Source organism: Meriones unguiculatus, chromosome 10, assembly GCF_030254825.1.
Source record: "Meriones unguiculatus strain TT.TT164.6M chromosome 10, Bangor_MerUng_6.1, whole genome shotgun sequence".
NCBI classification, from domain to species: Eukaryota; Metazoa; Chordata; class Mammalia; order Rodentia; family Muridae; genus Meriones; species Meriones unguiculatus.
Window position 1 is genome coordinate 46764844 of NC_083358.1, and position 72089 is coordinate 46836932.

Consider the following 72089-nt stretch of genomic DNA (forward strand, 5'->3'; position numbering starts at 1 on the left):
CCCTTTCCTTCCCCTTATCATGTCTCACTCTCTCCTTCTCTTTCTCTTCCTTTCCATCTAATAACTCTTTCATATAAAATCTGTGCATATCATCATTTCATTGGTCCTAACAACCCCTCCCCCAAGGGTGAAAGAAAGACAATGAAAGCACACAAAAAATGTGGAGTCCATTTTATGTTGGACTGCTACTCCTGAATCTGCCTGGAAACATGAAGCCTGCCTGGAAATAGATGATAAACCCAGTGTCAGTTCATTGGAAGACACTGATTTTCCCTCTCCCAGCAGCTGTAAATTACAGTTTAATTGTTAATTTTTTTTTAGTGGCTAAGTTGTCATTTGTTCATTCATTTATTTTTTAAAATATAACAAAATAATATATAAGATAAAATGAAACCTATCATATATAAGCTGAAGAAGACAAAAAGAAGAGCCCAAGAGAAGGAACAAGAATCAGAGACCCATTCATTTGCACATGTAAGAATACTGTAAAAAACACTTAACTGAAAGCCATAATATAGATGAAAGGGACCTGATGGATCTCTGTGCAGGCCCTGGGCATACTGATTCAGTCTCTATGAGTTCATATGAGCTATGCTCATGTTGATTTAGAAGGCCTTGTTTTCTTGGCTTTCACACTTTTCCCACTTCCTCTTCTGTGAGGTTTCCTGGGATCTGAGGAAAGGAATGGAGACATTCCATTTAGAGCTCAGTGTTCCAAAAGTCTTTCACTCTCTGCATAACAGATGTCTGTGGGTCTCTACATTTATTCTCATGTGCTACAAGTGGAAGCTTCTCTGATGATGGCTAAACAGATGTTGCTATGTATCAACCTGAACTAATAATTTAGAACTAAGAGTATGATGACGAATCAAACACTATCCCAACTCTCAGATTCAACTGTGATCAAAGGAACCTATCATTGAGAAGCAAACTAAGTCTGTACAGGAAGCATTTTGGCAAGCTGGGCGCAGTGCTGATGAATATTTTGTCTACATCTGATGTGGAGAACCCATGTTGGAAATGGTTCAAGGTAATAGTTCTCAAATTCACTATGCAGTACAATAATCAGAATTCAAGGCTACACCTTGACTTAATAAGGGTTTCTGACTTAATAATCATGGGTATATAGAGAGGAATTTTAATCTAGCAACATGGTTATTCTGATCATATCCAAAGACTTTCTAGGTCTGTATGATCAGGCTGGAATGCAGACATACCCTTACTATATACTTTTAACTCAAAAAATGAAGGTAAAGTTTGTTTAAAGAAGAAAGCAGTCATATTTGAAAGTGACACCTAATTTAGAAGTAGACTAAGTGATGAATGAAAGAAAGAGTTTACAGTATAGGATATTCTAAATTCTCACAAGAACAGTGAGTAAAAAGAGGTGACTTAAGAGAGAGCAGTGCAGAAAGAGGAGGAGGTAATTTTACTGGGACAGTTTTACAGAGACGGGTTGTACGGAGAACAAGATAGACACAGATGAAGACTGAATAAGCCAGAGAATAAGAAAGAACCAGAAGATTAAAACATAGTTCCAAAGTTAGTATGAGGTCAAGCTGAGAAATTCAGTCAGAAGTAGAGAGAAGCCAGTTTGAATCGGTCAGCTTGGAGAGGAATTTTGATTCAGACACCTGAGGTAAACCAGCCAGCCAGAGTTCAGAAAGAACTAGAGAGAGTGCGCTTATTAAGCAGTAAGTCTCAGAGGCTGACAACACTATAGACCTAGATTAGATTGTATGGAGGCTAGAATCTTCCAGGAGTAGGCCTAGGTTAGCAGACAGACGTAGTAAGTCTCCTAGATGACAATTAAATCTGGAGAATAAAAGTTACTCTTACAGGAATAGCCTGCTAATTCACCTCTAAACACAAAATATTGAGGTAGCTGGTCTGAAAAACATGATTTTAGAGCCTTTGATTCAGCAGCTAGTTAAATAAGAGACTTGGAAGTTAGTCCAAAGTCAGATTCATTATTAAAGGAAAAAGAGTTAATGAAGACTAGAGATAGCTATCAAATTGTCTCAAGAACAGTGATATTGAAAATTGTGCTGTGAATGGTTTCATAGGTCCCATTACTACCTTTCTAAGAATTTGCTACCAAGACTTGAGAACATGAGGAGGGAACACATGAGAATGTCCAACCAGAAGTGCAGGGTGATCTTAGTCAATGTGATTAGATGCACATCATTTCAGTAAGGAGGAAATGAAAAGGCTGCTGATGAGCCCACTTCAGCTGTTTATATACTGAAGCATGATGGGAGGTATTTTGAGAAGAAGAGGAAGGCTTTGGACCCCTCCACTTACTTCATTCATTGTTTCTTTTCTTTTGATTTATCTTCTATCTATTGAGCTCTTTGTATTACTTAAGGATATTCTAGATTCTGGCTATTCCAAATAGAATCTAGAAACAACCCAGATGTCCCTCAATTGAGGAATGGATATAACAAATGTGGTACATTTATATAATGGAATTCAGCAACAAAATCATGAAATTTGTAGACAAATGGTAAGAACTAGAAAAGATCATCCTGAGTGAAGTATCCCAGAAGCAGAAAGACACACACAGTAAATACTTACTTATAAGTGGATATAGACATAAAATAGAGAATAATCATACTAAAATCTGTATACCTAAAGAAGTTAAGCTAGAAGTAGGATCCTGGGTAAGATGCTCAATCTCCATTCAGAAAGGCAAATGGGATAGACACTGGAAGAGAGTGAAAACAACGAACAAGACAGGAGCCTATCCATAGAAGGCCTCTGAAAGACTCTACCCAGCAGGGTATTAAAGCAGATGCTAAGACTCATAGCCAAACTTTGGGCAGACTGCAGGGAACCTCATGAAAGAAGGGAGAGATAGAAAGAGCTGGAGGGGACAGACGCTCCACAAGCAGAGCAACAGAATGAAAAACTCTGACACAGGAGTCTTTTCTGTGGCTGATACTTCAACCAAGGACCATGCATGGCAACAACCTAGAACCTCTGCATATATGTAGCCCATGGCAGCTCAGTCTCCAAGTGGATTTCCTAGTAATTAGAACAGGGACTGTTTCTGACAAGAGCTTAGTGGCTGGCTCTTTGATCACCTCAACCTGAGGGTGGGGTCAGCCTTAACAGGCCACAGAGGAAGACAATGAAGCTAGTCCTAATGAGACCTAATAGGCTATGGCCAGATGGAAGGGAAAGAGGACCTCCTCTATCAGTGGACTGCAGTAGTGGCATAGGAAGAGAAGAAGGAGGAAGGCAGTATTGGGGGGGAGGGAAGGGGGGTTATGGCTGGGATAAAAAGTGAATAAATTGTAATAAATAAAAAAAAAATTTAAAAAGAATATTCTAGAGACAAATGGACTTTTGCCACATTGAGATAAGCATAAAAAGAGAAGTCAAGGATGTGGCCTGCTTAGTGGATTTAGCTGATATGGGGGTTCTTTGTACTTGCAGTCACAACTTATTTGCCTTCTGTTTACCAGAGTGAAATTTTCCTTGTGAAGCAGCATTTGTCAGATGAGTTCTTCATGGAGAAAACTCAAATAAGAGATAAATATAGCTGTCTCCTAGTAAATAGTTTACACATAATGATTCCTAAGGGCTTGGTGGAGGTAGGAAAAAAGTAGCCCTTCTAGCTGAATACTCTATCCAGAGATACCTTACTTTGTTTGTAAACAGCATTAAGCAATTAGTATATTTTAAAGTTACACGTTTTTTGTCTTATTTATCTCCTGGTATTTTGTAAATACTTTCATTCATGTAATGATATTTCTCTCCCTATCCTGGTATGCTTCTAGAGAATGTGTTGGGGAAATCATGAAACAACTGTACACAGAGATATTTATATAACAGTACACTTACCAGAGTAAAACTGGTAGAATCAAAAGAAAATCTGTGTCCTAAATCAGGTCATATATTCAAAATATATTTGGTTAATAAGTCACATACAAAACTGTTAATATATCTGTTAAAATACATTTTTTTTTTTATTTAGAGGTCCTAAATTAACATTTCCAGAGGATCACTTAAAATTTGTCTTTCTAAGAAGTGCCCAAGAGATTCTTTGCAGTCACTTCAAGGCTAAGCATTTACAACATGTTAAGCCATCACTTACAACATATGCAGCCTTACTTGACACACTTGGTTAGGGATCCTCTTCAACACCCAAAGCTATGCACAACAAAAGGATGCATAAGCTTAGTACTCATCTTCCAATTGTTACTGACAGCTGTATTGTTTTATACTCCTCCATGTCCATATGCTCCCTTTCTCTCATAAGTATGTGTGTGTGCATAGAAAAATTATATATATATATATATATATATATATATATATATATATATATATATATATAGGTTAACATAAAACTCTACCCAAGGAACACATATACCAATCTAGCCTTTCTTGCACCTTGCATATTTAAAAAGGGTTTTAATGTTAAACCCTAATTGCTAATGTTATGATGTAAAGAGGTAGGCCTTCTGGTAAAAGATTAGGTTAAAGAAGCAGAGCCCTCATTGGAGGAGGGACTTATACCACTGTCACATAGTTCTGAGAAAGTCAATTTGCTTCACCCTCCCTATAGAGACACAGTGAGAGGCTGACAATACACTATGAGCAAAAGGGTCTTTTCTAACCTGACCATGTTGGATGGTTCAGGCTCTAATATGTGAAAAATAATTTCTGCTTTTTGTAAGCCATGAATTTTTGGTGTTGTGATAACTGCTCAACACACAAAGACAGATGGCATCTGGCATTTCAGTTTTGCAGACATAATGCATTTGCTATGGCACATACAGAGAATGTTAGAAGAGGAAATGATTCAATTACATTATCTTTTCAGACTTTCAAAATCACATGCATTGTAGTATCATTACCCCTGCATGTAGACACAAGACTCAATGCTTGATGCAAATATCAGTACCTGTTTGTTATGTTGTGACAGCATCAAAGCTCAAACCTAGAGTTTTCTGATCTTAAATCTTAGCATGTAATACTTACTCAATTTTGTTTTTGCTACCATAAACACTAATGGCTGTGTGTGAACTCTAAGGAAAATGCGTCTGTGTAGAGAAAAGGCTGAAGTGATGCTGGAGAGATGGTAAGCTGTATGCACACGGCTTACAAAAATGAGCACCACTGATCTCAAGGACAGGTGTTGTAACCACTACAAAGTAATTTTAGGTTCACTAATCCAATAATCCATATTCTTATCAGTAAAATGGATATAATTATAATACTTAATCAAAAGTTATTAAAAGAAAGGCCTGCACTAATATATGTAAGTATTTCTATGTGGGGCACAGAGAGTGAAATGTCATTTCCAGGTCCAATACACTGTGAAAAACCAGTCTGAGCTTTTTTATTAAGGTTATTTTTTTATATAAAACAAGATCATCTTGTTTTTTATTTTTTATTTATTACAACAAATATCATTAATGATATTTATTATTTTTCATGTAACTTAATGAATCTTGATAAATATGACTTTTAACTACATGAGTAAAAGTGCCTTGCCTTTTTCTACCCTAGAAGACATTTGCAGTAGAAAGACTTAAGATTTTTTAATTCATAGAGGATTTGGTTCAGGTATTGCCACTATAATTCTCTAGCTGTGTGAATTTACGTAATTTATGAGATGAAGTTCCTTTCTATAAAAACAAGTTAATAATATCTATGCTAGTAGTTATGAAGATCAAGGGGAGTGTGGAAATATGATTTTAAAATGTTTTTAGTGGGAAGCAACAGAGACACAAGGAATTCATTTAAGTGAATAATGCCTTTGTCTCCCTGAGTTGCTATAAGCAAATACTTGAGACATGATAGAAAGAAGTGAAGGGCTTTACTGCCATTCATAAAAGAGCTACCTCACTTGTGACCTAATTACCTTTCCAAAGACCCCTCCTTCTCATCTTGGAGAAGATTTCAAAATAGGCATTTGGGGGAAACCAAACATCCATACCACAAAAAATGAGATTCTAGTTCTTTGAAACAAGCACTCCTAAGGCAGTAGTGGTTGGCTTTGAATCAACTGTTGAGTAGTTAGGACAAAATTATATCTGTATTTATTCTACTAGTCTTTTATATTATCTTCCATTCTAGCTTGTTCACTTGCAGTCACAAAATGACTTCAACATTTGAAGAAGAAAACAACACTTAAAATTTTCTCCAATATTTGGCTATAAATTCATAAACAACATCACTTATTAGCAGAGTGCCCTTTTAAATACCACTGGCAAATGCTGAGTCACAATTTTTCCTCTGTAGAACAATCAATTGCCATGGAGAATAAAGTTTACTATGATTTTCTGTCTGAAGTGGAAAAAATAAAGATGTACCTCCTTATAGGAGGTACAGAGAGCTCCACCAAAAAAATAAAAAATAAAAAACAAATAACAGTAACAAAAACATAAAAACAATTAGGGTTCTATTAGTTAAGGCCAAAGAGTGAGCAAGAAGGTTAAGAAGGTGTCAGACCACAGACAGTTGAACCATTTCCAACACAGGCTGCTTTTCCTTTCTCCATACGTAATAGAAATGGTTAAATTTATAAATAAGAAGTATTCATCCATGAGATTTCACCTTTCACACATCAGAATGGGTAAGATCAACAACTCAAGTGACAACACATGCTGGAGAAGATATAGATAAAGAGGAACCCTCCTCCATTGCTGGTGGGAATGTCAACTTGTACAACCACTTCGGAAACCAATCTGGTGTTTTCTCAGACAATTAGGAATAATGCCACCTCAAGATCTAGCTATATCACTCCTAGGCATATATCCAAAAGATGTTCAAGTATACAACAAGGACATTTGCTTAAACATGTTTGTAATAGCCAGAATCTGGAAGCAACCCTGATATCCCTCAATTGAGGAATGGATACAGAAAATGCGGTACATTATACAATGGAATACTAGGTGGGAATTAGAAAAGGTCATCCTGAGTGAGGTATCCTAGGAGCAAAAAGACACACGTGGTATATAATCACTTATAAGTGGATATTAGACATATAATATAGGATAAACATACTAAAATATGTATACCTAAAGAAGCTAAGCAAGAAGGAAGACCCTGGGAAAGATGATCAATCCTCACTCAGATAGGCAAACAGACAGACATTGAAAGAGGGAGAAAACAGGAAACAGGACAGGAGCCTACCACAAAGGCCTCTGAAAGACTCTTCCCAGCAGAGTATCAAAGCAGACGTTGAAACTCATAGCCAAACTATGGGCAGAGTACAGGGAATCTTTTGAAAGAAGGGGAAGATAGAAAGGTATGGAGGGAACAGAAGCTCCACAAGGAGAGCAACACAACCAAAAATTCTGGGAACAGGGTTCTTATCTGAGACTGATACTTCCACCAAGTTCCATGCATGGAGATAACCCCCATGGTAGTTCAGTGTCCAAGTGGGCTCCTTAGTAATGGAAACAGGGACTGTCTCTGGCAAGCAGGAGTAGTCATTCTAATATGTAATAAAATAGACTGTCTCTGACATAGGAGGGGCTGCAGAAGAGGGTTATAGCTGTGATACAAGGTGAATTAACTGTAATTAATAAAAATAAATTAGTTAAAAATAAAGTTTTCATCTGAGTTTGAGTTCTGATAATGTGGTTATGAAACTCAAAACATTCTATATGACCTTAGAAGTTGTCTTAAGGAGAGGATCCAAGATGGTGGCACCAGGAGACACTGTTTCTGAACAGCATCACAGCAAGGATGGCATAGAGACGACTAAGAGATGTAACTCTGGATCCTAAAACACCAGTGATTGTGTGTGAGAGGGAATCCCACAGTGTGGTAACCAATCAGGTTCAGGTCACCAAAGTAAACACTGAAAGGGTTTCTGGGTCCTGGCCTGGACTCGGTCACCAGCCCAGAGCCATAGGCCTGTGTGCTCTGATCACTGTCCCAGACTGAACTGTGGGCCCCAAAACACCAGAGACTGGGATTTCCAGTGAGAAAACCCCAGGGAGAAGGAAACAATCGGAACCGACCTCAGGTCACACAGATAATCCCCAGAATAAGTACTGGGGTCCTGTGGGCACTCAACCACCAGCCCAGAGACCACCCTGCATGCCCGACTCACCATTTCATACAGAACTGTGTACCCCAGGGCACAAGAGATGGGGTTTCTCTGCCAGAAGAAACTCCACAGTGAGGGAAACAACAGGTCTAACCTCAGGGCACTCAGCCACCACCCTCCCCCACCCAAATAGTTCTTGGGATAAGTTCTCAGGTTCCTGCAGGAGCCCATGTGCCCAGTCACCAGCGAGGTATAGCCACTCTGCCTGCATGCTCTTCTCGCCATTCCAGAAGGAACTGCGGACCCCCAAACACCACAAAATGGGTCTTCCTGCTGGGAGGAAACCCAATGGAAGGGGAAACATAAGGTCTGACCTCAGGCCACCCAGCTTCAGAAAAGTTTCTGGGTTCCCACAGGCTCCAGGCTCTAGCTTCTAGCTGCATGCTTGAGCCCTGTGCTCACTTGCCACTGATTACTGCTAGGGTACTGGGCACACAGCTCCAACCTCAGACCTACAGAAACCTGAGAGCCACTGGATTGGCTCCCAGATACTGTCCAAGGTGAAACCAGTTATCCCTAGCTAAATTGAGGAAACCACAGGTCTCCCTGTTTCTTCAAGAGGGCTGCACCCAGCAAACACAGCATAAGAGCAGCAGCAACATCTCACTAAATTCAGAGCAAGAAACCCAGAGGCAGGGCAGCTGTCTCCAGGACTTCTCTCAATATAAAACCAGACACACTAAATCTGTTAGAAGAAAAAGTGGGGAAGAGCCTTGAACTCATTGGCACAGGAGACAATTTCCTGAATTGAACACCAATAGCACAGGCTCTAAGATCAACAATCAATAAATGGGACCTCATAAAATTGAAAAGCTTCTGTAAAGCAAAGGGCACTTTTTTCCAGAACAAAAGACTACCTAGAAATTAGGAAAGGATCTTCACCAACCCTATTTCTGTTAGAGGGCTAATATCCAGAATATATAAAGAACTCAAGAAGTTAAAGAGCAACAAATCAAGTAATCCAATTTAAAAATGGGGTACAGAGCTAAACAGAGAATTCTCAATAGAGGAATACCAAATGGCAGAAAAACACTTGAAGAAATGCTCAATGTGCCAAAGGCACATTGATTGCTTCTGCTGTGTCGGGAGGCTTGGCTTAAAAATTTGAACACTGTTTCATGATAGATCTATCCCTAGCAAAGATGTGAGGCTCACTGACATTTCCAGCATCCAGTTCCATCACTTTTCTGTTATTGCTTAACTACCTCTTTCTCCAAATAGAACTCTTTATTCTATCTTAACCCTCTTATCAAGACTAGGTCTTCCTGTTACTAACTCTTTGAAAAGCAGATACTTTCTTGTATATAACATATACCCTGGTAACTAATTGTCTATTTTGTGATTATAACTTACTATCTTTTGCTCCAATATAATGTAAATCCCAGCAAGTGTTGTATGTACAACACCAACAAATGCTTGATTCATTTCTATATTTCTATAAACATTTAATTTTGAACATGTATATTTAGAAAACAGCAATTAAGAAATCTATTTGATGATAGACTGTAACTGAGATATGAAGAAGCCAAAGCAGAAACTGAAGTAGAAAGAAAGAAGGAAAGAAAGAAATGAGGAAGGAAATTAAGAAAAAGAAAGAAAGAAAGAAAGAAAGAAAGAAAGAAAGAAAGGAAGGAAGGAAGGGAAGGAGGAAAGGAAGGAAGAAAGAAGGAAAGTAAGCAAATAATATATATTAAAAACATAAAAGAAAATATGAAGTTAGGGGATAGAGAAATTTAAGTAGATTTGAAAGCAGTTAAGGGGAAAAGTTTGTATATGAATATGATAAAAATATTTTGTATGAAATTATCAAGAAAGTTAATAAAAATTTTTTAAGTAAATAAAATAAATGTATTCGAAAATCCAAATCCTGGCAAGTGGAAAATGGAATGGATTTTCATGTTATAAAATAACTCCCAGAGAAAACCTTTTAATTCCATTTTAAAAGGTTTCTTCTGGGAGGTATTTCTGACATGAACTCAGTGGCTGGCTCTTTGACCTTCCCGCTCCCCCCCCCCCCGGGGGGTGGGAGCAGCCCTGCTAGGCCTTACAGGAGGACTTTGCAGCCAGTCCTGAAGATACCTGATAAACCAGGGTCAGATAAAAGGGGAGGAGGTCCTCCCTTATCAGTGGACTTGGAAAGGGGCAAGGAGGAGACAAGGAAGGGAGGGTGGGATTGGGAGGGAATGAGGGAGGAATAATAAACTGTAACTAATATTAAAAAAATAAAAAAGAATAAAAATATTAACCATAAAAAATAAATAAATAAAATGGAATTTCCCCATTTCAAAACAAAAACCACAAAAACAGTCTGGGGAATGTGGCACCCTTTTTGGAGTTAATGGCGAATTTGGAGTTAATGGCATCTGAGCAGTGGAATTCAGCCTCTTAGCTTTGGCTATTTTCCAAAGTCCAGTTTCTCATAAACTGACCTTGGTGGTCCTACAGTGAGTGGACTGCTCTGACCCTGAGAAACTCTGTGCAACCATAGTAACCAGACAGCAGGCTCTGTGTAACCTTGAGTGAGCTCTCCTATGTTTTGACCAAGTAAAGCTCCTACGTGAGAAACTGCTTGTACTTTCTTGCCTACTTAAGTGTTAACCTGATGTCCATTAACTAGACACCTGGATCAGCATGTAGACTTGGTGTCCTTCTCTGTGTTTCCCTGTCTCTCTCTCTCCCAGCCCTCTCTCAGGTGGTATTCAGGTGTCACTGCTGGCCAGTGACAGATGGAGCTGAAACCCTGGGAACCTGAGACAGAGGACCAGCTGAGGCAAGTTATACAGACCACAGGAACACACGCAAAGCAACTAAGGTAAAGTCGGGTGGCCGTCAGGGGCAGGGAACTAGTAAGATGGGATCTATCAGATCCCTTAAATAGGTTTTTAAGACACAGAGAATTAGAATAAAACTCCCTAATCCCTTTACTTTGTAAAACTAGAGTTGCTTGGAAAAAGTAAAGCAGCCAAACAGGCAAAAAAAAGTACTTCTCAGCTTATTTCAAATGTCCATAGTGAAGATGAAACGGAGTCAAAGAAAAAAGCTGCCAAGTCTCATAATTCAGACTGGCCTCCTGCGCCTTCCCCTCCACCCCCATGGTTGCGGGTGGCACTGGATCACTGCAGGAAGATATAACTGTTCTCTGAGAGAAAATTCAGTTAAAAAGAGAATAGGTTCAATTATTGAATATTTATAATAATAATAATAATAATAGTAATGAATAATAATAATCAATTAATCCTTTTTAAAAATGAGGTACAGAGCTAAACAGAGAATTCTTAATAGAGGAATATCGAATGGCAGAGAAACACTTAAAGAAATGCTCAATGTCCTTAATCATCAGGGAAATGCAAATCAAAAAGGACCCTGAGATTTCACCTTTTATCCATCAGAATGGCTAAGATCAAAAACTCAAGTGACAACACATGCTAGAGAGAAAGTGGAGAAAGGGGAACCCTACTCTACTGCTGGTGGAAATGTAAACTTAAGTGTTCACTTTTAGCATTTCTTTTGTAAACTATATTGTTCTTAATAGGTGAGCCTGCTCCCTTATTTAGAGTCTACACTGGATTGTCTGAGTGGACTGTGTTGTTTGAGAATATTGGTGAGGAGTCAGATGTACAATGACCAGAAGTCTTTTTCTGATTCATGGGGCACTGGATCTGTGAAAACCAAGCTTTTCAAATCCACATTTGCCGGTGACACTGCAAATAGCCAGGAAAGGTTGGCCAGCCCTGATGTGAACAAGCCATCCAGGATGGAGACTAAGCTATCTACAGAGTTGTTAAATTCTCAAGGTCAGTGGGACTTTGTTTGGCTTGGTTCCTAACTCTTTCCTACCAGGCTCTTCTGTGTCTATAAACTGTAATTCTTTCAGAGATTTCTGCCTAGTGGCTTGGTGTTATTTTTCATTTTTTTTTTCCTGTTCATCATTAAACACACAGAGAGAGAACTTCCAGAGACTATGTTAATTCTACAGCCAGCTATTTACCAATCCTCTAGAAATTTGTTCCTCAATATCTTCCCATTTGTTGACTGTGTATTTACTATTGTCAGTCTTGTTATCTCCTCCTGGCTGAATACATTTATGAGATCCCACTAACGTCCCTGCCTCTGGCCTTACCTTACATAAGTCTCTTCTTCATACCTCTGCTAACTCCAAATAAATTTCCTTACATATAAATTTCCAACAGCTTCATCTGTCTATGCTATGAGTGAACCAACTCTGAAGGCAATTCAAGACTGTGTGCCCAATGTGGCTTCTCTAACTTTTTGCTCTTAAATTATTTTTCAGACAGATAAATACCACTACTCTTCTTAAAAATTCCACATTGTCACACCTTTAACTCATTCAGCAGTATTTTGAACAACTGCTGTGATTTCTGAAGGTTCTCACCTGCAAAACCCATAGTCCCAGAACTGTGTCACATGGAAGTGTGTATTATCTTTGCAAATGTCAGTTCTTATTAAATTCCTCATAATTTTGTTTCTGTTTTACTTATAACACATTTAAATTTTTTTCTTTGTCTTAAGCCTGTTAACAAAGACCTAGTATATGCCAAACACTAGAAGACACGGTATATAGACTATATTTAATACTCTGATATTATTACTGGATCCATTATTTTATTCTTAATGTAAATAGTTTGTAAGTGAAACTCAAAGAAATTAGGTAACCAATCAAAGGCAAACTACTGTTAATTCTAGATTCAGGAATTGAAATGGACCTTAATACTAAACAAACATCTTTGAATTTTTGATGCCTAATAGCCCACCAAAAAAATCTGCCTATGTGTGTGTGCATGCATATGTGTATATTACTATATAATAATACACATAGATATATGTGTATATATACATATATATATATATTACTGATTAGCGTAATTGAGTTGATTGAGTTTAATTCAGATATGATGTCAAAAGAACTTGTGGTTTTCATATATCTCTCCAGGGACCAACCCAACTAGAATAATTCTTTTCCCCTAAATGGTGTCACATGGCCTGCTGTAACTCAGACAACTATAGTATATGTAGGTTTCAATTTTGTAACTTTCTAGAAGTTACTGTTGCCTAATCTTGGCTGTTGTATAATCTGCTGCAGCTTTAAATACTCTCTATGATAAGGCTGATTAGTGAATAACGTAGCAATTAACTTTTCATGCATAATTTCTATGTTTCACTGAAATCGTGCTGCTAATAGTACATTTTATCTGTCCCTTTATAGAACCCTCTGTTCCATGTACATCAGGCAGCAGTCCAGTGCTACAAGCTGTACAACATCGTCCTACTGATGCAGGTGACTGGGTCACAAGAACCACAGAATTTAGGGCATTAAACCTTCATACAACTCTGCCTTCTAGGATTGAGTTTGTTATGGATTAAAATGGAGAATTCCTCTGTGGCCTTTGGCTCTATACTTCCTGGTACTAATTTCAAAAGCCAATGGCACTATGTTTTGTAGGGTGGATTTCTTTACAAATGAGTCAAGCCCCAAGTGTCCATAATCCTTATACCATAGAAATTTGTCATGTCCTGTTTATCTTGTGACATTACAGTCTCAGCCTTCAGCTTCTCATAATTCCTTAACTTTAAAGCCATCTCCCCATCTCTTTTCTACCCCTTTGGGTCAGAGCCTTTCTTCAGACAGACACCTCTTCAGACAGACACCTCTTTCCTGTAATTTGGGAGTCTGACTTTTATTTTTGCCTTGGCTTTGGGGACCAGCCCCTGTTACTAGACCTCAGTCTAATTCAGGGTTGTCAATGAACATTTTTAACAAGCTGTAGCTAAGAGCTATTGGAGAAGATTAGCAGAAGATCAATACAAAATTAAAGGGGATATAGAGGATTGAGTTGGCAAACTGGCCAAGAAACAAGAGTGATCAATGGAGTAGAGAACTCCAAGCCAGTTTTCTGTGGGTTATTGGGGAAAGAAACTTGGCTCAAGACCATGATGGTTCCTTATGGTAGACAGTGCCAATGTACATGGTCATATGGGCAGCAGATCTGACTGTGTGAGTTGGCACACTGTGAATTGCAGGTGAACTAAAAGTAAATTCAGCCCAAAGAAAAAGAGTTTGGATATTGAAGTTTTAATTCCTACTTCTATGATTTAGAGTAATTGACCGCTGTGACCCTTCATTTTCTCCTATAGAGATAGAAAAGACTGCACTGACCTAATTTGGCCATGATGAAACTTCAATATGATGATACACCTCACATATCTCATACAAGAACTGCCCAAGAAAGACAGAAATTCATATTATGTGGTAGGGGTAAGTCAGGCAAGATTGCAAAGTATAAGTGGATAGTGGGTAATAGGTAGTGTTCCTGTTTTAGGGATGGAAATAAAGTCTAGGTCAGAGAGCAGGGTTAAACATGCAGGAGTTGTTTTTAGAGCTAATATAAGACAATGTCAGGATTGCTGAGACATTTGACTCAACAGACAGATTTTACACCTCTTGAGCTAGCAGGTCAGTACTCCCAACAGCCTTCCTATTTCCATCAAGTGTGATCCAGAATTGGGAATGGATCCCAGAGAGTTTATGAATGAGCAGACAAGGAAACCAAAGGGAAGGGCAGTCTTCCAGGGTAGAAGTGTGCAATGAGAATAGATGGCTGTTGCCAGAAGCTTGCTTGCTTCCACCTATGCCAGGAACTGCCAACCACCATGACACCATTCTGGCAGCAGTAATACAGGAGGCAGTAGCATGGTACTTTGGAGATGTGTTGGAGAGCTAAATGAGGCACAAACTACTGATGCTTGGTAAACAATGTGGACAGAGAGGTAGTTCCTCAGAGGAGACAGACATAAATTGGGTACCAAGATATACCCACTGATGAGGGATATGTCAACTATTCTATTTGATTTTTATTTTATTTATTTATTTGCATTGTTTCTCTATTTCTGTCCTTACTTTTTCTGTGTTTGCCACGGTGATGCATGTATGCATGTATACACATAAGCATTTACTGGCTTATCCAAAAATAGCACAAGAATGTACGAGACAAAGTTAAAAGTTCAGTGACTGAGTGCCCTAAATAGTCTAAATATGCCATGTTTTTCACTGTCTTCTTGTGTTAAATTTTCCCAAGCATTCATACTTCAAACCTTAAACCCCACTTGGAAAGAAAGTACCAGTGTCATTATAGGATAGAATAAATGTTTGGAATGGATTGTTAGTATTTCAGGCTTCATGTGATCTGTTTTGCTGTATTATTTATAGTTTTTGCCATAACAATATGAAATATTATTATTCTACTTTTATAAATGCTAGAAATGACATTCAAAGAATACTTATACCAGATTCCTAAATGGTAGAATTTAAAATATTCTGGATTCTAGTTCACATATCATGTAATATGTCAAGATATGTTTTGGAAATGTGAGACTATTCACTCTGAAGTAGAAAGGAAGCACTCAGAGTCAGGTGTCACGTAGACATAATAAAGGATCTAGGTGGACAAAGGTGAGAACCTTTTATTCAGACAGACAGTGTTAGCTCAGCATTCTTGCTTAGTCTCCTAGTTTTTATGCTAATATAGTAGAGTACCCCAAACGGGTCATTTGTAAAGGACATAAATACATTTTCCCACAGTTCTGGATATTGGGGAATATAACACTGACATCTGGTGACAGGCTTAGTGTAACATGTTTCCATGTTGTTGGGCAGAAGTCATCAAATGAGCAAGATGGCAAGTGTGGGCCGAAATTGTTCTTACTATAGAAACTGTTTCCCCTGATCAGAATGTGGATCCACCCATGAAGGCAGAACCTTCTGTGATCCTAAATACCTCTGAAAGACCCCTACTTTTAAGAGTGTTCACTAAAGATTCAGGTTCTAACATATGAGTTTTGAGGATACTTTCAAACCAAACCATATGACTTATCCAGTATTGGGAGGATTTTTACAAATAAAATAAAAGCCATAGGGCAAAACATAATTTCAGATGAACTTTTGAGTATAGCTCAAAAGTTGGGTGTTTTATATTTTTTCTGGTTCATCTTTGGGAGAATAATACCTTGAAATATTGGCTAACACTGATAGTAACACACTTCTCATTGAAGCTGTCTGAAGAACAAACTTGTGTGACTTGATCTTTTCAGACTTTCAAAAACCATCCTCTATGTGTGTGTGTGTGTGTGTGTGTGTGTGTGTGTGTGTGTGTGTGTGTGTGGTGGGCTATTATTCTATCCAAAGTCCTGTGAAGCAGAGCAAAAAAAATTTTAGTGTCAGTTAATTTCTCTTGTCTTAGGGTCCAGTGGAAGAACAGAGAAGTGCAGTAGAAACCTGGCCTGGATGCTAGGAAGATTTCTAAGGAGTTAGGCACTCTAGCTGTGTCATCCAGCTTCATTTCTTTATTCCCATGCCACACTTTAAGCTCTGTACTTCTGCCAAAACAATTTCACAATTATGCACCCATTTAGAATCCTTTAATAATCTCCATAATCCCTTAAATTAAATGCCAACCCTTTCTGCATGGAATAAAGGCTTTCATCTTATCAAGACTCTGTGGCTGTCCATTCTTACTCTGCCTGGCTATGTAAACTTTGCAACCTTCAATCATGTTCTTCTTGAGTATATGCTTTTCGTAAACTGATTGTCTCCCTGATAAGGCATTATTGTCTATTTCTTACTGTATTTTCTAAATAATTTTTAGATATGAAATGTCATCTACAAGCTAAAAAAAAAAAAAGAGGACCCTAGGGAGGATGCTTAAATCTCATTCAGAATGACAAAAAGGATAGATACCAAAAGCGGTGGAAGAGAGGGAACAGGATGGGAGCCTAAGATAGAGAGTCCTCTGAAAGGCTTCACCCAATAGGGGATCAAAGCAGATGTTGAGATTCATAGCCAAACTTTGAGCAGAATGCAGATTTTATAGAAGAAGGGGGTGAGAAGTAGAAGGACACATAAGGGATATGAGCTCTGGAAGGAGACCAACAAAATTAAAAAGTCTGAGCACAGGAAGTCCTTTGGAGACTGATGCACCAACCAAGGACCATGCATGGAGATGACCAAGACTTCCTAATCAGATGTAACCAATAGACAGCTCAGTCTACATGTGGGTACCCAAGTAAAGGGAGCAGGAGTTGCCTCTGTTATAAACTTAGTGGCCTGCTCTTTGATCACTTCCCTATAGTGAAATGGTCTTGCCAGGCCACAGAGGAAAAGGATCCAGGCAATCCTAATGAGACTTAGTAAGCTAGGGGCAGATGGCAGTGGAGGAGAACTCATTTCAGTGGACTAGGGGAAGGGGATAGGGGAAATAGGAAGGGAGAGTGGGACTGGGAGAAGTTGAGGGAGGGGGCTACAATCAGGATGAAAATGAATAAATTATAAAAAAAATTAAAAATCCAAGAAAATTAAAGGACAAAAAAAAGAAGAAAAGGAAAGAAAGAAAGAAAAAGAAAGAAAGGAAAGAAAGAAAGAAAGAAAGAAAGAAAGACTTCCTACCATCTACATCCTATATCTACATTTCCTGACCATCACTCTATACCGAAATTAAACCTTTAGGTACTCAGTTGCAGAGCCACATCTTCTGGAAGCAGTCCTCTCCATGTGCAACCCTGTGTTCCTTTTACATTAGATACCCATTGTCAGAGCCTCTGCACTTAGCTAGGGGCATTGTCAGCTTGCTTTCCTCCTTATTATAAAGAGAACTCTGAAAAGAATAGCAATGTGTTACTCTTGTCCATATCCTCAGTATCTAACACCATGACAGACACATAGAAAAAAGGTTCAGATATTTGTTGAATGAATGAATAAAACTTTAAGGAAACTAGGAATTCTTTGCAGTAATAAATTCATTAATAACAATAATGGCTGTTTACTGAGCTAGAGACTGTGTTAAGTATTATATTTTGCACAAGGTAGACAATTTTAATAAGATCCAGTTCATAGATGAAAAAACAGAGATTAGGAACAGTATGTAACTTGCCCAAGTTCTAGATAGAACTCACTTCAAATCTAGGTATGTCTCACTGAAGCACTTCTTCCATTACTTGTGAGACATACTTTCAAATATCCTCACAAACTCCTTTTATATAAGCTATCACTCCTGTTTTGTTCTTAATGTGTTAAAGGAACTTATCATGTCTGACTACTCAGGAAAACACAGCTGGACCGAAGAAAGCATCGCTGCTGAGAGATTGGGGCTTTATGCAAATATCCAGGCTGTGTGAAAGGCTGTGGTTTTCCTATGCACCCTGATTGTAATGAATAAGCCACTGCAGCAGGGGCAGGCTTTTAGCATAGATAGATGGAGTCATCACAGCCAACACTATTCTTGGCAGTCACTTACTGCTCTGTGATGCTTGTCCATGTGGATCAGAATGACAAAGAGATTTCTTTGTGTTTCAAAAGAAGGGTTTTACATGGGAGAATGGAGTGTGGGATAGTTTCTGATGAATACTTTACTGGAGAAGGCAAAGAAAGGCTTAAAAGAACAGATGGTGAATTGCAGAGTGAAGGCTGGAAATTGCCAAACTTCAGTTTGTGAGTCCCTGTTGTTATGCTTCTTCTGGAAGGGCAGGACACAGAAGGAGATTTCCATGTCAGAAGATCTCCAGTTCAGCCACAGGTGCAGGAGAAAGGATTTTCTCTGCAACAAGTAGTATAGTTCTTTTAAAATGACCAAGAAACCCGAGACTCATCCCATGAGAGATATTTATGTCTTGACAAGAATAACAATACTCCTTTATGCTTGTAGATGGGAGCCTAGCATAGCTGTCTTGGGAAAGGCTCCACCCAACTCCTGATGGAAACAGATGCAGAGACCCAAAACCAAACATTAGGTGAGTTCAGGGAGTCTTGTGAAGAGTTGGGGGAAGGATAGAAGGACCTAGACTGGAGCACCTCAAGAAGACCAACAGAGTCAAATAACCAGGGCCCAACGGTGTCTATGGAGACTGAAGCACCAACCAAAGACCATGCATAGGCTGGCCCCCTACACAGATGTAGCCAATTGGCAGCTCCTTCCTCATATGGGTCCTGTAGTAAGAAGAATGGGGACTGATCCAGACATGGACTTTGTTGCCTACTTTTAGGTTACTTTCCTTTGGTAGGGCTATCTTGCCAGGCCACAGGGGAAGAGGATTCCATCAGTCTTTATTGGACTTGATATTCTGGGGTATGGGGGTGCTCCCCTTCTCTGAGGAGTGGGTAGAAAGCGGGGAAACTGTGAGGAGGGTGGGACAGGAAGGGAAGGCGGTAGAGGGTGATGACTGGGGTATAAAATGAATAAATTAAAATTAAAATTAAAAACATAACAAAATAAAATGACAGCTCCAGGAGAGTTATAGTTCTTTTAACTAAACTGCTGGCCCCAAGCCAGGCAGCAGCAGGGATCTTGGAGCTGCAACCTCAGAAGCTTGACTTGGCAAACAACCAAAACCCTCAAGATGCAAGCCTGTCTGAAAGCAGTGGCAGGAGTGAAGTGGGAGCTTGTGCCTTGAGCAAACCTGATTAGACATTCAAAATCAAAAGTTCAGTGAGTCTCAGATGGTCATGGTAGAGGAGTTGAGTGAGAGAGCAAGAGTTTATTTCATGAATCAGAGGCATTATAAATCTTGGGCACTAGGAGGGTTTTGTGCAGCAAATGTGTTTGATTAGATGGGGCAGCAGCACAGTCATATCATAAGAAGGGAAATGCAGTACTTAATTATCCTATGGGTGAGGGAAGAACTCCAGGTACAAAAAAAGATCATTGGTTGAAAGCTAAGGTACCAAGAGATCTCATTAGCATAGGAAGGGTATTTCCTCCAATCCCCAGGTTCACACTGAACAGGTTTCTTATCAGGAAGTGATTGGGCTTGTAATCTCTCTGAGGGCTATGGGAGACTCCTTAGAGGATCTGGGTTTTCCCTAGATCAGGCAGAGAGGAAAGAACCCAGATGAGGAAGGGAACCCATCATTCTAGCACTGATTTCAGGGTCTATCTGGTAATGCCATGCTTTGACCTTAACAGCAGGGTCCTACAAGTCTCTGCATCCCTCCCTGGGATTTTACCGTCTTCTTTCCATAAATGGAGTGTAAGGCTAACCTTTCCTCCAGACTTTTCACTGTATATCCTAATGTGCCCTAATTTTGTGGAATATTAAAAGGATATTCCAGAGCTGGAAATGGCAGCTGGTAGAGTGCTTGCCTACCTTGCAAGTAGACCTGGGTTTGCTTCCCAGTACTACATAAACTGGGTGTGACACTGCCTGTCTGTTATCTAAGCAATAGGTTGGTAGAGACAAGAAAATGAGAAGTCCTTCCCAGGGCATTTCTTTCTCTTTTAAGCCTTATTGGCATTAAAATGTTGATAAGTAGTTAACTTATTAATGCAGTCTTTGATGTCAATTCAAGTCATAACTTTTACTATCTTTTTGGTCAATTAAAGAACAAAGAAAACTGCTAAATATTATAAAAACTACATCAATTATCAATTTCTCCATAATAAGTTACCTCAAAGTATAAAGGTCTAAAACCTAAGCCATTTTGTGTTCCGCTGAATATTTGGTGATATTACTCATGGCCACTCATATATAAAAAGTAACACAGGCTTCACTAGGACCTAGAGAGTCAGCATAATTTGGTTCTCATGTCTAGCAATAATTGTTTATTGATTTAGGACATCCTGTATCTAACAGGTAAAGGATATTCCCCCCATAATGGGGCAACACACTCAAGGCCACTTGAGACATTGGTTTAAAAACTCTTGTTACTCTGAGGAAGTCACAATTCCTGCACAGATATAAGCAATAAGAAATGGACTTCTCTGATGGGTAAAATATCAATTAGACCACAAAAGAACCCAGGGATATGAATATCTAGAAGAGCTTTGGTGACCATTTAATCACAGTTTTAGCAGACACATCTTAGGTTTCTGCCGGAAAACTGTATCTTTTCTTTCATCTGCCTTTTTACCAGACATGTTACATAATTCCAGCCATGCAGGAAGAATGATTAGACAACAGCGAGAGCTGGGTCAACCAGATTCTTTTCTTGGGAATTTTAAATTCTAAAGCAAAGATAGGCTAGTGAGTCAGAAGTTTAAAAAAAAAAAAAAACAGTTCTGAAAAGCTGTTCAGTATAGCTGACTCTCCTCCACAGCAGAAGCAATCCATTCATTTGATCATTCAAATTTTACAGCACTCACTCCATTCTATGTTTGGCATTAGGATAACCACTAAACACAAACCGTGCAACTGAGAGACAATAGTGACATCCTTCAAGCTTCCCAGAGGTGCCTCATAATCCTGAAGTGGATATGAGTGTTTGTGTATGTTGCCATTATTTGCTTTAAGTTGTTTCTGGGACTGTAAAGTAAATCTTTTTTTCTCCCTAAACTGGGAGATAATTTCTTTAACTCGAATCTAAATGGGCCAGATATGGTATTCTATGGAGAAAAAGCTTCCAAGTGATTTTCTGTGCTGGAAGGAAGGATAAAACATACAGATTACTATTCTAATACCTTCAGGAATTAGTACCTGGTTAGCATAGTCATTCAGAATTGGTGAGACCTGGATTGCAGAATGTCAGGAAGAGACTTATTTATCATATACAGCAAGACATTTCTAATATGAGAAATATCCAAGTTTCATATGGGGTGTAACATGACCCAGGAGGAATAGTGGGTTATTCTGCGTTCCACTACTTTTTTTTTGAGTGATTATGATGTGTTTGACACCCTTTCATGCACTTATAAAACATCAATATTTTGGCAGTGACCCTTCTCACCGAGTCACAGGCTAGCACAATGCCATTGTCTTCTGAGAATGAGAAAAAACCAGAAGGCATATGAATTCTGTTAGTCTGCTTAGACTTATTTATATTTCTTATAGAGAAATAATGTCTAATAATGAAAAATGCACCAATGTGTCAAAAAAAATAAAGAGGTCAGAACAGAAAGGTATTTAGAGAGGAATTAAATCTGCTAAAACAACAGTTCTGTGAATCAATGCTCTACCGCATCTTCCTGCATGACTGAGTCAATACTTTTGGCCAGAGACCTAGGGATCTCTTCCCTGCTCTCATAGAGCTGGTAAGGTCAGAAAGTAATATGTATACTGTAGAAATTGGGGCCACAATGTTCCTCTACTGTGGTAACTGTATAAGTTTGTCCTCACCAACCTTGGACAAACTTTGTTTCTTCTGTGGAAATTATTGCAGTAACATTGATCTAAATTTGCATTTTTTTCTGAATTATGAAGAAATATGTTTAGTACTTTAAAGCATTTTAAATTAAGAATATTAACTGTCTTTGGTTGTGAACCTAGCCTTTAATGGCTGAACCAATCCTAATGGAAGAAGAGGGAGAGAGAAAGACCTGGAGGTAACAGGCGCTCCATAGGAAAACAGTGCCAAAATACCTGGGTCCAGGGTGTCCTGCAGAGACTGAAACTCTAACCAAGGACTATGCATGGAGAGAACATAGATACCCCTGTTCAAAGGAAACCCATAGACTGATCAGTTTCCAAGTTTGTTCCCTAGTAAAGGGTAAAGGGGTTGCCTCTGACATGATCACCTCCTCCTGGGGAGTTCAGCTTTGCCAGGCCACAGAGGAAGATGATGTAACCAACCTTGATGAGACCTGATAGAATAGGGTAAGATGGAAGGGGAGGAGGTCCTCCCTTATCAGGGGACTAGGGAAAGGGCATAGGGGTAGAAGAGGGAGTGAGGGTGGGACTTGGAGGAGACAAGGGAGGGGGCTGCAGAGGAGATACAAAGTGAATGCATTGTAATAAATAAATATATAAATAAAATTAAATTTAAGAAATGAATGTTAAATATTTAAGTTAATTTTACATGACTCAATCTTTGATATGAAATAATGTATGTCTTATTACAAAACTCTTTTCAGATGTTTAAATCTATTCTAAAAATAGATGTTTAATCTATTCTAGAAATTCAAACATTAATATATTTTCTAAATAATCTAAATGTCTAAATCTAAACCATTATACTCACAAAAGAATATTTGTTAACTCAATTCATAACTAACTCTTCTTTCAATAAAAGACTGCATACATCTGTATAATAGTAAGGAAGAAGAAATGGTAGATAGATGATGGTGGTAATGATGAAGATAACAGAGAAATACATTGATCTTCAAGAGATAAATAATAGATGGTTGATAAATAATAGAGAAATGGATGGTAGTTTATAGATACACATATAAAATAGATACTTTGAAAGATGATATGGACCAAATGACAAAGACATACTGATGCAAAATTTTGTGGCTGGTTTGATGTTCCCTGCCCTCTGCTAAGAGATTACTCAAGTTAGAGGGTGTCCTCTTCAGTCTTTATGTTCTCTGCTACAAGGACTTTCTGCTGGAGTACCCCTCGTATCCTACAAGGAGTCTACTCTGACTTAGGTGTCTAGCTTGTCACCCTAGGGAGGAACAGCCTTGCTTGACCACATAGGAGGACATTGCAGGCAGTCCTGAAGATACCTGATAAGCTAGGGTCAGGTGGAAGGAGAGGAGGGCCTCCCCTAGCAGTGAATTTGGAAAGGGAAAGGGAGGAGATGAGGAAGGGAGGATGGGTTTGGGAGGGAATGAAGGAGGGGGCTACAGCTGGGATACAAAGTAAATAACCTGTGATTAATATTAAAAAAATAATTAATTAAAAAAAACACAAAGATACGACCACCCTTAGTTTCTCTTTTCTCTATAGGCTTTCTGTTCTCTTGCCCTCTCTCTCCTTAAGTCTGATCACCCCCTCTTAACTCTCTGTGCTCCCTCTCCTACCTTGTTCCCTCTCTTTAGCCACTTCCTCTGTCTATTCTATCTCTCCTTGAGAGTGAGATTTATGTATCCTCCTGTGGATCCTCCATGTTACTTCTCTGGGTCTATGCCTGGGAATATGCTTATTCTGTTTATAATGCTAAAATCCATTTATAAATTAGCACACACAAACATGTCTTTCTGGGTCTGGTTTACCTCCCTCAGGAGGATCTTTTCTAGTTCCATCCATTTGCCTGCAAATGTCATGATTTTTTTGTTTGTTTGTTTTTAATAACTAAGTAGTATTCCATTGTATAAATGTGCCACAGTTTCTTTATCCATTTTTTTCAGTTGAGGGACATCTAGGTTGTTTCGGGCTATTACAAATAAAGGTGCTAAGAACATAGTTGAATAAGTGTCCTTGTTGTATGGTGGAGTGTCTTTTGGGTATAAACCCAGGAAAGGTATACATGTGTCTTGAGGTAAAGCTATTCACAATTTTCTGAGAAAGCACCAAATTGATTTCCAAAGTGGTTCTGAAAGTTTACACTCCCAGCAGCAATGAATGAGTTTTCCCCTTTCTCCACACCCTTTCCAACATAAGCTGTGGCTTGAGATTGTGATCCTTACAATTCTGATCAGTGTGGGATGGAATCCCAGAGTTGTTTTGATTTGCATTTCCTTAATGAGTAGGAAGTTGAACATTTATTTTTTTAATATTTTTTTTACTTTTAAATAATTTTATACATTCCCTTGTATCCCAGCTGTAGCCCTCTCCCTCTTTCCCTCCCAATCCTTCTCTCCTTCCCTCAAACCCTCCCTGCCCCCATCCAAGTCCACTGTGAGGGGAGGTCCTCCTCTCCTTCCATCTGACCCTAGTTTTTCAGGTATCTTCAGGACAGCTGCAATGTCTTTATCTGTGGCCTAGTAAGGCTGCTCCTCCCTCGAGGGGGAGGGGAAGCTCAATGAGTCAGTCATTGAGTTCATGTCAGAAACAATTCCTGTCCCCCTTACTAGGACACCCACTTGGATACTGAGCTACCATGGACTATGTCCAGGTTCTGGATATTATGAATAAAGCTGCTACAAACATGGTTGAGCAAATGTCCTTCTTGTGTACTTGAATATATTTTGGATATATGCCTAGGAGTGGTATAGTTGGATCTTGAGAAAGCACTGTTCCTAATTTATAAATAGGAAGAGGACATGCAAGGACTGTGTTCATGTTCCATTACTATGACAGAAGACTTCAAGCAATTAACTTTTAGGAAACAATGGTTTATTTTCCCGTATTCTTTTGGTGCTATTGAGTTTGATCCTGTAGTAAGCCAGTTTGTCATAGCTGAGTGTGAAATAGAGGACAGGGAGCACCATGAAGTGAAGAGAGGCAGGATCCTAGTAAAGTAAGATCCCACTACTAGGACCTCTCTCTTAAGAACTCTGAGAAAGTTCCAGATTGATTTCCAGAGTGCTTGTACCAGTCTACATTCCCACCATCAATGGAGGAGGGTTCCCCTTTCTCTGCAACCTCTCCAGCATGCATTGTCCCTTGAGTTTTTGATCTTAGCCATTCTGATGGGTACAAGGTGAAATCTCCGAGGTTGTTTTGATTTGCATCTCTCTGATGGCTAAGGATGTAGAGCATTTCCTTATGTGTTTTTCTGCCATTCTATATTTTTCTACAGAGAATTCTCTGTTTAGCTCCCTAACCATTTTTTAATTGGGTTGCTTGAATTATTGCCTTTTAACATTTTAGTTCTTTATTTATTCCAGATATCAGCCCTCTGTCAGATGTTGGGTTGGTGAAGATCCTTTCCCAATTTGTAGGCTGTCCTTTTGTTCTGACTACAGTGTTCTTTGCCTTACAGAAGCTTTTCAGTTTCATGAGGTCCCATTTATTGATTGTTGCTTTTAGGGCCTGTGCTGATGGTGTTCAGTTCAGGAAGTTGTCTGCTATGCCAATGAGTTCTAGGGTCTTCCCCACTTTTTCTTCTAACCATCTTATAGGATCTTGTTTTATATTGAGGTCTTTGATCCACTTTGACTTTAGTTTTGTACAGGGTGATAAATATGGATCTATTTTCATTTTTCTGCATGTAGACATCCAGTTGAAACAGCACCATTTGTTGAAGATGCTGTCTTTTTTTCATTAAATGGTTTTGGCATCTTGGTGAAAAATCAAGTATTCATAGGTGTATGGGTTTATTTCTGTGTCTTCTGTTCAGTTCCATTGATCCACCATTCTTTTTCTATGCCAATACCAAGCAGGAGCAGATGGCTGGAAATAATCAAACTCAGGGCTGAAATCAACCAATTAGAAACAAATAAAATAATTCAAAGAATCAATGAAACAAAGAGCTGGTTCATTGAAAAAATTAACAAGATAGACAAACCCTTAGCCAAACTAACTAAAAGGCAGAGAGAAACTATCCAAATCAGCAAAATAAAAAATGAAAAGGGGAACATAATTGCAGACAAGGAGGAAATCCAAACAGTTATTAGGTTGTACTAAAATGCCTATATGCCACAAAGTTTGAAAATCTAAAAAAATAGACAATTTTCTTGATAGATTTTATCTACCAAAATTAAGTCAAGACCAGGTAGAAAGATTGAACAGCCCTATATGTCCCAAAGAAATCCCTTCCAAACAAAAGCCCAAGGCCAGATGGCTTCAGTGCAGAATTCTACAAGACCTTCAAAGAAGTGCTAACTCCAATTCTCTTCAAATTATTCCACAAAATAGAAACAGAAGGAACATTACCAAACTTGTTCTATGAAACCACAATCACATTGATACCTAAACCACACAAAGACCCAACAAAAAAGAGAACTTCAGACCTATCTCTCTTATGAACATTGATGCAAAAATACTCAATAAAATACTTGCAAACCAAATACAAGAACACATAAAAATATCATCCACAATGACCAAGTAGGTTTCATCCTACCCATGCAACGGTGGTTCAATATATGGAAATCCATCAATGTAATCCATCATATTTACAAACAGAAAAAAATGAAGGAAAAAAACAACATGGTCATCTCCTTAGATGACGAAAAAGCATTTGACAAAATCCAACACCCATTCACGTTTAAAGTCTTGGAGAGATCAGGGATACAAGGCACATACCTAAACATAGTAAAGGCAAGATACAGCAAGCCTATAGCCAACATCAAACTAAATGGAGAGAAACTTAAATCGATCCCACTGAAATCAGGGACAAAACAAGGCTGTCCACTCTCCCCATATCTCTTCAACATAGTACTTGAAGTCCTACCTAGAGCAATAAGACAAGTAAGGGAGATCAAGGGGATACATATTGGAAAGGAAGAAGTCAAAGATTCACTATTCACAGATGATATGATAGTATACCTTAGTGACCCCAAAAATTCAACCAGAGAACTCCTTCAGCTGATAAACACCTTCAGCAAAGTGGCTGGTTACAAAATTAACTCAAAAAAAAAAATCAGAAGCCCTCCTGTATACCCAAGAGAAAAGGGCCGAGAAAGAAATCAGGGAAACAACACCCTTTACAATAGCCACTAATAACATAAGGTATGTTGGGGTGAGTCTAACCAAGCAGGTGAAAAACCTGTTTAAAAAATCTTCAAGTCTCTGAAGAAAGAAATTGAAGAAGACATCAGAAGATGGAAAGATCTCCCGTGCTCATGGATCGGTAGGATTAATATAGTGAAAATGGCCATCCTGCTAAAAGCAATCTACAGATTCAGTGCAATTCCCATCAAAATACCAACACAATTTTTACAGACCTTGAAAGAAAAATTCTTAACTTCATATGGAGAAACAAAAAACCCAGAATTTCCAAAACAATCTTGTATAGCAACAGATCCTCTGGGGTATCTCCATCCCTGATCTCAAGTTGTAATACTGAGCATTTCTTTAAGTGCTTCTCGACTATTTGATAGTCCTCTGTCGAGAATTCTGTTTAGTTCTCTACCCCATTTTTTAATTGGGTTATTTATTGGTTTTTGATTTCTTGAGTTTATTATGTATTTTGGATATTATCCCTCTGCTGGATATAGGATTGGTGAAGATCTTTTCCTTATCTGTAGACTGTCATCATTTCTTTCTATTGACATTGTCTTCTGCCTTACAGAAGCTTTTTAGTTTCAAGAGATTACATTTATTAATTTTTAACCTTATATCCTGAGCTGATGGTAGAAGATGTACAGGGATAAAGATAGTGTAGATAGAGCAAAGGTTAAAGAAATACCTTACCAATGGCTACCTTATCAGAGACCAACCCATGACACTATAAAGAATACTCTGCTAAGCTTGCAGACAAGTGCTTGATATAATTGTCCTCTGGAAGGCTCTGTCAAGCAGTGCTTCAAAACAGATGGTGAGACACACAGCCAAACACTGGGCAATGTGTAGGGAATCTTGTGGAAAAGTGGGATGAAAGAGAAAAAGACCAGGGGGGTACAGGAGCTCAACAAGAACACCAACAGAGCCAACTAACCAGGGCCCAGAGGGGCTTGCTGAGATTGATGCATCAACCAAGCACCATGCAGGAACTGGATGTAGACACCCTACAAAGATAAAGCAGTGGGCAGCTTAGGCTTCACATGGGTCCTCTAATAAGGGAAGTGGGGAGTGCATAGGACATAGACTCATTTGACAACTTTTGATCACTTTCCACTGGTGGCTTTGCTTTGCCAGGCCACAGGGGAAGAGGGCATACATACTTAGTCCTGATACAACTTGTTGAGCTGGGCTAGATGAAAAAGGGAGCTCCTCTTTTCTGAGGAAAAGAGGAGAGGGGAGAAGAGATGGTGGGATAGGAAGGGGAGGAAGAATGTAAACTGAATAAAAAATAGAAAAATAAAAAGACAGACTGCTATAAACAGAGATGAATAACATATAAGTGGATGATATATAAATAATAAACATATAATTATGATTAAAGAGAATGATATATATATATATATATGGTAAGTCAATGACAAATAGATTATCAAAACAGATACACATAGATATATGATGAAGATAAATTGAGATATGGACAAAAATAGATGATAGAGAAGTAGAAAATAAATGGAGGCAAATGATAGGCAACAGATGATAGATGACAGTTAAATGACAGATATATTTTAACAAATGACAGAGAAATGATACAGACATGTAGATGGATAGATAATATAGGCATATTACAGATAAATGGCAGATAAGTAGATAGATGATAGATGTCCATAGGCAATTACTGATAGGTGGTGATGGAGATAAATGTGTAGATGATAAGAAATGATAGATAATAGGGATACAAGTAGGTAAATATACAGATGATAGACACACAGATGATATATAGTGAGATAGATAGATGATAACAAATATTCTGTGGTAGTTCTTAGTAGCTCTAATCATGACAGTTGAAACTATATTCATGTATGACAAGATTCATTTTCACACTGATTTATTCCATTATGGAAATTATACAGAGAAAGAAAGCATGTTAAGTACTGAAAAAAGAGGGGTTACATAGCATACGAGCTAAGAACATGGGCCTCAAAAATAAATGAACAGATTCAAAGCCTATATAGTCGGCCTGCTTTTATGCTGTATTACAGCATAAAACAGATTGCTTACATCTAGACTTTGACTCTTTGGCAGGTTTTATTTTTGCCTAAGTAGTTAGAAAGAACTAACCAGAAAGCTGCATATACAGTGATGCAATAAGGTGTGGTTATGGCCACTGAGAGTTAATGGAGGATCAGTGGGTTGAAAGAATGTGTGGAAGAATATAGACATAGGGAATTTAACATAAGACCTTACCTTTTAATACTTCTGATTATTTATTCTGCAGATTGGGGATCATAGCCCCAGAAAAATTAATTGCTTCATGTCAAGTCAGTAACAGCAGAGAGAGACACAGGTAAGGTGTTGTGCAGAGATATGCTGTTTGATTTTTCCTTTTATTAAATAAAGGATATTAGTGTGATTTATTATAGTTTGATTTTCTGAGTAGCTTTAGCAGTAACTTAAGTCCACGGAGATAACTGAAACCTTACCACTTAGTGTGAGTTTGGAGAGGAAAAAGAAACTTTTGTATTATCATGATAAAGGATACTTGCTATGCTTCAAGAATGCTTTTTGTCTCTGGTGCCATTAAATTTATTTATATACTTTCAAAAGAAAGTACTCTTGGGTAGAGGTCAGCATTCAGAAAGGGGATACACAAATTCCTATGCTCAGTAGTCAGCATCTGAGTCTTTTGTGCTACCCATAGCATTCTGAGCTCCTCAAGACTCTCAGCTACTATGCACAACTCACTCTCTGAGCAATAGAGGAAAGCAGGGCTTCACAGTCAGAGTACAATTTCATCAGAGGAGGCTAATTGGAGTGGGAATTTCTCCTCTTCCATCCTACCATACTCAGACTCCTCCAAATTCCTTGCAGGATGCAGGGGGTTGACTACTGTGGAGGCTAGAACATCTCACATTACAATGTAGGAGCATTTGAGGCTCTGTGCTGGGCCTGCAGGACCACCTGCAGTAAGAATCCATATCTTGTAAATAAACCCTTTAATAACTTCTTTAATCTGTCTCAATTTTTCTTGGCAATGCTATCCTGAAAGTTGGACAAAGGTGGTGATAGGAATAATCCTTCTCTGCTGGGAGTTGCAGCCCATGCGTATACTAAGAATTAGCTTTTAATTATTTTTATTTCTTTAATTTTTATATTGATTACAGTGTATTCACTTCATATCCCAGCTGCAACCTCCTCCCTCAATCTCTCCCAATCCTACCCTCCCTCCCTCATCTCCTCCCATGCCCTTCTCCAAGTCCACTGATAGGGGTAGCTTTGAATTCTATTAAAAGTTATTTCTGTGGTTTCTATTTGGAAAATGCCTATTTTATCTCCCTTAGAAGTGAATGGCTTATGTTTGGAACTCCAGCACAAAGTAGGCTAAGTCAGAAAGATAAAGTTCAAGGCTAGCATGGACTATATTGAGAGCTCTGGGACAACATGACATACAGAGTGACATTCTATTTTAAATAAATAAACATAAACAAATAGAAAAATGACCATATGTTGTTTTCAAAGACTTCAGAGAAAGAAAATAACTTTTTGAATGATTTTATATTTAAGCTTCTAATGTTAAAAATAATTGTTCATATTCTATAATAATATCATTCATATTTTATTGTAATTTATCAATTTTAAGTAGTGTTTTATAAATATCTTTTGAGAGAAAGGCTGGAGGTTATTTTGGTAGGTATGACTCAGAAATCTGAGAGTGACTGAAGCTCCACCAGCCCCAAATTTCTGTATGGGTTGTTAGAAAAGAAAAAAACAAAACATATAACAGAGTGTTTGCTTCTGATGCCACAGGAACTACACTTTTGATTTCTTTATTCTTACCTTAAAGAATATTAATGAGTTCAAACCTCAAAGGCCAAATAATACTAATGAAATAGTAGTTATAGTGAACTGAAATACACAATGGCAGAAAATTTTAAATTTGAGCCATGATCCTTACCAATATGGCTAACACTTTCCAGAAAAGGTGTGAATGCCCATACAGATTTCTTATTGTCTCCATTCCACCTTTGCTCAGTTTCTTTAATCAGTTAGATACAGTACTTGGAGCTACCACCAGGGCATTAGCCATGAGTCATACTGGGCAGACTGCTCAGACCCTGAATAATCATTTAGCCAATGTAGCTCATGCCTTAGTTGTACATAAAGGAATTAATGCTCAACTAAAAGGAAGCTTGATGGTGTTCAATCAGAGGATTGACCTCTTGCAGGAGCAAATTGATACCCTATGGCAAATCGCTCAACCTGGCTGTCAATGAAAGTATGCTGGACTTTGTGTCACTAGCATACAACATGAGAATTTTTCCTGCGCTGCAAATCTGTCTAAACAATTGTCGAGCTATATTTTAGGTAATTGGACTGGAGAATTCGATACTACGATGGAGCAGCTGAGAGTGGCCATTGTCACAGTAAATTCTACCGGAGTGGACGCAGGACTACTAGCCACAGGATTATCAACATGGATTGCTGCAGCCATGAATCATCTGAAGGAATGGGCAGGCATGGGAGTGTTAGCAGGCCTTCTGGTGTTGGTCTCCTTGGTTTGCCTGTGGTATATATGCAAGATTAGAGTCTCACAACAGTGTGATGCAGCCATGATCATTCAGGCCTTTACAGCCATTGAAGCAGGACATTCTCCCCAAGCATGGTTGGATACCATAAAAAGCTAAAATGATACGCTCAGGATGCGAGGCTAAGCACTGCACTCAGGGTCAGCCGCTTTGGACCCAGAGAAGAGCATGTCTGATTGCATGCGGGTTGATGCCCCAGGTCCCGCCTCTGAGAAAAAGGTATCGGACGGGTCTGATGCTCTTTGGGTGGATGACACCTAAATGAACATCTGTACAAAGTCCCAATTTATTTCTAATATCAGAGATCAGACCTCTACTCTTGCCTGATGCGTCTAAAACAAAAAGGGGGAACTGTAGAGAGCTGCGGAATGCTATGCCTTAAAGATGGAGCTGGTTTCCGCCTTCCACCTTCCCGATGGTGAGTGCTCTCTGTCACAAACAACTCCACATTTGGCTAAGGCCGAGGATCTGGCTTGCTTCCATGTATGTGGACCTATCTGCATTGCCCCCGTGGCACGCCTGGGTTGGCTACCCAGAGGCTATTTAAGCTGTGGGCTGGCTTTCCCCGGGGTCCGAGGATTGTTCAATGTTCCTGAATAAACTGCATTGAAAAAAATAAAATAAAATAAAATAAAAAGAACATCAAACTAAAAAAAAAAAATAAAAATCATCTGTAGCCAGAAATAGCCCTTTGCATTCTTGAGTACTCCCATACTGGTATTATACTAAAGTAACCTGCTCTTTGTTAGCCTACTGACTGCATGCTTCTATAGATATGATGAATAATGAAACCACTATGGCGACATTACTCCTGTGAATCTTCTCCAGCCTTCTTTTTTGCACCCACTGCCATGGTGCTGGAATATGTCACACTAGACGCACATTACAGTGTGAGGATTCTTGGAAAAGCTTTGTTCAGTGCATTGCATCTAAGACTAATCAGTTTCCTCCTTAAGTTTCCATGCCCTGATGAGACAATGTCACTGATAACCTTAAAACTTTTAGATTTCAGTTTATTTTAAAAGGTCTTTCATGTATATATATGGTATACGTCTCTGTGTGCATGTGATGTTTGTGTATATGGTGTATATGTGTGTGTAAGAGAGAGGAGAAAGAGAGAGAGAGAGAGGTTTGTGTTTGCAATTTTGTGTCACTTCTGATGCTCATATTCCACAGCCCACATATAGAAGCCAGAACATGGCCTCAAGTCTCAATACTTGCCATTCTGCCTTGTTTGAGTTAGCGACTCTTGTTCATCACATTGTAGGTCATGCAGGTTGCCTCATAAATTTCCAGGAATTCTCATTTTACTGCCTTTCATCCTACCATCTGAGCACTGAGGTTACAGATATTTTCTACTAGGCCCAACTTTTTGTAGATTCTAAGTGGGAACTCATATCCTCATGCTTATGTGGCATTTTATTTTTTTCTCCACTGAGCGATTTACCTAATAATATTTTATTTAAAGTTTCTGGAGGTCCTATTTCTACTTTTATTTCTTCTCTACCTTCCACCTGCCTTTATCTCTGTGCATCTGTCTGTCTGTTTCTCACTCTCTTTCTATGACCTTTATGTAGTTTTCTATAGAATAATAGACCTTATGGGGAAAAATTCATTGTGACATACCCTCTAATGCACAAAGCACTTTCTTTTTCTTGCACATGCACTTCCAAAGCTTAGGGAGACTGGTAGTGCTGTGATTTTTTTTTTTGATAAAACAATTTTACCTCACATGTGACTTCCTGCTTCACCAGGGAGAGAGAGAGAAGTTCCTTTTCAGCATTGTGTGCTCTATCAGTAAGGGACAAATGTTTTGTTATGCATAGTTGTGCACAGTATCACTCAGTACCTACATTCTACAAAAGAGGAAACAAAGATAATGGCACAGATATTTTTAGATGGCTAATGGACATATTTTTAAAAGTGTGACAGCTCAAAATTTCATACTGAACACCACTAAGGTTTGTATTGCTTGCTTTCTAAATTTCCCATTTTATTGTTACCCAGTACTTTATTGAACTCACCTTACTTTTTTCAGGAAGAAGCTTCCCAAGAAAAAACTATTTCTTATTATCTGTCTTTGGCTTCAGTAACCCTTATATCTGTTGTCTTATTCTATTTCTGTTATAATTAAGTGTCATGCACTGTTTGACAATCTGTTTATTTTTTTAATCACAGTTTTAAGACTGTTCTAAGATTAAGATACCAGTGGATGGTATTTGATAAAGGTCCTTCTACAAGATCATAATAAGAATATTTTCTATGTTTCACATGATATGAAAGCCCATGGGTTCTTTGAATCACTTTCCTGAAGATCATTCTAGTCATAAGGTTCTGTCTTCATTACCAGATACTCCTTGAGGTTGTCACTTCTAAAAGGTGGTAGAATTTCAATGTGTGACTTTTGGGGACATGTGGAGATTGAAACTATAATAAGTAATTTTTGGAATTTTTTTATTAATTAATTTTATTTTTATTAATTAGTTTATTCACTTTGTATCCCCCCTGTACCTTCCACCCTCCTCTCTTCCCAATCTTCCCCTCCCTCCTTCTTTCTCACCCATACCTTTCTCCCAGTCCACTGATAAGGGAGGTCCTCCTCTCCTTCATTCTGATCCTAGTCTATCAGGTCTCATCAGGAGTGGCTGTTTTGTATTCCTCTGTGGCCAGGTAAGGCTGCTCCTCACTCAAGGGGGAGGTGATCAAAGAGCAGGCCAATCAATTTATGTCAGAGATAGTTCCTGTCTCTATTTCTGTGAACCCACTTGGATACTGAACTGCCATGGGCTACCTCTGTTCCAGGCCATCTCCTGGAGTGGTCCTTGGCTGAAGTACCAGTCTCAGAAAAGATATGTTGCTCTCCTTGTGGAGCTCCTGTTCTCTCCAGGTCTTACTATCTTCCACTTCTTTCATGAGTCCCTGTACTCTGCCCAAAGTTTCGCTGAGTCTCAGCATCTGCCTTGATACCCTGCAGGGTAGAGCCTTGCAGAGGCCCTCTGTGGTAGGCTCCTGTCCTATTCCCTGTTTTCTCCTTCTTCTGATGTCTATTCTCTTTGCCTTTCTAAATAGAGATTGTGCCTCTTAGCCAGAGTCCTCCTTCTTGATAAGCTTCCTTAGGTGTACAGATTTTAGTATGTTATCCTATATTATATGTATAATATCTACTTATGAGTGAGTATATACCCTGTTTGTCTTTCTGCTTTTGAAATACCTTACTCAGGATGATCTTTTCCAGCCATTTACCTGCAAATTTTATGATTTCCTTGCTTTTTATTGCTGAGTAATATTCCATTGTGTAGATGTACCAAATTTCTGTATCCATTCCTCAACTGAGGGGCATCTGGGCTGTTTCCAGCTTCTGGCTATTATAAATAAAGCTGCTACAAACATGATTGAGCAGATGTCCTTATTGTATACTTGAGTGTCTTTTGGATATATGCCTAGGAGTGGTATAGGTGGATCTTGAGGAAGTGCTATTCCTAGTTGTCTGAAAAAGCACCAGATTGATTTCCAAAGTGGTTGTACAAGTTTACATTCCTACCAGCATGTGGGAATGCTTTTTCCACATCCTCTCTAGCATGTGTTGTCACTTGAATCTTTCATTTCAATCATCCTGTTGGGTGTAAGGTGAAAACTTAGGGTCATTTTGATTTGCATTTTCCTGATGACTAAGGACTTTTGTTGGTATTATGTTCTTTTGAAATGCTGATTTCTCTCCCCCACTCTCTGGTTTCAATCCGGGACATTGCATTGTGATACTTATTCTAAGCATCACCAGTCTCAACGTTGTGTAAACATGCCAAAATAAATCAACTAGCCACAATGTTGAACAAGGGAAAGGAAGCAGGAAGTGAGGGAGGAGCCAGGGAACAGGAAGGTGGGAGGCAAAGAAGGGAAGCAGAGGAGAGCTGGGAGAACAGAGGCAGGAGGAGAGATCGTGGAACGACATGAAGAGATGGACTAGAACTAATATATCACTAAAAGCAAGTATAATGTGGGAAATTTAAATGTTAGGAAACTATGAGGGCTTGGAAGTTTAGGATGGAATAACTATTGCCCAACATTGTATTCTAGGTTAATTAAATAAATCATAGTCTTTGTGTAGTGATTTGGTTTAGGGTTAACAGCAGCTTTACGAGAAGATATATCAAGAGTAAATATTAATCATCACTTCCAACAGACTTTGAACATTTCTTTAAGTGTTTCTCTGTCATTCAATAGTCCTCTATTGAAAATTCACTGTTTAGCTCTGTACCCCATTTTTTAATTGGATTACTTGATTTCTTGCTGTTTTACTTCTTGAGTTCTTTATATATACTGGATATTAGCCTTCTGTCAGATATAGTATTGGTGAAGATTCTTTCCCAATCTGTAGGCAGTTGTTTTGTTTTGTGGAATACAAGGACACATCAAAGATATCATCCATTACAACCAAGGAGATTTCATTCCGGACATGCAGGGATAGTTCAATATATGGAAATCCATCAATGTGATCTACCGTATAAAAAAACTGAATGAGAAAAACCACATGATCATCTCCTTAGATGCTGAAAAAGCATTTGACAAAATCTAACACCCATTCATGTTTAATGTCTTGGAGATATCAGGGATACAAGGCATATGCCTAAATATAGGAAAGGCAATGTACAACAAGCCTATAGCCAACACCAAACTCAATGGAGAGAAATTGAAATCAATTCCACTAAAATCAGGGACAAGGCAAGGCTGTCCACTCTCTCCATATTTCTTCAACGTAGTTCTTGAAGTCCTTGCTAGAGCAGTAAGACAATTAATGGAAATCAAGGGAATACAAATCAGAAAGGAAGAAGTCAAAGTATAACTCTTTGCAGATGATACCATAGTATATCTGGGTGACCCTAAAAATTCTACCAGGGAACTTCTACAGCTTATAAACACCTTCAGCAAAGTGGCTGGATACAAAATTAACTAAAAAAAAAAAAAATCACTAGCCTTCCTGTATACAAAAGACATAAGGGCTGAGAAAGAATTAGGGAAACAACACCCTTCACAATAGCCACAAAGGATATAAAGTACTTTGATGTGATCCTAACCAGCAAGTCAAAGACTTATATGAAAACAAAATTTAAGTCTCTAAAGAATGAATTGGAAGAGGATATCAGAAGATGGAAAGATCTCCCATGCTCATGGCTTGGCAGGATTAACATAGCAAAAATGGCCATCTTACCAAAAGCAATCTACAGATTCAATGCAATTCCCATCAAATTACCAACACAATTCTTTACAGACCTTGAAAGAAAAATTTGCAATTTCAAATGGAATAACAAGAAACCCAGAATTGCTAAAATAGTCCTCTACAATAAGACTTCTTCTGAAGGTATCTCCATCCCTGATCTCAAGCTATACTATAGAGCAACAGTAGTAAAAACTGCATTGTGGGTTCCAAGATGGTGGCGAACATTGCACACCATTTTGGAGAGGCAGAGGACATGAATCTCTGAAATTGGTGAGTGGAGAGACAATCGAAACTAGAATTTGGACTTTTGGGCTTTCTAAAGGAGAGAGGACACCACAGAAGCGTGGAGTGCTTGTAGATTTAGATTGGGCGCGGATTTCTCTGGGAACGAAGTGGGGCGCTTCCCTTGTCCAGGTTTCCCTCACGTGCAGGGAATGCTGCACACAACACCAGGTTGCTAAGTGCTGACCAAGACAGCAGAGACAGTGCTCCAGGCCCCTTAGCGGAGCTGTCGGCTGTAACCGCCCATTGAATACCATCCCCCTCAGACATACAGCCGAGGAGCCCACACCTCAGGACTGTCTAGTGCCCTCTTGCTGAGCTCCAGACCCGTGGAGCATTCCCCCCAACCCCGCAGGACGCGATCCTGCCACAAGAAGCGCAATGGAGCTCACATCCGTCCAGAAATCTTGCCCCGCCAGAGCACACACATCCGGAAAACCCACCCCACCTGAATGCACCCACCATAGGAAATCCTGCCCCCTGTTAGCACACACACCTCTGAAAAACCCTCCACACTGGAAAGCATCCAGTGCCAGCGCCAGAGCGCAGGCCCAACCACAGAGTGCCAACCACAGAGACTCAGTTCTGTAATACAATCCCTCCTGGAACCCAAATCCGCAAAGCTCACTGCATGGGGTCCAAGACAGCAGAGGCAGGACTTCAGGCACCTCAGCTGTGGCTGAGAGCTGTAACCGCCTGCTGAATGCCACCCCTCAGAGCAAGTGTCCCAGGAGCCTACAACCTGCCTAGTGCCCTCTTGCTGAGCTCCAAACCCTCAGAGCCCACCCCCTGCCACCATCACCACTGGCCTGCCAGAGTGCACACTGCCAGAAACCCCACCCCACCAGAGCACATGCCCAAAGAGTGCCAGCCACAGAGACTCAGATCCGCAGTACAGTCCTTCCCAGATCCCAAGTCTACAAGTGGTAGTACCGGCTACACTGGGCTGCCCAGCCAGTGATTCTATGAGCCATCCAACCCCTCAGTGGTAGATAAGCAGCTGAATGGCCACCCAAAGCCTAGCAGACCTGCAAAAACAATATGCACCCACAATCTTCAACAGTGCTTGCGATCTCTTAAGCGCCTGCAACACCTTCAGTGCCTGCAAGGCACCCCTCTCACACACTGAAGGCCTCTTCATTCGCCAAAACCCTGTCCCTTAGAACATACCTACATGCACACACTCAATCACATGCTACCGGCATTTGCCTTTCTGCGCCTGTGAAATTTCCTCCTACAGGTATAGCTGAATCACCAACGCACACACTGAAACCACTGGACCTCTCTCATTTTCCTGAAGAATTCTCCAGACACCAGAGAAAGATCAGTCTGATCTGCAGAATCCAGGAACAAACAGTGAACACTACGGGTAACCAAATGGTCAGGAGTTGGTGAAAGAACACACCAAAATAAATCAAGATATCATGGCTTCATGGGCAACCCCCAAAATTAATGGATACTCCAACTCATCAGAAACACAAGAAAATGATTTTAAAGCTATGATTATCCAGTTATTTGAGGCACACAAAGAGGAAACCAACAAATCTTTCAGAGAAATAGCCATACAAGATTCAAACAGTTAAAGAGGAAACAAATAAATCTCTCAAAGATTTGGCCTCCCAAACAGAAACAAAGAAAAACAAAGTGAATGAGGCTCTCAAAGAAACACAGGCAAATATAGCCAAACAAATGGAGGCAGAAGTAGTGGCATTAAGAGAGGAAACAAACAAACAAAAAAATGGACACCATCTTGGAGACACAAGAATCCACATACAAACAGATGAAGGAAATGTTGCAAAGCATGGAAACAGAATTAAAATCAATAAACACAAACTGAGAAAACCCTGGAACTGGAGAACTTAGAGAAAAGAGAAGGAACCACATAGGTAAGCATCACTAATAGAATACAAGAGATGGAAGAGAGAATCTTGGGTGCTGTGAGATACACTCACAGAAATTGATACTTCTCTCAAAGAAAAAGTAAAATCGGAAAAATTCCAAACAGAAAACATCCAAGAAATCAAGGATGCCATGGAAGGCAAAATGTAAGAATAATAGGAATTGACGAAGAAGAGGATTCCAGGCTCCAAGGTCCAGAAAATATTTTCAAGAAAATCGTAGAAGAAAATTTTCCCAACCTAAAGAAAGAGATGTCCACAAACATACAAGAGGCCCACAGATCGCCAAATAGATGAGACCAGAAAAGAAACTCTTTATGCCCCATCATAGCCAAAACACTTAATCTTTAGAATAAAGAAAAGATACTCAAAGCAGCAAGGGATAAAGGTCAAGTAACATATAAAGGTAGACCTATCAGAGTCACACCGGACTTCTCATCAGAAACTACAAAAGCCAGAAGGGTCTGGACAGATATCATGAAGGCCCTAAGGGACCACAGATGCCAACATAGGCTACTATACCCTGCAAAGATTTCAATCAACATAGATGGAGAAAACAAAATATTCCGTGACAAAACTGAATTTAAGCAATATTTGAACAGCAAACCAGCCCTACAGAAGATACTAGAAGGAAAATTCTAATCCAACAAAAACAACTACACCCAAGAAAATATAGGTTATAGATAATTTCCCAACAAAAATCAAAAGAAAACAAACAATGAATCACAGTAACACCACCAACTCCACAATAATAGGAAATAACATTCAATGGTCATTATTATCTATCAAAATCAATGGATTCAACTCTCTAATAAAAAGACACAGAGTAACAGAATAGGTGCAGAAAAAGTATCCAAAATTCTGCTGCCTCCAAGAAACACATCTACGCAATAAAGATAAAGATAAACACTACCTCAGAGTAAAAGGCTGGAAAACTGTTTTTCAAGCAAATGGACCCAAAAAACAAGCAGGAGTCACTATCCTAATATCTAATAAAATAGACTTTCAATGAAAACTAATCAAAAAGACATAGAGGGACACTACATTCTCATCAAAGGAAAAATCCACCAAGAGGACATCACAATTCTAAACGTCTATGCCCCAATACAAGAACACCTACATTCGTAAATAAAACATTATTAAATCTTAAATCACACATCGACCCCAACACCTTAGTAGTAGGAGACTTCAACACCCCACTATCACCAAGGGACAGATGATCTAGACAGAAGCCAAACAGGGAAATAAAGGCACTTACAAACGTCCTAATTCAAATGGACCTAATAGATGTCTAAAGGACTTTTCACCAAAACTCAAAATAGTATACCTTCTTTTCAGCACCTCATGGACATTCTCCAAAATAGACCATATAGTTGGTCACAAAGCAAGCCTCAAGAGATACAGGAAGACTGATATAATCCCCAGTATACTATCTGACCACCATGGACTAAAGCCTGACCTCATCAAAAATTGAAATGGCAAAAGCCTACATGTACATGGAAACTTAACAACGTACTTCTCAATGATGGCTAGGTTAAGGATGAAATAACGAAATTAAAGAGTTCCTAGAATTCAATGAAAATGAAGGCACAAAATACCTAAATTTATGTGACAAAATGAAAGCAGTGCTTAGAAGAAAACTCATAGCACTAAGTGCCTTTAAGAAGAAATTTGTAACATCTCATACAAACAACTTAATGGCCCAACTGAAAGCCCTAGAAAAAAAAGAAGCAGAAACACCCAAGAGAAGCAGACGGCTGGAAATAATCAAACTTAGGTTAGGGCTGAAATCAACCAATTGGAAACAAATAAAACAATTCAAAGAATCAATGAAATCAAGAACTGGTTCTTTGAGAAAATTAACAAGAAAGACAAACCCTTAGCCAAACTAACTAAAAGGCAGAGAGAAACTATCCAAATCAGCAAAATCAAAAATGAAAAGGGGGACATAACTACAGACAATAAGGAAATCCAAACAGGTCTTATCCATATAGGTCTTACTACAAAAACCTATATGACACAAAGTTCCAAAATCTAAAAGAAATAGACAATTTTCTTGATAGATTCTATCTACCAAAATTAAGTCAAGACCAGGTAGAAAGATTGAACAGCCCTATCTCCCCCAAGGAAATTGAAGCAGCCATCAACATCCTCCCTTCCAAAAAAAAAAAAAAAAAAAAAAAAAGCCCAGAGCCAGGGCCAGATGGTTTCAGTGCATATTTCTACCAGACCTTCAAAGAAGTGCTAACTCCAATGACAATGAAGGCACAAAATACCTAAATTTATGTGACAAAATGAAAGCAGTGCTTAGAGGAAAACTCATAGCACTAAATGTCTTTAAGAAGAAATTTGTAATATCTCATACAAACAACTTAATGGCCCAACTGAAAGCCATTTATTCCAAATTATTCCAATAATTCTCCAAATTATTCCACTAAGTAGAAACAGAAGGAACATTACCAAACTCATTCTATGAAGCCACAGTCACATTAATACCTAAACCACACAAAGATCCAACAAAAAAAGAGAACTTCAGACCTATCTCTCTTATGAACATTGATGCAAAAATATTCAATAAAATACTTGCAAACCGAATACAAGAACAAATAAAAATATCATCCACAATGACCAAGTAGGTTTCATCCCACCCATACAAGGGTGGTTCAATATATGGAAATCCATCAATGTAATCCACTATATAAAAAAAACTGAAGGAGAAAAACTACATGGTCATCTCCCTAGATGATGAAAAAGCATTTGACAAAGTCCAACACCCATTCATGTTTAAAGTCTTGGAGAGATCAGGGATACAAGGCACATACCTAAACATAGTGAAGGCAAGATACAACAAGCCTATAGCCAACATCAAACTCAATGAAGAGAAACTTAAATCAATCCCATTGAAATCAGGGACAAAACAAGGCTGTCCACTCTCCCCATATCTCTTCAACATAGTACTTGAAGTCCTACCTAGAGCAATAAGACAAGTAAGGGAGATCAAAGGGATACAAGTTGGAAAAGAAGAAGTCAAAGTTTCACTGTTCACAGATAATATGATAGTATACCTGAGTGACCCCAAAAAACTCAACCAGAGAACTCCTTCAGCTGATAAACACCTTCAGCAAAGTGGCTGGTTACAAAATTAACTCAAAAAAAAAAAAAATCAGAAGCCCTTCTGTATACCCAAGAGAAAAGGGCCGAGAAAGAAATCAGGGAAACAACACCCTTCACAATAGCCATTAATAACATAAGGTACGTTGGGGTGACTCTAACCAAGCAGGTGAAAAACCTGTTTAAAAAAACTTCAAGTCTCTGAAGAAAGATTTAGAAGAAGACATCAGAAGATGGAAAGATCTCCAGTGCTCATTGATCTGTAGGATTAACATAGTGAAAATGGCCACCCTGCCAAAAGCAATCTACAGATTCAGTGCAATTCCCATCAAAATACCAACACAATTTTTTACAGACCTTGAAAGAAAAATTCTCAACTTCATATGGAGAAACAAAAAACCCAGAATTTCCAAAACAAGAGATCCTCTGGGGTATCTCCATCCCTGATCTCAAGTTGTACTACAGAGCAATAGTAATCAAAACTGCTTGTTACTGGCATAGAAACAGAAAGGTGGATCAATGAAACCGAATAGAAGACCCAGAAATATACCCACACACCTATAAATACTTGATTTTTTACAAAGAAGCTGAAACCATTCAATGAAAAAAAAGACGGCATCTTCAACAAATGGTCCTGGTCCAACTGGATGTCTACATGCAGAAAAATGAAAATAAATCCATATTTATCATCCTGCACAAAACTAAAGTCCAAGTGGTTCAAAGACCTTAATATAAAACCAGATTCTATAAGTTGGTTAGAAGAAAAAGTGGGGAAGACCCTAGAACTCATTGGCACAGGAGACAACTTCCTGAACAAAACACCATTAGCACAGGCCCTAAGAGCAACAATCAATAAATGGGACCTCATGACACTGAAAAGCTTATGTAAGGCAAAGGACACTGTCGTCAGAACAAAACGACAGCCTACAAATTGGGAAAGGATCTTCACCAACCCAACAGCTGACAGAGGGCTGATATCTGGAATATATAAAGAACTAAAAAGTTAAAAGGCAGCAATTCAACCCAATTAAAAAATGGGGTATGGAGCTAAACAGAGAATTCTTTGTAGAAGAATATAGTAATAGCTCATTACTATTATTTGACAAATGGTTTTATCTACTTTCTTGTTTGTATTTCACTGTCATCAGATTCAGGTATAATCCTGACACCTTCTGGAGGCCTCTGGCTATGTTCCATCACTGCTTTCTAGTGAGACTATGCCTAAAGCTACCCTGCTATTTTTGAAAAAAAAAAAAAATCCCCCTAGGAGACAAATACATTTTTTTTAGTACCATACTGAGCTAAACTCTTGGTTTCAGCAATAATTCTGTCTAAAATTTATGAGGAATTCAAAATAGTGAAGCTACTGTATGTTCCAGACAATTTATTTAAAAAATAAACTATTTTATTTACTTTGATTCACATGAAAAATATTAACTCAACATATATAACATAACTATAGCAAAACTTCAGGGCAATTGCCATGGAAATATGCCAAACACAGGCGGGATGGTTACTTGGTATTAAAGAAGTGCACTGTGGGTTAGAAAAGAACAGCTAAGCCCCATCCTTGCATTCAGTTTATTCAAACATGAATACAATTTAAAAGATTTGGTCAGTTTTATGTGGTATTGTCTTCTACATTTCTACTTTGCTAGTTAAAGAAAATTATTTAATAGGTATTCAGGCAATCTTACATTTTTGCTGAAACATGATTATTTTTTTTCCTTCACCTAAAATACCAGCTTTTCATATCCAGTCTATCAGATATTGTATTTATAAAAATGACCAAAAAATAAAATCCAAATGCATTTAATAGCTGTAAGGTTCTAGTTGTATCTCTGAAACCACTATATGCAGCCGTTTAGTTTATCATTATAATATCTTATGGCACTCTGTATCAAATATTAATAGGCAGCACTGTGATTAAAAACTGAAAAACAATCCCCTTAACATGTTCCCAAAGTGTTGAGAGCAAAGCACAAAGGTCCTTGCACTCATAAATCTCCAGAGAAATCAGGAATGTTAAACACACAGGATTTTTTTCCCAATGGAAAAGACAAAAGATCTGTGCTTTGATCCAGAAAGCTGAGAATTGAAAGTGGTTAGTACCCTGGTGATCTGTACAACCAGGACCAGAGGTGGCTAGTAATCTAAATGACCCTTATAGCCAGAGAATGCTCCTCAGCCAGGACTAGAGGTAGCTAATAGCCCAAATGGCCTCTGTGTTATCTGTAGAATCAAGACCAGGCCAGACATTTAGGCCCTTAAGCTAGTGCAGGTAGCATATCTCTAGAACCCATCTTTTTGAATGAAATGACACCGAGTTGATATTCAGTCTAATTACATTTCCTTGTGCAATGGTGATTTTATTACACCAAGAAACTTTCCAAAATTATACTTGGCTTAAATTCATTGGACTGTTATTAGATTCCCTAATGTCTGATACAAGTTGATGAAGTCAATCTGCACCTCTTTGTGTAGAATCTGAAATTCTTATTGCTTTGTGAGGTTTGTTTCCCTGTATGAAACAGAGACTCCTGTCACCCAAGCTGGCAGATTATAAAATGATAGAAAGTGAAGTTAAACCTGCCACAAGTTTGCTAACCAACACATTTAGATCTGTTACCCACAGGGCTTGGTTACTTCTTGGTAGTACATTTGACTGTTTTCACCCATGGAACTCATAGAAGCTTGAAATGCCTCATGTTCCCCACAGCTCTACAAAAAGCTAGAGGTGAGGGGTGAGAAGATCATACAAGGTCAGATATAGCACTATAGGTTATTCTGAATTCCAGTGCTGAGAATAACCACTGAGTTATCAGATACATTATTCTGGCAGTGATATAATTGCATTGGTTGAGAAAGAAAGAAGTGGAAACTTCAAAACCCCATATTTATGTCTTATTAACTGAAACATCTCCAGGGCTACCAGTGGCAGCTGACTCTGAGCCCTTGCTTCAGTTAATCCTCAACATAATGACATTAGACATTATGTGAGATGATCTCTCTGAACCAGGAATTGAACAGAGTTATGTGTGTTCTCTTATTTAATCTTCCAAACAATCTGAGTAGGTAAATGTAAAATGATTCTGCACATTTTTCAGACCAGGAAATTGTGGGTCTTATAGACTGGGTTCTGAGAGTTACAAAGCCCCCATTAAACATGCAAAACAGGTTTTCTTTTAACTCTCATCTTAATCTGTTCTTTATGTACTTGCATTTTTAAGAAGAAGAAAATGTTCAATGAGAAAAAGAAGAAACACAGGAAATAGAAAAGGACAACAGTGGAGGGGATGGGGATATTGATTCTATGGAAATAAAAATGCAAGGCAACCTTGAATGTAACTCAGACTTTAATTTTTCCTAGAAGTTCCAATTTGGCAGAGAGTCTTAATTAAGGTTCATTGTCCCTTTTCTCTCTAAGAAGGAGTGACAAGATAGAAGACTCAAGACTGCAACTTCATTATCAGGTAATGGTGTTTGGAGTTAGAAGTTTTGGTGTATTAATAAGTAGATTCAATATCTCAGTTTTCTTTTTTTCCATTTTTTATTATTAGTTACATTTTATTAACGCTGTATCCCAGCGGTATCCCACTCCCTCATTCCCTCCCAATCCTACCCTCCCTCCCTCATCTCCTCCCTGCCCCTTTCCAAGACCACTGATTGGGGAGGACCTCCTCCCCTTTCATCTGACCCTGTTTTATCAGGTATCTTCAGGACTGGCTGCAAAGTTCTCCTCTGTGGCCTAACAGGACTGCTCCTCTCTTGGAGGATGGGGAGGTCAAAGAGCCTGCCATTGATTTCCTGTCAGAAATAGTCCTTGTTTTCCTTACTATGGGAAAACAATTGGTTACTGAGCTACCATGTGCTACATCTGAGCAGAGGTTCTAGGTTATATCCATACATGGTCCTTGGTGGAGTATCAGTCTCAGAAAAGACCCCTGTGCCCAGATATATTTGGTCCATGTGGAGCTCCTATCCTCTCCATGTCATACTAACTCCCCCTTCTTTCATATGATTCCCTGCACTCTGCCCAGGGTTTGGTTATGAGTCTTAGTATCTGCTCTTTACACTGCTAGGTAGAGTCTTTCAGAAATTTGCAGGCCCTCAGTGGTGGCTCCTGTCCTGTTGTTTTCTCCTACATCCAATGCATATCCCATTAGTCTTTGTAAGTGAGGTTTGATCATCTAATCCCAGGTCCTCTTTCCTGTTTATCTTCTTTAGGTGTATAGATTTCATTATGTTTATCATATCTTATATGTCTAAATAAGTGCAACATCTTTAGCCATCTGGGAGAGGCAAATCAAAACGACCCTGAGAGATTTCACCTTACACCCATCAAAATGGCTAAAATCAAAAACTCAAATGACAACACATGCTGGAGAGGTTGTGGAGAATGGGGAACCCTCCTCCATTGCTGGTGGAAATGTAAACTGGTACAACCACTTTGGAAGTCAATCTGGCTCTTTCTCAGACAATTAGAAATAGTGCTTTATGAAGACCCAGCTATACCACTCCTAGGCATATACCCAAAATTTACTCAAGGACATTTGCTCAACCATGTTTGTAACAGCTTTATTTGTAATAGCCAGAACCTGGAAACAACCCAGATGTCCCTCAATGGAGGAATGGATACAGAAATTGTGGTATTTTTACACAATGAATACTACTCAGCAATCAAAAACAAGGAAATCATGAAATTTGCAGGCAAATGGTGGGATCTTAAAAAGATCATTCTGACTGAGCTCTCCCAGAAGAAATATCTCAGTTTTCTATGGAGACTCTCTTTCAAGGGTAATATCATCTTCATAAATAATTTCTTTGTTCTGCCTTCATTGATACCTACATGAAAATATGATGAGATATGTCCTATCTACTGTGAAACAAACAGTAAAATATAAATGGAGGCTAGACTGTTAAGGCGAGTTTGGGTGAACATCAGGAAGTCTTGGCCCATTGGGTCCATACTTAAGGCTTTTCTTTGAGTTAATATCCTTTGTCTTAATTCACTACTAGAGTGATAATGTTTTCAGAGCCAAGATTATGGTATACCCTGAAGTGAGGTGCCAAAATAGAGCACATATTTGCTTTAGATAGGCTTACACAGCTTCTCTTACTGCAGATCACCTTAGTCTGTATTATCCTATTTAATATGGTTTTATGATACAAGTTCCCATGTGGCACCTGAGACCCAAGTCCCATGATGCAATGCACACCTTGACATATTTTAATTTGAAATCTGAACAGCTTGTCAAAAGAAGTTATACATCTCTGGTCCATGTCAAATTCAATTTTTTATGATTCACAGGCCCACTTTCCAGAGCCTCCATTGAGAAAAGACAATCCTAATCTACAGAGTTCCTGGCACCAATGATTACAAATCCCCTGTGGTTAAACAACAATTTCTTCAGCAGGCTGCCAGACAGAGCCTTACTTGCTTGGGTGAGGAAAGCTTTCCTAGCCCTAAGCCTCTTACCTTGTGAAAAACAGCATTTTATTTCTTGTTAATGAGAAAAACAGGACAGGAAACTGTGTCATATGTAAGCTCCATCTTCAGAGCAGGAGAAATGAAGGATTTATTTATGCTATTTATGAATATGGGGGTAATTTACTCCTAAAACTTGTCTATGTCAGGGATAACTCTGCTAACATTGTATTTCCTGATAATTCATGCAATATCCTTGACTTTTTCTCAATGAACAAATGAATCAACACCATAATTAATGAGAAAAGTTTTACAAAATCAGATAACGAACTTAAGAATTGGATTTCAGAGTTTTGTCTTAACTTTCTGCTTCTTCCTCATATTGTGTACCTTTGGCCTCCAGGGCTCAAAAATGATAGTTTTGGGTCTCAAAGAAGCAGTTTAAGCTGAGATGTAATTTAACCTACAGTACTTCAGGCATGAAATTCCATGGGGAATCCTCTGTTAAGAGGCAAGAAGGATAACAAAAGACTGAAAACGAAGGAAAATGAAGATCCTCAGTTGACCCTACCAAGACTCATACTGAATGAGTTGTCAGAGTTGTCTTGCATTGGGTCCCACTGATGAGGCCTTTTTAAGTAAGTCTTAGCACTCATTGGCGAGGCCTTCCCTAGAAGCAAGTGACCATCCTGGAAGCATGTGACCTCAACTGAGAGGAAAAGACTCTTCAGCTGAAACAATCTCTGAGGAACTGGCAGCTCCAGCTACATGTCTGCTGACAGCTCCTTCCAGAATAGCAATAGGGTCTTCTCAATGACAGTTTTGATGGTACTACTTTCTGTGACCACCAATTTATATTTCATACTCTTGCTGCATAGTACTTAAAAAGAGCTGGTTCTTGTTTTTCCATGCTACTACATATTCAATACTAAATATGTATATTACAATTGGCTATCTATCTATCTGTCTGTCTATCTATCTATCTATGTATCTATCTATCTCACATTTATCATCTATTTATCATCTATCTAGTATTTGTTTATTTGTATCTATTCAATAATCTGTTATTTATAATCTAATAATTTATCTACCATCTGTCCTACTATATATCAATTACCATTAATCTATCAGATGTCATTTATTGTGTATCATGTATCTGTCTGTTTTTATGGCCCTTACATTAAATACTTTGCCCAGGACTAATGAGGTGAAATGTAACAGACTAGCCTTTCTAGGAATACTGTCTAGCTATAGTTTAAGCACTATTAAACCCAGCTATTCTCTGTCAGTAGTAAAGACTTGGTTTATCAGATAAATATGAGATTCTGTAATACACTGGATCTTAAAATTTGTTCCCCCATTCAGCAACATCAGTATCACTAGAAACTAATTATAAATGCAAAATTCTGTACTTATACAGATACAAAATTAGAACCCTTGTAAGTGGGCCCCCTGACCTGTGTTTTGAAATGTCTTGGGGGGTTCTGATGCACCCACAAGTTTGAAAACCATAGCAGTCATGGAGAGTAATGATAAATATGGAAAATGTCTTCAGGGCTGTTAGGCTGACCTTCCTTCCAGCCTTCACTTGCCCATATATCTTCTTTGTATCTGTTTCTTGCCATTGGATTTAATCTTTCAGAACAGTTGTGTTTCATATTAGAAATGGAGGTTTTCATATTGCAGTGTGCTGGCATTGCTTCTTGAGAGTCTTTATGGTAGTACATAGGTAGATTCACTAGTTACTATTTCATGCAATCTCGGGGAAATTTTTGGCATACCAATGCACATATTCTGGTTTTATTAGTGGGCCAAATATACACTGAGTTAAAATGTCAGTTCCATTTAATATGTATTTTATCAACTTCTAGTTCAAATTGGTTTTGAGATTTTCATCTATAAAAATGATGGTGATGATACCCACCTTAAAGGATTATTTCATATATCTAATTATAACATTAATTAAGATAATTTCAAGGCTTTGGACATACATAGAGAGCTTGTTAAAAATTCACTTGGAAGTCTTAGCTAGAGCAATAAGACAACTAAAGGAGGTTAAGGAGATACAAATTAGAAAAGAAGAGGTCAAAGTATCACTATTTGCAGATGATATTGGTAGTACACATGAGTGACCCCAAAAATTCTACCAGAGAAACCCTACAACTAATAAACACCTTTAGCAAAGTGGCTGGATATAAAATTCACTCAAAAATATCAGCAGCTGTCCTGTATACAAAAGGAGGGGGGAAGAACTTACTATAACAATACCCTTTACAATATCCAAAAAATACATGAAATATCTTGGTGTAATTCCAACCAAGCAAGCAAAAGACTTATATGAAAACAAAAAACAAAACTTCAAGTCACTGGAGAAAGAAATTGATGATGGAAGATGATTTATTCTCATTCGAAGGGGAAAACAGGACAGACACTGGAAGTGCTAGAAGAGAGGGAACAGGATGGAAGCCTACCACAGATGTCCTCTAAAAGACTCCAACCAGCAGGCAATGGAAGCAGATGTAGAGATTCACAGCCTAACTTTGGACAGAGCACAGAGAGTCTTATGGAAGAAGGGGGATATGGAAGGACCCAAGGGGACAGGAGTCCCACAAAGAGACCAACAAAGCCAAAAAAATAAAAAAATAAAAAAATAAAAAGCTGTGCCCGGAGAGTACAGATACTGATGCATCAATGAAAGGCCATGCATAGAGAAGACCCAGACCTCCTGCTCAGATGTAGCTCATAGACAGTTCAGTCTCCATGTGAATTTCCTAGTAAGGGGAGAAGAGACAGTCTCTGACATGAGCTCAGTTGTCTGTTCTTTGATCACTTCTAGTTAGGGCGACCTAAGCAGCCCACAGAGGAAGAGGATCCAGGCAGTGCTGATGAGACCTGATAGGCTAGGATTAGATAGTAGGGGAAGAGGACTTCCCCTATCAGTGGACTAGGACAGGGGCATAAGGGAGAAATAATGAGGGAGGGTGGGACTGGGAGGAGATAGGGAGGTGACTATAACCAGTATACAAAATAAATAAATTGTAAATAATAATAGTCGTAGTAGTAGAAAAATATTCACATGAATGGAATTGGTCAAAATGCAAAGAACAATCATGGGATGCCCATTTCCAATTGATACGTCCAAAACAACTCTTATTCCCAAGGCTCAGGAAACATCATTAATAAGGGGCAGAAAGAATATAAGAATCAGAAGACAATATTATGTGCTTGAATTATTGCTGTCTGTATATAACCCCAACAACATGGTCATTCAAACACAACCTTCATAATGACTATACTAGGTGACATCCTAACATGAATGGGAAAATTTCATAAGACCTCCCCCCTAGATGAAGAGTCACACACAGTGAATAGCTAGTAAGAGAATCACTCTTTTCTAGAGATGATTCTCCTGATGAATACAATACAAAGAAGTCAGCCCTATACACATATACATATGAGCAACACTAAATAGACTCAACAGTTTGTATTTATATATACATAATTGTATATATACAATATATTTATACAATAATAATAAATAAGTGTTCATAACTTTGATAGGGTGTGGGTGGAACGCAAGAGAATTTGGAAGACTGTAAGGGTGATATGGAAATGATGTAAATACAGTACTCATTTATAAAGCTTCAAGAAAAACCTTTGAGTTGTTCTTTTTGTCTTCCTTTTCTATCCATAGTTATGTCAGCTTTGATAGACAGTTGTGCTTAAGAATTAGTAGCTAATGCAAATGATTTTACATTGAGTAGAGTGAGATTCATTTGTCTTTCTTGTTAAACCAATAAAAAGCATTTGTTAAAATATTTAATATTGTTTTTTGAATATTTTCCAAAATGGTTCCAAAAGTATTTTTTATATTCATGTACATATATTGATGCTGTGTTTATACGCATATGTGAGTATCCAAATAATCTGTTCTACTGTCTCTTTATAATCACGGGTTCTTTCTCTGCAGAGCCAACCACCACAGATAAAAACTCAGAAAAAGTTGACTTATACTGAACATAGATAGATATTTTTTTCTGGTCATGTATTTTTAAATGCCATGTAACATCTATTTCTACATAATTTGCATATATTCACTAGTAAAAATAATATAAGAAATATCTACAGCATGCAGGAAATATGTAAGTTAAATGCAAATACATTGTTTTCTCTGAAGGACTTCAGCATAAGATACATAGGTATCACAGCATCTACTTTTGCAATACTCAAGAACAATTTTACATTTAGGATTTTATAACAAATAACACACTGATATTTCATAAATCTAACATAAATTCTATAATTATAGCTCTATTAATATCAGGAAACTGTTTTCATTGCAGATTAAGTATATTCCAGAGCTCTGTGGATCCATCATATCTCACTATAGTTTTTGTCACCATACAATCCTACTAAAAGAAAATTTGAATAAAAGGTAAAAATATTTATATAAAAAAAGACTTTTTGGTCTGGGTAACAGGGAAGAATAATATCCAGATGAAGATTCTTTCCCTAACTACAGAATCAGTGAAGTGTTTTCCCTTCCTGGCTTCCAGTTGGTTATCCAGTAAAGAGAAATTAAGCAACAACAGTGTTTAAAAAAATTTGTAACACAGTTATGTCATTGAAATTCTCTGGGGTTATTTAACCTAAATCAAGAAATATAAGATTAAAAGGATGAATGAGTTTTTCAGGAGTGACATGTATTAGTGTCCCGGAAGAACTAATTGTTAAAAAGGAAGAAGTCAGAATCTTTCTAGAGGCGAATCTACACAGGGGCTTCCATCCATACAAGCCCTGCTTCTATAACTCCAACTTTTATGAGAGCCTCCATAAATTTATAATTTATGGCCCATATTAAGGATCTCTGTGCAAATATTCTATAATCAGATTCCTAGACCTGGAATAATGAAATAAACATCATGGGGGTGAGTCACAGACACTTGGATTTTTAAAGTTCTTCATAAGATATGATCACTGCAGATAAGGAGGAAAGTTACACGCTTTACTCTTTTTTTCTTAGTACTTACAACATTCAGTTCCCCTCTTTCTGCTTCTTGTTCTTTCTATCATTTCTAAAAGCACATTTTAATTATCAATATGGGTGAGATATTGTCTCTATCCCAGTTTTATTTTTGTGAGTCTGTAAAACTAATACAAATTTAGAGATTAGAAACATGTATAAGTGAGCCAAGAATCTCTGTTCAGATGTTTGCCACAGTGTGAATGGTCTCCATGCTCAGGATTTCATAGGCTGTAACAATCATGGTAGTCAAACTGAGTTCCTTTCTGAATATTCTACTTGGTGATGTGTGATTCACATCCAAAATTATGCAGAAAGTGTGAGTTCTGAAACCTCAGTTTCCTTACTGGTTGTAAGGCACTGCTACTATCATCACCTAGCAACTGCCCATAGTAATTTTTTTTAGTGTCCCTATTTCTTAGTAGCCAGGAACTACTGAATTTTTCCTATGGTTGAATAAATTATGCTGTTAAAGAGTTTGAATGGCTCAGTGAAGACTATCTGTTCACCAACTGTGTGGCACACTGACTGGGACTTAGTTACATCTGTGAAGTTCCATCCATAGTAACATATTGATTAGTATTTAAGTGACTAGATGGGATTGTGTAAATATGTGACAAGGATCTTGAATTTATCCTGAAATTCTGCCTACTGTGGTCTCCAAAGGTACATAAGAAGTGAACAGACCTTGGAGCTATATAAAGCAATAGTAAATGACATCTAGTACAAGGAACAAAATAGACATGAGTGGAGCACAGAATGGTTAACATCAGGTTAATATATGGTTAATATATTAACAATGGTTAATATACAGAAAGGTACTTAGTGTCTGAGTTCATTCGTGGATAAAGTACTATTTTATTAATTATGTTATTAAGAAGCTACTGTATGCTAAGGACTAAGCTGATTTTTTATCACTCTAGAAGTCACTTCATGCTCTTTTGCAATTTGTGCTTCCTTCACTCTAGGCAACCAACAGTCTGCTTTTGGTTGCAGCAAATTAGTTTCTGTGTTTTGAAATTTCCTCTGGCTTCATAAAACTCAAATTCACTGTTAAGGCACTTTCACTGCAGTTAAGGTAACTTCTATTTTTGTGTTGAGTTAGCATATAGCATTGTATAAATTCCTACATTCTTTAGTCTCCAATCCATGGGAATTGGCAGTGATTGACATTTTGGGCAGTTAAGTTAATTATGTAACAGAGCTGTTATCAGTTGTCATGTATACTCTGAGTTGACATGATTTTATTTATTGAGATAGATATCAGAAACATGAGAAACACTTTTTACTTTTTACTTTTGCATTACTTGAAAAATTTGATTTTCAAGAAAACATTCCAGAGTATGAATTTGTCACAAATCTTCATATGGGGGGTAGGGATCAATAGGAAGATTGATGGCTCAGTGGGTAAAAAAGGTTTGACCAAAATTATGAAATGAGTTCCATCTCTGGAACACATAAGGTAGAAAAATCAAGTTCCCAAAATTGTCCTCTGATCTCCAAAAATCTACCTTAGTATATGTTCATGTATTCTCTTATTTCCTCTCCTTCTCTCTAACATATGCAAATAATTACATGTAAATTTTAATTTTTAATTTTTTCCTTTTTCTACTATTTATTCTTTTATTCACTTGCATCCCAGCTGTAGCCCTCTCCTTCTTTCCCTAGCAATCCTATCCTCCATCCCTCATCTCCTCCCATGCCCCCCTCCAACTCCATTGATAATGGATGTCCTCTTCCCCTTCCCTCTAACTCTAGCTTATCAGGTCTCACCAGGATTGGTTGCATTGTCTTCCCCTGTGGCCTGGTAAGGCTGCACCTGCCTCAGAGGGAGGTGATGAAAGAGCCAGCCACTGAGTTCATGTCAGAGAGAGTCCCTGTTCCCCTTACTAGGGTACCCATTTGGAGACTGAGCTGCCATGGGCTACATCTGTGCAGAGGTTCTAGGTTATCTCCATTCATGGTCCTAGGTTGAAGTATAAGTCTCAGAAAAGACCACTGGGCCCAGATATTTTGGTTCTGGAGCTCCTGTCCCCTCTAGATTTTTATATCTTGCCCTTCTTTCATAAGCTTCCTTGCACTCTGCCCAAAGTTTGGCTAAAACTCTCAGCATCTGTTTTGATACCCTGCTGGGTAGTCTTTCAGAGGCCCTCTGTGGTTGGCTCCTGTCCCTGTCCCATTCCCTGTTTTCTCCTTCTTCCAATGACCATTCCATTTTCCTTTCTGAGTGAAGATTGCTCATTTTACTCAGGGTCCTCCTTCATGTTTACCTTCCGTAGGCATATAGATTTTAGTATGTTTTTCCTTGAAGGCTAATATCCAGATTATATAAAGAACTCAAGAACTAAAAAGCAACAAATCAAGTAATCCAATTAAAAAGTAGGGTACAGAGCTAAACAGAGAATTCTCAATAGAGGAATATCAAATGGCACAGAAACACTTAAAGAAATGCTCAAAGTCCTTAGTCATCAGGAAAAGGCTAATCAAAATGACACTGAGATTTTGCCATACACCCATTAGAATGGCTAAGATCAAAAACTCAAGTGACAATACATGCTGGAGAAGATGTGGAGAAAGGGGAACCCAACTCCACTGCTGGGAATGTAACCTTGTATAACCACTCTGGAAATCAATCTGGCACTTTTTCAGAAAATTAGGAATAGTGCTACGCCAAGATCTGACTGTAGCATTCCTAGGCATATATCCAAAATATGGTCAAGTATAAAACAAGGACCTTTGCTCAACCATGTTCATAGCAGTTTTATTCATAATAGCCAGAATCTGGAAACAACCTAGATGTCCCTCAACTGAGGAATGGATAGAGAAATTGTTGTACTTTTACACAATGGAATACTACTCAGCAAATAAAAACATGGAAATCATGAAATTCGTAAGCTCATGGTGTGAACTAGAAAAGATCTTCCTGGGTGAATTATCCCAGAAGCAGAAAAACACAGATGGTATACACTCACTTATAAGTGGATATTAGAGATATAATATTAGATGAAGTTACTAAAATTTGTACTCATAAAGAAACTAGGCAAGAAAGAGGACTCTGAGTTTTCCTCACTCTGAAAGGCAAACAGAATAGACATTGGAAAAGGAAGAAAACAGGGAACAGGACAGGAGCCTACCATAGAGGCCCTCTGAAAGTCTATACCCAGCAGGGTATTAAAGCAGATGCTGAGACTCATAGCCAAACTTTGGGCAGAGTGCAGGGAGTCTTATGAAAGTATCTTATGAAATCTTATGAAGGGGGAGATAGAAAGGCATGCAGTGGGCAGGAACTCCACAAGGAGAGCAACAGAACCAGCTCTGTCTCCAAGTGGGTTTCTATTAATGGGTACAGGAGTGTCTCTTACATGAACTTAGTGGCTGATCACCTTCCTCAGAGGAGGTAGCAGCCTTACCAAGCCACAGAGGAAGACAATGCAGAAAGTCTTGCTGAGAGCTGATAGGCTAGGGTCAGAGGGAACAGTAGGAGGACCTCCCCTATCAATGGAGTTTGGGAGGGCGTGGGAGGAGATATGGGAGGGAGGAGGTGGGATACAAAATGAGTAAACTGTACTTAATAAAAAGAGAAAGAAAGAAAGAAAGAAAGAAAGAAAGAAAGAAAGAAAGAAAGAAAGAGAAAGAAAAAGGAAGGAAGGAAGGAAGGAAGGAAGGAAGGAAGGAAGGAAGGAAGGAAGGAAGGAAGGAAGGAAGATGTCCTTAGTCAAGAGGGAAATGGAAATCAAAATGACCCATAGATTGCACTTTATAACTGTCAGAATGGCTAAGATCAAAAGCTCACGTGAAAATATATGCTATAGAGGATGTGGAGAAAGGGGAAGCCTCCTCCATTGCTGATGGGAATGTAAACTTGTACAACCACTTTTGAAATTATTCTGTTTAACTTCTTGAGTTCTAGATATTAGCCCTCTAACAGATGTAGGGTTGGTGAAGATCCTTTCCAAATCTCTAGGCAGTCGTTTTGTTCTGACTACAGTGTCCTTTACTGTACAGAAGCTTTTCAGTTTCATAAGGTCCCATTTATTGATTGATGCTCATGGAGCCTGTGCTGTTGGTGTTCAGTTCAGGAAGTTGTCTCCTGTGCCAATGAGTTCCAGGTCTTCCCCACTTTCTCTTCTAACAGAATTAGTGTGTCTGCTTTTATATTGAGGTCTTTGATCCACAAGGACTTTAGTTTTGTGCAGGGTGATAAGTATGGATCTACTTGAATTTTTCTACATGTAGACATCCAGCTAGAACAGCATCATTTGTTGAAAATGCTTTCTTTTTTCCATTGAATGGTTTTGGCATCTTTGTTAAAAAAACAGGTGTCCATAAGAATGTGGTTTTTTTTTTTTTTTTTTTTCTGGGTCTTCTATCCGATTCCATAGATCCACCATTCTGTTTCTTCGCCAGTACAATACAGTTTTTATTACTGTTGCTCTATAGTACAGCTTGAGATCAAGGATGGAGATACCTCCAGAAGATCTTTTATTGTAGAGGATTGTTTTAGCAATTCTGGGTTTCTTATTATTCCATATGACGTTGATAATTTTTCTTTCTAGGTCTGTAAAGAATTGTGTTGGTAATTTGATGGAAATTGCATTGAATCTGTAGATTGCTTTTGGTAAATTGGCCATTTTTACTATGTTAATCCTGCCAAGCCAACCTTTGGGCAGAGTGCAGGGAATCTTATGAAAGAAGTGGGAAATAGTAAGACCTGGAAAGGACAGGAGCTCCATAAGGAGAGCAATAGAACCAAAAAATCTGGCCACAGGGGTATTTTCTGAGACTGATACTCCAACCAAGGACCATTCATGGAGATAACCTAGAACCCCTGCACACTTGTAGCCTATGGCAGTTCAGTGTCTAAGTGGGTTAAATAGTAATGAGGACAGGGACTGTCTCTGATTGGCCTGCTCTTTGATCATCTCCCCCTGAGGGGGGAGCAGCATTACCAGGACACAGAGGAAGACAATGCAGCTACTCCTGATGAGACCTAATAGACTAGGATCTGAATGAAGGAGAGGAAGACCTCCCTTATTAGTGGACTTGGGGAGGGGCATGTGTGGTAAGGGGGAGAGAGGGTGGGATTGAGAGGGGAGGAGGGAGGAAAACACAGTTAACAAATTTTAATTAATAAAAACTAAAATTAAAAAAAAAGAAGAATAAAAAAAGAAATTATTCTGGTTCTTTCTCTGAAAATTGGAAATAGTACTACCTCAAGACCCAGTTATACCACTCCTGGGCATAAATCTGAAAGATGATAAACAATACAACAAGGACATTTGCTCAAATATCTTCATAGCTGCTTTGTTCATAATAGCCAGAATCTGGAAACAAACTAGATAACACTCAACTGAAAAATGAGCACAGAAATTGTGGAACATTTACTCAGCTATTGAAAACAAGGAAATCATGGAAGCTTGCAAGCAAATGGATGGATCTAGAAAAGATCATCCTGAGTGAGGTAATCCAGAACCAGAAAGACTCACATGGTATATTTTCACCTATAAGTGTATATTAGCCATATTATAGAGGATAAACATACTAAAATCTACAGACCTAAAGAAGCTAAACAACAAAGAGGACCCTAGGGAAGATGATTCATTCTCACTTGAAAGGGAAAACAGGACAGACATTGGAAGTGGTAGAAGAGAGGGAACAGGTTGGAGCCTACCAAGATGTCCTCTAAAAGACTCCACCCAGCACATGCAGATGCAGAGACTCACAGTCTAACTTTGGACAGAGAGCAGCCACATAGTCTTATGGAAGAAGGAGGCTATAGAAGGACCTGGAGGGAATAGGAGCCACACAAGGGGATCAACATAGCCAAAACAGCTGTGCCCAGGGCAGACTGCAGATACTGATGCATCAATGAAAGACCATGCATAGAAAAGACCTAGACCCCCTTATCAGCTGTAGGCTATGGACAGTTCAGTCCTTATATGGTTTCCCTAGTAAGTGGAGTCAGTCTCTAACATGAACTCAGTTGCCTGTTTCTTGATCACTTTTAGGTGGGGGCGACCTAGCCAGCCAATGGAAGAAGAGGATCCAGGCTGCTAATGGGATTTTATATGCTAGGGTCACACATTAAGGGAGGAGGACTTTCTCTAACAGTGTACTAGGGGAAAGGGATAGGGAAAAAAGAGTGAGACTGGGACTGGGAGATGATGAGGGAGGGGGCAAAAACTGGGATATAAAGTTAATAAATCATAAATAATAATAATAATAAATTGAATAAGATCTCCCAAAATAATTGCAACTAGTGATCAAGTGATAAAATTAGTATTTCAACTCACATAGGAAAGAGAAAGTTCACAGCAAGCTTATGATGATGTATATAATATGTTTGCCTTACCAGGAACAACTGAGGAAGAACAGATGCCCTGCTCCTATTCTTTTCTAAGTTCAACAGCAAGAAAATAATGTGCAGAAATTTTAATTGTAAAATATGTTTAGCAAATACATTAGCCTATGTTTCTTAATGTACAGAGCCATAACTATGTACAGGAAAACATCATGTGAATTTCATCATTAATGAAGTATAAGTAGATTTAAGTGATAAAGAATGGTTTTCTGTAACTAGGAAATTTTCTCCTGTGTTACTGAAAATACCACATGTAATCATAGCAGATTACAAGGTTATATTTCTTAAGGATGATGACAGATTGTCTATGTGTAGCAGTCACTCACATCCTTATTAATTAACAGGAAGGACAGTAGTAAAGTATCTGATTCCTGAGGTAGATTCAACCATCTAAACTAAACCATTTGTTTTTAATCATCTCAATAGGTATTTATAATTTCAAAATGTGTATGTATATTACATTTTGTGGCAAGTTTTAGTTCTTCCTGGAACATTGTTACTGTTTGAATAAAGAATAACTGACTCAAAATTTAGAGCTCATATATAATTTTATTCTACAGATTCCTTAATCATTTATATTTAAGTGCTTTCCATTTTTAAAACCTATTGTATGCAATTATGACATAATGATACATAGTAGGAATCTCAGGAACAAAAATAACTGTAACCTATATAAACACAACAACAAAGAAGTGCCTCCTATCTTGTACAATATAGTGGACTAAGATAATTCAACAATAAATGTAAAATGTCTTTATCTTAGAAGCTGATGTTGGAGCTGAGCCTCCCAAACAGCTGGGTGAGACAGTCTCTGCCCAACATGCACAGTCCCATTTTTGAGTCCTTGATTACTAGTGGTAGTTGTTTGCCAGGAAAAAAAAAATGTTCAGCTCCTATTTTAACAAGTTTCCTACTTAGACCTTTTCAGTTGACTTGAATAAAGTTTATATGGTAATCATTTGATACCCCAGATGCTTTTAATTGGATTTGTATCAGAAAAAGATAAACCTGACACATCTTTTTTTTTTTTGGAGACAACCATATTTTTAATATACATATTTTGGAGACAACTATTTTCAAAATATACATTTGAGAGACAACAATATCTTCGATATAAAATTTGCTACTTTGCTATATTGAGAAAGGTATTCTGAAATCCTGATTTTTTTTTATTATTAGTTACATTTTATTAACTCTGTATCCCAGCTGTATCCCACTCCCTCATTCCCTCCCAATTCCACCCTCCCTCTCTCATCTCCTCCCTGTCCCTTTCCAAGTCCACTGATAGGGATGGACCTCCTCCCCTATCATCTGACCCTGGTTTATCAGGTATCTTCAGGACTGGCTTCAGAGTCCTCCTCTGTGGCCTAGCAGGGTTGCTCCTCCCTCAGGGGGTGGGGAGGTCAAAGAGTCTGGATTGAGTTCATGTCATATGAGACTGTTTCTCCAACCAAGGACCATGTATGAATATAACCTGGAACCTCTGCTCGGATGTAGCCCGTGGTAGCTCAGTAACCAAGTGGGTTTCCTTAGTAAGGGGAACATGGACTATTTCTGACATTTTTTTTTCTATAAGGATTTTTCTTGTTCAGTTTTCAGCAATGAAAATGATAGAAAAAGATTACTAAAAAGCACTGTGGTTTCCATAGAAAATGAAAATATTTTCTAAGATGAAAACTAGTCATTTTGTGATTATTAATTTCTTGATATCAAGTAATTTATTTAACTTGATTCAATCTTTTATCTTTAATCTGAAAAGCAGGAAAAATGCAAATTTTCTAATGTCACAGGGGAACTGTATCAAATGAATCAAGTGTATACACACATCTTAAACTCAGCTATCTTTGAGTCAACAGTATCCTTTTACTATTATATGCTGATTCCTAAGTTAGAGTTTTGTCCAATTAAATTACAGAAAAGGAATTTCGTGCCACCTGTCAACACGGTATGTGATAAGAACTCTCTAAAACATTTTGGAAGAGACTGTATAGAAATTTTAGATTTAACAGAACAATACCCTATAAACTATTATTTTCTAGGGTCTTTGATAATATAACCTCTTTGTACAACATTAATAATTTTTGATATGTCAAACATATAAAAATCATTTTTCTTTTCATTTTGAAATAGAATGTTAGATGCTAGGTTGATTTAATTGTGGATTCAATGAAGATCAAGATAAAAATGGCTTTCTGGCAGAAGGAAAGTTTCTATCTTAAAGGGCAGTGCTTTGGAAAAGGACACAAATAAATCACTATGTCTCCTTGTGAGAAATTCCTTGCAGGTTCTCAGGAACTGTGAAGAACAAACTAAAATTACTGCTGTTTTCATGATTACAAATTACTCTCAGTGTATTCTAGGAACAGTGACTCAAAAATATTTTTTTCCAAAATGAGGATCTGAGGAGAATATGTCAATGTAATCTAAGAAACTAGCTCTTAAAAGGAGCTGTTAAACACTGGTTGTGCTAATTGTAGGCAAAGCCATTATGAATTCCAGACTACAGATATTCATTAAGTTACTGAATATCAGATTCATCTATTCCCCTTTTAACATTCACTCACTAACTCATTCACTCATCCATCTACATACCCATTCAGAAAATATATTGGCACTCTTTGGCAATTACTTGATAAATTACAATAGTGTGCTGCAGAATTAGAAAAGCTTTATTCTCTAGCTTCATAGGACAGACATCTCCACAGAAAAACTCTTACCACCAAGTAACTACATTTGTGGGACAAGTTTCAATGGAATACAGAACCCAGGCTGTGAAAAGTCGTAATGTGAAGTTAAAATTCCATGAGATTAAGAGCAGCTAAATAGGCTGAAAGGTTACTATTGGCTAAATGTGAGAGTAAAGATACAGGAAAACAATTTCTAGATGAGAGCAAAGAACTGAATTGAATAATATACAGGACAGGCATTACATTTTTACCTAAGACTGAGAAATGTTGGGTGCCTTATGCCTAGATTGTCTTCATAAGTATTCTTTTATATTGATTCTCTCTGTTCCTCCATGTTAGTAATAAGTCACAAAATTCACCTTTATAGCAAAAGCCATAAGATTCATTCCCTCTTTCCAGGGAATAATTAAAGCTGTGTAGAAATGCATCCTAAAATTATATAGTATGATCAAAGAGAGAATAATTTAATTCTCAGTAGGAGAAGCCTACTTCCAGTGACTGGTTGACATAATTATGCAAACACCTCAAATTGAGAAAAATTTAAAAGGCTTTGTCCAGACTTGGTGTTCTCAGTAGAGTCAACTGAGGTATTCTTCAGTGAGGGTGAGGACACTTCCTAGCCACTATCCCTTGTAACTTGTTCTGCTTTCTCCTTTTCCTTCTGGCAAATAATCTCTAGCAGGAACTCTGTAAATCTTACCATATTGGATCTGTTTTATCCCAGACTTCCAAGTTGTAGAGCTGGGAGAAATACACACTTTGCTTATGCCACTTGGATATGGGACCCCACCTCAACTGACTGTTCCTCTATGTCTACTTCCTAAGAAACCCATCTACAACAAGATCTATTCACACCACCACTGACTCCTTTGTAGGATGAGGCCTTAGATTCAAATGAAAATGATAGAACCTATTGAAGCAAATATATTTCATACATAAAGATTCCAATTCGCTTAAACACATTCTAAGTTGAAACTAGGGCTTTCTATTTAGAAAGCATCTTCTCAGCCCAAATTACTTTGAGGCGGTAACTGCCTGGTGAGCTCAAAGCTATTCATCATATTCATGACTTGGAAATATGATATGCAGGTCCCCAAGTTTCTGGCAGGTGGAAATGGAGAGATTGTCATTGCAGAACATCCTGTTCCCAGTGGTGCTGAGTCACTTGAAATTCCTAACACCTATGCCTTTTCCCTTAAGGCCTCTCTTTCACAATCAGAATTCAAGATATTGCAGCTTTGAGACAGGAGATAAGAAAAGCCTACTGATTCAGGAAAACCACAAATAATTACTGAAGCCTCTGGAAATGTAACAGTTCTCATCAAAATGTTGTCTGCTTTGAGCAGAACTGAATCTTCTACTCTGAATTACTTGGGGAAGCCAATGTACTTATGGGAATGCAAAAGTATCACTCTTTCTCTTTTCTTTCTCCCCTTTTAACTGAAAATATTTTCTTCTCATATTATACTGATTATGGCTTCACCTTCCTTTACTCATCCTAGTTCCTCCCCACCTCCTTTACCAGGCAGATCCACCCTCTTTCTGCATCTCATTAGAAAACATACAGACTTCTAAGTAACAATAATAAAATATAATAAGATAAAAAAAATAACACAACAGAATAGTATAAACAGATGGAAAAGACCCAAAGAGAATACACAAGAAACCCACTCATCCACATACTCAGGGATTCCATAAGAACACTATACTAGATATATATATATATATATAATATTTAGTATAAACACTATACTGGATGATATATATATATATTACATCCAGTATAGTGTTCTTATGGAATATATATATGATATATATATATGTGATATATATATATCATCCAGTATATATATATATCATATATATAACCATATATATAAATAAAATAAAAATTAATTTAAAAACAAGTTAAAATAAAAAAATAAAAGAAAGAAAATTCCTGACCCTGACATAACATTATAGGACAAGGAAACTTTCTCTTGGTCATTTACTGCTTGACCTGCAGCCTACCCTTAAGAGCAAGAGAAAGTTTCCAAGCGAATGCCTCTTATTTGGGGGCTGGGATAATACAATGTCTCTCTCTTTAAAATAAAAATTTATCCTATATTATATGTCTAATATCCACTTAGAAGTTAGTATATACTATGTGTGTTTTTCTGCTTCTGGGATACCTCACTCAGGATGATCTTTTCTACTTCCCACCATTTGCCTGTAAATTTAATGATTTCCTTGTATTTAATTGCTGAATATACAATATTCCATTGTGTAAAAGTACCACAATTTCTGTATCCATTCCTCAGTTGAGAGACATATGGGTTGTTTCCAGATTCTGGCTGTTACAAATAAAGCTGCTATGGATATGGTTGAGCAAATGTCCTTGTTGTGTACTTGAGCACATTTTGGATATATGCTTAGGAGTGGTATAGCTGGATCTTGAGAAAACACTATTCCCAATTGTCTGAGAAAGCTCCAGATTGATTTCCAAAGTGGTTGTACAAGTTTATATTCCCACCAGCAATAGAGTAGAGTTCCCCTTTCTCCACATCCTCTCCAGCATGTGTTGTCACTTAAGATTCAAAAAGTGATTTTTAATTCATTATTTATTACAATTTATTCACTCTATATCTAGGCTGTAGCCCCCTCCCTCATCTTCTCTTACTTCTACCCTCCTTCCCTTTTCTCCCCCTATGGCCCTCCCCTAGTCCACTGATAGGGAGGTCTTCCTCCCCTACAAGGAGACCAACAAAGCCAAAAAAGCTGAGCTCAGAGGGCCTTCCGAGACTGATGTTCCAACCAAGGACAATCCATGGAGAGGACCTAGATCCATTACTGATGTAATCCATAGGAAGCTCAGTCCCCATGTAAGTTCCCTAGTAAGGGGAGCAGGGGTTGTCTCTGGTATGGACTTGATGGTTGGCTCTTTGATCACCTCGCCCTGGGGTTGGGGGTGGGCAGCCTTGCCAGGCCATAGAGGAAGACAATGTAGCCAGTCCTCATGAAACCTGATAGGCTAGGGTCATTTGAGTTTTTGATCTTAGCCATTATTGTGGGTGTGAGGTGGAATCTCAGATTCCTTTTCATTGCATTTCCCTTATGCCCAAGGACATTGTGCATTCCTTTAAGTGATTCTCCACTGTTCAGTTCAATATTTCTCTGTTGAGAATTCTCTGTTTAACTCTGTACCCCATTTTTAAATTGGATTATTTTTGTTGTTGTTTCTTTATATATGCTGATAGTAGCTCTCTGTCAGATATAGGGTTGGTAAAGATCTGACATTTTCCCAGCCTGTAGGCTATTGTTTTGTTCTGTTGACAGTGTTCTTTGTTTTGCAGAAATGTTTCAGTTTCATGAGGTCCCATCTATTGACCGTTGATCTTAGAGCCTGTACTATAGAAATTCTATTCAGAAAGTTTTCTCCTGTGTCAATGAGTTCAAGGGTATTCTCCACTTATTCTTCTAATAGATTTAGTGTGTTTGGTTTTATGTTGAGGTGTTTGATTCACTTGGACTTTAATTTTGTGCAGGGTGATAAATATAGATCTATTTGCATTTTCTTACATGTAGGTATCCATTTAGACCAGCACCACTTGTTGATGATGCTATCTTTTTCCATTGTATAGTTTTTGCAAAAAAAAATCACTTGTTGGTAGGTGTGTGGTTTTATTTCTGGGTCTTTGTTTTGATTCCATTGATCATCCAGTCTGTTTCTATGCCAGTGCCATGTCATTTTTATTACTGTTGCACTGTAGTACTAGTTGAGATCAAGGATGGAGATACCTTCAGAAGATATTTTATTGTATAGTATGGTTTTAATTATTCTGAGCTTTTTTGTTTTTCCGAATTGAGAATTGTTCTTTCAAGGTCTATAAAGAATTATGTTGATATTTTAATGGGAACTGCATTGAATATGAAAATTGCTTTTGGTAGGATGGCTATTTTTACTATGTTAATCCTACCAATCTATGAGCATGGGAGATCTTTCCATATTCTTCAATTTCTTCAGAGACCTGAAGGTTTTTTTTTTTTTTTCATACAATTTTTTTCACATGCTTGGTTAGAGTTATACCAAGATACTTTGTTATTTTTGGCTGTTGTAAAGGGTGTTGTGTTGGCCTACTTTTTAAAAAATTCTTTTATTTACATTTCTTATATCTTCTTCTCCCTGCTGTACCTCAATCCCTTCCAACACCACAATACAAGTAGAATAAAGAAGGGTTACTGGAAGAAGAGGTGCAGTACTTCCTTAGTTGCTTCCTGCTGGCTAGTGTCTTCAGGTTTCTTGGTGCCAGTCCATCTTCTTGTTTCACAACAAAATTAGGAGCAGCAAAGGGGAAGCAGGAGCAGTCTTGTTCTTTCTCTGATCTACACACTCTCTGAGCTGGGCTCTGGCATTTATTCTCTCTCCAGAGTCCTAAGATTTAAGCTATCTGCAGCTGGCAAGGAGCTCCTCTCATGAGCCTCTAAGAAGCAAATAGTCTGCTGCTATGGACCATTTGAATCAGTCCCACACCTAGGACCAAAACAATAACATGTTTATATCCAAAACATGTTATTTCCCTAATTGTTTCCCTAATTTCTTTCTCCGCCCATTTGCCTTTTGTGTACAGGAAGGCTACTGATGTTTGTTGTTGTTGTTGTTGAGTTAATTTTGTATCAAGCCACTTTGCTGAAGATGTTTACCAGTTGCAAAAGTTCTCTGGTAGAATTTTTGCATCACACATGTATACTATCATATCATCCATGAAAATTGATACTTTGAGTTCTTCCTTTCCGATTTATATCCTCTTGATCTCTTTCGGTTGTCATATCGTTCTAGCTATGATTTCCACTACTATGTTGAAGAGATAGAGAGTGGGCAGCCTTGCTTAGCTTCTGATTTCAGTGAGATTTATTTAAATTTCTCTCCATTTAGTTTGATGTTGGCTATAGTCTTGCTGTATATTGCCATTACTATGTTTAAGTAAGTGCCTTGTATCCCTGATCTCTTCAAAACTTTAAAAATGATTGAGTGTTGGATTTTGTCAAATGCTTTTGTGGCAAGTAAGATTATCTGTGGTTTTTCTCCTTTAGTTTGTTTATATGGTGGATTACATTGATGGATTCCCATATATGGAACCACCTCTGCATGCCTGCGATGAAATCTACTTGGTCATGGTAGATGATTTTTTTTAATTAAACTTTATTCCTTGTGTATACCCCCATAAGCCCCTCCCTCCTCCCCTCCCGGCCCCACCCTCCCCCCCTTTCTGTATGCATGCCACTCCCCAAGTCCACTGATAGGGGAGGTCCTCCTCTCCTTTCTGATCTTTTTTTTTTCTTTTTTTTTTTTTTTTTTTTTTGTTCTTCTCAATGCAGTTTATTCAGGGAACCTTGAACAATCTTCTGACCCTGGGGAAAGCCAGCCCACAGCTTAAAATAGCCTCTGGGTAGCCAACCTCAGCGTGCGTCATGGGCAATGCAGATAGGTCCACATACACAGAAGCAAGCCAGATCCTCAGCCTTAGCCAAATATGGAGTTGTTTGTGACAGAGAGCACTCACCATCGGGAAGGTAGAAGGCAGAAACCAGCTCCATCTTTAAGGCTCGGCATTTCGCAGCTCTCTACAGTTCCCCCTTTTTGTTTTAGACGCATCAGGCAAGAGTGGAGGACTGATCTCTGATATTAGAAATAAATTGGGACTTTGTACCGATGTTCATTTGGGTGTCATCCACCCAAAGAGCATCAGTCCCCGTCCGATACCTTTTTCTCAGAGGCGGGACCTGGGGCATCAACAGGCATGCAATCAGACATGCTCTTCTCTGGGTCCAAAGCGGCTGACCCTGAGTGCAGTGCTTAGCCTCGCATCCTGAGAGTAACATTTTAGCTTTTTATGGTAGCTAACCATGCTTGGGGAGACTGTCCTGCTTGTAAAGTAAAGGCCTGAATGATCATGGCTGCATTACGCTGTTGTGAGACTCTAATCTTGCATATACACCACAGGCAAACCAAGGAGACCAACACCAGAAGGCCTGCTAACGCTCCTATGCCCGCCCATTCCTTCAGATGATTCATGGCTGCAGCAATCCATGATGATAATCCTATGGCTAGTCGTGCGTCCACTCTGGTAGAATTTTTTGTAACAATGGCCACTCTCAGCTGCTCCATCGTAGTATCAAATTCTTCAGTCCAATTACTTAAAATATAGATAGACAATTGTTTAGACAGATTTTCAGCATGGGAAAAATTCTCATATTGTATGCTAGCGACACAAAGTCCAGCACACTTCCATTGACAGCCAAGTTGAGCGATTTGCCATAAGTATCAATTTGCTCCTGCACGAGGTCAATCCTCTGATTGAACACCATCAAGTCTCCTTTTAGTTGAGCATTAATTCCTTTTTGTACATCTAAAGCATGAGCTACATTGGCTAAGAGATTATCTAGGGTCTGAGCAGTCTGCATAGTATGACTCATGGCTAATGCCGCGGTGGTAGCTCCAACAGCCGCCAATGAGATGGCAGTAACAATGGCGGCTGTAATTCCAAGATCCCTTTTCTGTCTGAAGAGAGTCATAGTGTGAGGGGCATCAACGGGCACAGGCACCCAGCGAGGCATACGAGTAACCAGGGCATACATAAATTCATTAGCATTCTGGCATGGGCAAAAAAGCAAGTATCATTACCACAATTACTTGTCTCTATCTGGCTAACAATGAATAAAAATGGGGGTTATAAACAAACAGGTGTGGACTTATATGAAATATTATGAGAAGCCTTAACCCCCTCATTGGAACATCCTGCATCAGTTCTAGAACTAGCAGTGGTGGTGTCCAAGGTTTGAGTAGGTTCAGGAGATCATTGCCACCAGGGGCGAGACATGCTCCATGTAAATTGACTAACTTCATGTTTTCCTCCACTTTTGAAAGTCATTTAAGGTTCTTAAATTATCTTTTCTTTCTTTTTTTTGAATTTTTCATCAATTACACTTTATTCATTCTGTATCCCCCCATAAGTCCCTCCCTCCTCCTCTCCCGATCCCACCCTCCCTCTCCTTTCTGCATGCATGCCACTCCCCAAGTCCACTGATAGGGGAGGTTCTCCTCTCCTTTCTGATCTTAGTCCATCAGTTCACATCAAAAGTGGCTGCATTGTCCTCTACTGTGGCCTGGAAAGGATGCTCCCCCCAGGGGGAAGTGATCAAAGAGCAGGCCAATCAGATTATGTCAGAGGCAGTCGCTCTTCACATTATTATGTAACCCACTTGGCGACTGAGAAGCCATGGGCTACATCTGTGCAGGGGTTCTAGGTTATCTCCATGAATAGTGCTTGGTTGGAGTAAGAGTCTCTGGGAAGTTCCCTGTGTTCAAATTTTCTTGTTCTGTTGCTCTCTTTGTGGATCCCATGGCCTCTCCAGCTCTTACTATTTCCCACTTCTTACCTAAAATTCCATTCACTCTGCCCAACAGTTGCCCATCAGGCTCAGCATCTGCTTTGATAGTCTGTAGGGCAGAGGCTTTCAGAGGCCCTCTGTGGTAGGTTTCTAGGTTGTTTCCTGTTTTCTTCTTCTTCTGATGTCCATCCTCTTTGCCTTTCAGAATGGGGATTGACCGTTTTAGGTAGGGTCCTCTCTCTTGCTTAGTTTCTTTAGATGCACAGATTTTAGTGGGATTGTCCTATGTTGTATGTCTATATGACTGAGTATATACCGTGTGTGTCTTTTTGCTTCTGGGACATCTCACTCAGGATGATCCTTTCTAGTTCCCACCATTTACCTTCAAATTTCAGGATTTCCTTATTTTTCATTGCTGAGTAATATTCCATTGTATAGATGTACCACAGTTTCTGCATTCATTCTTCAGTTGAGGGGCATCTGGGTTGTTTCCAGCTTCTGGCTATTACAAATAAAGCTGCTACAAACATGGTTAAGCAAATGTCCTTTTTGTGTACTTGAGCCTCTTTTGGATATATGCCGAGGAGTGTGGTATGGCTGGATCTTGAGGAAGCACTATTCCTAGTTGTCTGAGAAAACACCAGATTAATTTCCAGAGTGCTGTACAAGTTTACATTCCCACCAGCAGTGGAGAAGGGTTCCCCTTTCTCCACAACCTCTCCAGCATGTGTTGTCACTTGAGGTTTTGATCTTGGCCATTCTCATGGGTGTAAGGTGAAATCTCAAGGTTGTTTTGATTTACATTTCTCTAATGGCTAATGAGGTTGAGCATTTCTTTAAGTGCTTCTCTGCCATTCGATATTCCTCTACAGAGAATTCTCTGTTTAGCTCTGTTCCCCATTTTTTAAGTGGATTACTTGGTTTGCTGCTTTTCAACTTTTTTAGTTCTTTATATAGATTGGATATGAGTCCTCTGTCAGATAAAGGGTTGGCAAAGATTCTTTCCCAATCTGTAGGCGGTCGCTTTGTTTTGATGACGGTGTCCTTTGCTTTACAGAAGCTTTTCAGTTTCATGAGGTCCCATTTATTGATTATTGCTCTTAGATCCTGTGCTGTTGGTGTTCTGTTCAGGAAGTTTTCTCCTGTACCAATGAGTTCTAGGGTATTCCCCACTTTTTTTCAAGCCTATTTAATGTGTCTGGTTTCATGTTGAGGTCTTTGATCCACTTGGACTTCAGTTTTGTGCAGGGTGATAAGTATGGATCTAATTTCATTTTTCTACATGTAGAGCTCCAGTTGGACCAGCACCATTTGTTGAAGATGCTATCTTTTTTCCATTGTATGGTTTTGGCGTCTTTGTCAAAGATCAGGTGTCCATAAGTGTGTGGGTTTATTTCTGGGTCCTCTGTTCGGTTCCATTAATCCACCATTCTGTTTCTATGCCAGTACCATGCAGTTTTTAAAACTGTTGCTCTATAGTACAGCTTAAGATCAGGGATGGAGATACCTCCAGAAGATCTTTTATTGTAGAGGATTGTTTTAGCAATTCTGGGTTTCTTGTTATTCCATATGAAGTTGAGAATTTTTCTTTCCAGGTCTGTAAAGAATTGTGTTGGTAATTTGATGGGAATTGCACTGAATCTGTAGAATGCTTTTGGTAAGATGGCCAATTTTACTATGTTAATCTTGCCAAGCCATGAGCATGAGAGATCTTTCCATCTTCTCATATCTTCTTCTAATTCTTTCTTCAGAGATTCGACAGTTTTTTCATAGATGTCTTTGACTTCCTTGGTTAGGGTTACTCCAAGGTACCTTATGTCATTTGTGGCTATTGTGAAGGGTGTTGTCTCCCTAATTTCTTTCTCAGCCCTTTTGTCATTTGTATACAGGAGGGCTACTGATTTTTTTGAGTTGATTTTGTATCCGGCCAATTTGCTGAAGGTGTTTATCAGCTGTAGGAGTTCCCTGGTAGAGTTTTTGGGGTCACTCACGTATACTATCATATCATCTGCAAATAGTGATAATTTGACTTCTTCCTTTCCAATTTGTATCTCTTTGATCTCCTTCAACTCTTTTATTGCTCTAGCAAGGACTTCCAACACTATGTTGAAGAGATATGGAGAGAGTGGGCAGCCTTGTCTTGTCCCTGATTTCAGTGGGATTGCTTTAAGTTTCTCTCCATTCAGTTTGATTTTGGCTATATGTTTGCTGTATGTTGCCTCTACTCTGTTTAGATATGTGCCTTGTATCCCTGATCTCTCCAATACTTTAAACATGAATGGATGTTGGATTTTGTCAAATGCTTTTTCAGCATCTAGGGAGATTATCATGTGGTTTTTTTCTTTCAATTTGTTAATATGGTGGATCACATTGATGGATTTCTGTATATTGAACCACCCCTGCATAACTGCCATGAAGCCTACTTGGTCATGGTGGATGATATCTTTGATGTGTTCTTGTATTAGGTTTGCAAGTATTTTGTTGAGTATTTTTGCATCCATGTTCATAAGGGAGATTGGCCTAAAGTTCTCTTTTTTGGTTGGGTCTTTGTGAAGTTTAGGTACTAAGATGACTGTGGCTTCATAGAATGAGTTTGGTAATGTTATGTCTGTTTCAATTTTGTGGAATAGTTTGAAGAGAACAGGAGTTAGCTCTTTTTTGAATGTCTGGTAGAATTCTGCGCTGAAAACATCAGGTCCTGGGCTTTTTTTTGGATGGGAGACTTTCGATGACTGCTTCTATTTCCTTGGGGGATATAGGACTATTTAATTGATTTACCTGGTCCTGATT

At 38.4% G+C, this 72089-nt stretch overlaps 1 long non-coding RNA gene across 2 annotated transcripts; it reads left to right on the forward strand.

The window, feature by feature from the left end:
- Positions 1 to 10536: 10536 nt before the first annotated feature.
- On the forward strand, positions 10537 to 31980 carry LOC132657031 (uncharacterized). Of its 2 annotated transcripts, none has more exons than XR_009594874.1 (5): positions 10537 to 10886; positions 11607 to 11868; positions 13299 to 13370; positions 29619 to 29687; positions 31706 to 31980. It is a non-coding gene; the product is annotated as an uncharacterized LOC132657031 (long non-coding RNA). The 2 variants fall into 2 exon arrangements; XR_009594875.1 differs by lacking the exon at positions 13299 to 13370 and adding an exon at positions 18787 to 18871.
- The last annotated feature ends 40109 nt before the right edge of the window (positions 31981 to 72089 follow it).